This window comes from Aspergillus campestris (genome assembly GCF_002847485.1).
Source record: "Aspergillus campestris IBT 28561 chromosome Unknown P168scaffold_7, whole genome shotgun sequence".
Classification (NCBI taxonomy): Eukaryota; Fungi; Ascomycota; class Eurotiomycetes; order Eurotiales; family Aspergillaceae; genus Aspergillus; species Aspergillus campestris.
The window spans coordinates 1-64,962 of NW_020194342.1; the positions used below are offsets into that span (position 1 = coordinate 1).

Genomic DNA, 64,962 nt, shown 5'->3' on the forward strand with positions numbered 1-64,962 from the left:
CTAATGACCCTAATGACCCTAATGACCCTAATGACCTGACCCTAATGACCCTAATGACCCTAATGACCCTGACCCCCTAATACCCTAATAGATAACTTAATAAAAATAAATATAGAATATTCTTATAAATAGATAATAAATTAATATTTAATTAATAAATATTTATTAAGTAAAATAAATTATAAAAATTATTAAGAAAAGACTTTAAGTAATTTATCTTAAATTATATTATACTTATCTTTTTATATCTTATTATTATTATAAAAATATTTATTAATAAGTAAAGAAATAATTATCTTAATAATATTTACTTTTAATTCTTCTTAATATTAATAATTATTATTTATAATAAGTAATATATAATAATTTACTTATAATAAGATTTAGAGTAAGAAAAAAAGAGAATAAAAAGATACTTAAATAATATAAAGAATTTTATAATATAAGAGAATATCTAATTTAAAGAAAAAAATAATAGTATTAAAGTTTCTTACTTATATAATTTAAATAAGAAAAAAAGTAATATTTATATATAAAAAATTATAAAAGTAACTAGTCTAATTAAAATAAGAGTTTAATTAAAGTAAATAACTTAAATAATAATAATAATAATTATTAGTAATATATCTCTTATTTTTTATATATAAGATTCTAATTATTCTTTAGATTAATAACTTTAACTAGCTATAAAAATCTATAAAAAATAGTTAAAATTAGTAGAATACTAGATTATTAAGAAGAAATAACTAGATTATTATAATTTAAGACTAGATTTACTTTATAAGTTAAAGAAGAAACAGGAAATATAAGAATTTTATAACTTTTTATTCTAGAATTTTATATAATTTAAATTAATTAAATTAAGAATTTTATAAAATATCTTTTATTAGGCCTATCTCTAGTCTAATAATTTTAATATATTCTAGTAGTTATTATAGTACTAGTAAAATTCTAGAAAAATATATTCTTATTTAAGAAGAGACAGTGTTATCAGATAATATAAATTATAAATCTTTAAACTATGTTTATAGGTGGTACTATTACCTGGAATATGCCTATTAGACTATATCTTAACCTGACTAGTAGTTAATAGTCAGGTTATGATTAAGGTATAATAATCAGGTTAAGGTAAGGGTCCTTAACCTGGCCTGACCTGGCTATTACCCACTCTACTTATAATCTAGTAGTAAAAATATAATATATTAAAATTTGAATAGAATCAAGATAATATTTATATAGAATGGAATTAAAAGTAAATAATTAATTCTAATACACCCATGACCCGGCTCAAAATACGCTAAAATTAATTCTAATGCACTGCATGGGTATTACCGCCATTGGATAAAGTCAGTGCTATCTAGTAATATAAATTATTAAACATAAAATCATGTTTATAGATGGTATAATTACCTGGAATATGCCGATTAGATTCCCTTTCAAACCATGTTTGTATTCAATTCTCGAGTACGCCGGATGAACCTATATGAGCTTGTGATATGTTTAAAAGAGTCAATATACAGATGAGTTCTTAAATCACCAATTGAATTGCATATAAGAAGCTTTGAAAATCTCCAAGTTCTTTGTAGTTGTGTACACAGCTACTTAAACAGGCTGATGCTTCTCCAGTAATTCACATACGCCCGTACAGTATCATCTCCCACCGGATCCATGCACGCCATCGTCCGACTAGCACCACGCGAGACACTCGTATTGAGAATAACAGACCCGCAGGACATTTTCAAAAAGTCGCTTCGAAGAAAATCAATCAGATTAACAGCAGGATTCTCTGGTCCCGGTGCAGACGCAACATGATCTAACCATTCGCTGTGCGGGATAATAGACGAGTGCGGGATTTGCAATTCTTCGCAGAGCAGGGGGACAACATGTTCCCAGCCCTGTCGAATTGCGTTCTCGAGATGGTAAACTAATTGCAGCGGTTGTTCGTGGAAGAGAATCTCGCTGAGGGCCTGAGATGCGGAATCGACGGGGAGCCAGGCTAATGTCTGGGCATGTTAGTGAGGAAAGTAAAGATAGGTATGGATAGAGGACTTACGCCGTGTAGATCAGGGAATTTACCCAGCTTCTTAGAGGAAGCGCAGACGGCGACGAAATGCTCGTTGGGATTCCAGTAACCACCTCTGGCTCCAGCTATCTGGCCGACTCGGACCACTCCGGCTTCGAGCTCGGGATAATCACTTGCTGCACGTTGAATCATCTTTTCACATACGAGCTTGGCCTTGGCGTATCCTAGATCCAGTGTTGAAGCCGGGTGATCAGGAATAATCTCAGGAACTATCCTTTGCCCAGAGAGAGATGGATAATTGCCGACCGTCGAGATGGATGATATGAATAGCAATCTCGGCTTCCGTGTAGGATAATAAAAGCGAGCTGTACGCGCTAACTCCACCAGGTTCCACAGAGTCTTGAACGAGGCATCGTAAGACCCAAGGCCCATCTTAAAGTTCATTGGCCACGCCATGTGCACGATATGCGTCGTCTGCGTTGCCAGACTCTCGTAGTCTTCCTTGTTCAGTCCGAGCCATTGGGCTGCTGTGTTTGTCTGATGTACGTCGACCTTGGCCCAGGAATCATCACTAAATGAAATATTTCGAGAGCTGAGGGCGCGTTTCTGAGCTTGCAGTGCGTCTCCTTTGCCAGATCTGTTCAGACAGATGATACGACTGACGGAGTAGTCGGCAAGGAGCTGGCCAAGAAAGAAAGATCCCAAGCTACCTGTGGCGCCGGTGAGCACCACGGCTTTGTCTCGTGTGTCGCCTTTTCGAACGGTATATTGATCGACTAATTGGTCAAATAGCTGGGTCTCGGTGAGTACTCCGTTAGTTGTAGCTTTCTTGGGGAAAAGTGCATCTACGAGGCTGGCAATCGATGGATAGCGGTACACAAAGTCGTCAGCAATATTGGCCACTGGCAGAAGATTTCCGGACTCCGAGCCAAAGGCAGAGTGTGTTGCCCGTACCGAGCCTTTCAACAATCTGCGCAGCTTCGTTGCCTGTAGACTGTCCATACCTCGCGCAAAGAAGTCGCCCTCGTCTCGCCAATCCTCGTCATAGACTGGCCACGCCGTGCTTTCTGCCACAAGAGCCCTGATGCTGGCTAATGGCAGCGACAGATCTAGTGCTGGTGCGACAGCCACCTCCAGATTGCGGTATACAGCAGCTATCTCATCTGCGTATTTCGTCGCAACTGCCTTCCGCAAGATAGTTCCCTTGTCTGAAATCGGAAGATGCCCTGGAGACACGACTAACACAGCAGCCGGCGAGGTGATTTTGGCATGTGCATCCATCTGCCGACCAGCCTCCTCAATCGCAGGCCAAATAGATGCCTTGAAATGCTCCACCTCGTTGACATCGAGCTCATGAGCAGCCTCGATAATCACGCCCAATTCGAACTGACCTTCCCCGTATGCCGTTGCGTTTTTCACCCCATCTTGCTGTCTCAGCAGAGACTCCAGAATCGTCGGCCGAACTTTCTCCCCTGTCGCGAGGCATATCAGGTCGTCAGTCCGTCCAGCAATGGAAAATTCCAACTGTGACATGTCACTCCCAGGAATGTACTCGGTGTCGGTGACGATGAGATCCTGCAGCTCGAAACGCTGGTTCCAGCCAAACGGCACCATGCTCAGCCTATACGCGAAGTGGACTTCGGCGTCAACACGACCCAGTCTGACTTGAAGCGGTCCGAGAATGTCATTTCGCAATCGCAATCTTCGCCAATTGTGTCCCTCGCCCGGGGTGAAGAATGGTGTCATTGGACCTGTCTCGGTGGCGCCGTACTGGCCGATCAGTCTGACGCCGGCAGTTCCTAGTCTCTGTCCAACTGATTCTTTTGGCATGCCGCCCCCGAAGCCGACAAAGTCAAGTTGAGCGAGAGCTTCATGCACCTTATTGTTTGGTAGACTTTCGATTTCCTCCAACATGGAAGGTACAGTTAACAGTGAGCTCGCACCGGACAGTTGGAGGAGATCGAGAACTGATGCTCCATTTGGAACCATTGACGGAGGCGGAATGCACACAGTCTTTCCGGCCCCTAGCGAGAGACAGACTGCCACGAAGCCAAAGCCCTGTTGAATGGTTAGCGAGATTCAATGTTCAATACCACATGTCGAAACTAACGTGAAATAGTGGCAGTGTCGAGAAGGTCAGACCGCGTGCCTCAGCGTCTAAAGTAAAGCTATGACATGTCGCATAGCCCAGGAAATATCTGTGTGAGCAGGGTATTGGCTTTGGGAGTCCTGATGTCCCAGACGAATGGAGGATGACAACTTGGCGATCCTCTTCAGACGCAAAATGGCCTGCATGCGCAGCAGCACACATGGATTGGCCTTGGTCTGTAGTGTCCTTAAGAAGAAGTGCTTCCCACTCATCTGCCACACGAATAGTTGCTCCAGTTCCCCCCTCTGAGGGAGATATGGCTTCAGAGGCGAGCCCCTGTAACCTCAGAGAAGCCACAACAAGCTCCGCACCCGTCTCTTGCAGCAAATGACGCACAGCAACCGAACTCAACCTTGCCGAGAGAAGCATAACCGGCACGCCCATTCCCATGCAAGCCAGTACATAGATGACCAGCCCGATATGGCTCTCCATCAACACAGCAACCGGAGCGCATTTTTTTAATTTTCCATCTGCATCAACTGTAGGGGCATGAAGGCCATATTCCTCTCTGAGTCTGGCCTGGCAGCGCACGATGGCATGTTGTAGATTTTCATAGCTCACTGATACGAAGGTGTGATCTCGTGTTGTTTGAATGCAGAATAGATGCTGTGGATTGTGTTTGGCGTGGAAATCGACTAGATCTGGGAGTGTACAGATGCTAGTGTCGATGGCATCTAGGCTGATCTTGGGTGAGATGAAGATAGACATTGTGTGATGGGTTGATGAATGGAGGCAGGTTGCTAGATAGAGCCGTCTGTGGCTGTAATAATACTCTCTCGTTGATTATATTCCGATAAGGAGGCCTGACTCGGGTCCGGTGAGTGATCATGCTGCTAACAGCAACAAGGATCCAGTTCCAGTGCTACATTGAGGCACTAGTGGCTGTCAGCATTGGTGCCTCATGGTCAGATTTTGAACTGGGTGGAATTCCTCCGGTCGAGTTGCTGCTCTGAGATTCACTACTACGTAATTACTAAGAATGTCCTCATTTTATAGTAGTTATGGTATAGTTTTCATCTAATGCGTTTATGTATACAGACATTTCTATCATCATCTAGTGAACATTTATTTGTTGTTAATAATATACTGAACCTTGAGACCAGCACTGTGTTTCAGCATACTGCCCATAATCCTATGGGCCACACTCGGATCTACTTGATCCAAGGTCAGGGTGACGCTTCCTTTCTGCTTCTCCAAGATATTATCGCCACCATGTATTCCGTGAATGTCGATATTATGTAGTCGGTCCATAGCATTTCTGTCCTCTGCTTTTCCTGGTATTCTAGTATTAGGCTGCACCACGCTAGGAAAATAGTGTTGATTTGCAGCGTTGTCCCACCACGGAAACTCGGAACCAGGCGTAGTTGATGCCCCCTCGAACGGATTGCAGGGCGAAAGCCACTCATTATCTGGCATCATTGGTCCCTGCTGCTGCATTTTTTCTGATTGTCCAAGCCAGCTCTGGTCAAATATATTACCAGCGCTACCTGGTGTCAATGGGGTAAAGTGTTGAAAGCCAGTGATACTGGGTGACGACCCAAAACCGAGATCCGGGAGAGCTAGGATATCTTGGTTGTCGATATATTCGCCTTCGCCCTCAGAGCTACTACTACTATCACGGCTGTCTTCGTTCTCATCTCCGCATAATATCTCGTCATTTGAGATGGGCGTCTGTAGTTGCGCGGGTTCTCCGGTGTTGGTTCTACTCCGGCTTCTACGGCCAAGAAGGAGGCTCCTAGAGGAGATCAGCTTGCGCTCTTTGGATATGAATAAGATGACTCACCGGTTCCGTATGTCGTGGTTCGAACGATCCGGCAACACAGACACACTAATCTGCTTCCAGTTGTTGCCGTACGTTTTGATAGCCGCTAACAGTTTCTCGTCTTCTTCGGGCGTCCACTCCGTGTGCTTCAGGTCGGGTCTTAGAACGTGTTGCCAGCGTTTTGCACACTCTGTCATCTCATGTCAGTGTACATTGAATTAAATCGATTCGGTATAACTTACGGTCCGCATTACGACTCCGCACCATGGTAGCCACGCGAGACCATCTACACAATCAGCAAAGTCAAGCACCCACAGAAGTGTCATAACATACTTGAACCCCAGCTGCTGCACCGCATGTTGTAATCTCTCATCCTCATCTCGTGTCCATACACCTTTTTGAATATCCTCTTGCACCTTTGACCATCGCTTGCGGCAGTCTTTGTTGGTACGGCCAATTAATGATGAGGAAATATCGTTCCAGTTTGGTACGACGCCGCCGTCTCTGCATACTGTGTCAACTGGTTAGCTTGATCATTGCATTGTATCTACCATGAGGCTGGGGTGGTTAGGTACATTGTGCTTGTACTGCATTCCTGAGCAGGTCATCTTCCTCACTCGTCCACCACCGTCTTTCTCGAGTAGGAGGCATCTCTAGATATAAAATAATCTCCGTCTATAAGACAGTCGTGAAATATTAATCAGAAGTAGTAAAGGTGTTAATGAACTAGATATCATCTCACCCGTGCAGACCAGGTTGGTTATATATTACCTCCCGTCAGCTACAGGCTGGCGGCCTAAGCAAATCATTGCAGCAAAATTTCCCTCGAACACGCTCGAACAATCATAATCACATCCTCCAGGCTGAGGCCATATGTCTTGCAGCCTTGCTCAGCCTCGCTATTCATATTAGGGGTAACAAGGATAATGATAATAATAGAAACCCTACTCCATGCCTATTCCTGATTATACAGAAGGAACACCATCTCACTCAATCAAATAAAATTATTGTGAGTCCCGATGGGCCCCGCAATTGTCCAGTGAACAGTGCAAACCGTCCAGGAATAGCCCCTCTCTGCAGCGTCTGCGCCAGGTGCGCAGCCAATCATGTGGGCAAATTGGCCGAAATTGTTTAGGCCTGGCTGGAGATGGCCGTGAGAAACAGTGTACTCTGGTCACCCCGGATGAAAACGCTATTCAATACTAAGGTAGGATTTACTCAACATCTTGATTACTACATAGAGCGGCCTCGACGATCAGCGGTATCATTGTAGCTATGGATTAGATGATCACAGACACTCGCTGTTGGGCTCGGAGGATCACCTAAGCGTGCATAAGCAAGCCACTGCACAATGTATATAGCCCGGCATATTGGCCTCATATTCAGGAGACCAGCGATTAGCTCTGACAAGCAGCGACCCATAGCCTTCTATAGAGAGTACAATCAAGGCTTTTTATAACTTTATCATATGGCATACGGCGCATCTCCTTTGAAGAGCTAAACCAAGAAATAATATTATCCATATCATCTTCTGAAAGCTTCAGACGACAGTGAGGGGCCTGATTGAGGGGCTTGGTGGTACTAAGTAAACTATCATCTTGGCTGAATGAGGCACTTAGGAAATTCAAAAAAGAGCAATTATTTCTATTTAAACAATACTATCATTGTGTGATTAAAGAAGCTAGATAAGATCTTAAGTTGATGTAACTGGCCGGAACAATTTCCCACATTCCATAGTAATGAATAGATAGTCTAACAAGATGGTATTAACTAACGGTCCGCAACTTAAAAACTAAAACTAATTACGCAAAACGAGGTTCTCTACTTGCACTGCTCGATACAACCAGGCTGTACAGACTCCAACATCTCAACCAGCTCCTCCCAAATATCCTTCTGCAGTTTCTGGCCCTCGCGATCAGTAAGCCACGTCGGCACCCAGAACTCCTTAATCTTGCACCCAGACAGTAATTTACCGTGACCTTCTTCACCGACGACCAGTCCGTGCAGGAAGGTTCGGCTGCCCACTTCGGCAGATCGCGCCATCATCGCCTTGATTGTCTCGTGCATGATCTTGGTGAAGGTTCGGGCGTCGCGGCCTAGTCCTGTGCTGCAGAGACCGGGCGCGACCATGGTGATCACTACGCCTGTGCGCTCGACGGGGCAGAGCGCTGCGAATTGACGTACGGCGCACTCTTCCACTAGCTTGGTGAGGGCGTATCTAGCACATGTTAGTAGTACATCCGGAAGATTGGCGGAATGTAAATGTAGATAGAAGATCTCACCTTGCATCCATATTCGCCCGCTTTTGGTCATTCAGTCCATCAAAAACACCACCGTTACGGCTCTTGTCCATCTCAGCCTGGACCGTATACCCGAGGACACTGACAATAAAGACAAGAGTAGGCTTGATGTTGAATTTCGCCGCGCTCTCTTTCAGCTTGGGCATCATGAGAACACCCAGGAAGATGGTGTTGACCACGTTGACAAAAATACTCGACTCCATGCCCTCGAACTGCGACCATGCGTCGATCATGATACCAGCATTGCAGATGAGGCCGTCGATCCGGTCCATCTCTTCTGATACGCTTTTCGCAAAACTCTGCACCGACGCGTATGTCGACATGTCGATGTGTCGTACCTTGGGGGGTCAGTCTCGCACATCACCCTTATTATTTCGCAGAAAACATACCTGAACAACGCCCTTTCGGCTAGTTGTCTTCTCGATTTCACTCTTGGCTGCTTCTCCCGCCTTGAGATTCCGCACAGCCAGCACGACACACTCGGCTGATGCGGCGACGAGATGTTTTGCCGTCTCGAGGCCAAGGCCGGAATTGCCGCCTGTGATGATGTAGGTCTTGCCGATACATGTCTTCTGGTCTACCAGAATCGGCAGCTTGCGGTACTGCTCAGCTGCTAATCGAAGCATCACCATTTTGGCTGTTGTTTGCGCGTCCGCAAGAATTAGCTTTTATAGTATGAGGGTGTGGATAGAAAATAAACAGCTGAAAATAGATAAGCTGTGAAAACAAGTAATAAGCAGAAAGAACAAATCCCCTTCGAAGGAATGGTGGCGTATTCAGTTTATATATTGTAAATAAACAAAGCATAAGCTATCCTACGTTGTATTTCTACCTTAATCCTCTCATTTCCTAGACCATTCCTTGGCCCCGACGTGTTACACTTACACCGTTACCAGCCCCACACGACCCTTGCAGGTGGATCTACCTCAATACGCTAATTTTAACTCTCAGCCAATGAGCATGATATCTCCGGCCCGGCTGGATCCACTCAGCCAATCTGATATTGGCATCTGTTTTGGGACTAGCGTGCTCGGATGATAAGCGACTAGCGTGCTCGGATGATAAGCGACTAGCGTGCTCGGATGATGAGCGACTCTGGAGCCTTGTCCGTTTCCTGGCTAATTAGATATTGGTTTCCTTTTTGGGCAAGGTGCCCAGCAGCGGGTGCCTGTCTGTGCTCAGTGCCGGGTGAAGATCTTGCTCACCCAGGCTTTGCCCTGATGAGGAGTTGAGGCTTTGAGCATCTTGGCAGCGTGACTCGGGTCTCTGGTTCGGCGTTGGCGAGGGAACTAGATACCGAAACTGGGATTGCGAGGGATCTGATGTGGCTTGGCGGTTTGGGTCAGTATGTGCTCACGTCATTTTCAATACATGTTGAATAGCTGCTTGTGTTAAATTTGCACTAGGAGTATTCTTTTTATGTGGCGATAATTATTCGAAGGGAAGCAATTTGTATAGAGAGGGTAATTGTGGCCTTGAAAGAGATGGGCAGCCGGCCTTGCGATAGAATAAAGAATTCTATTAATTTGAGTCATGCAACTGCGCCGCACTTTATCGAAGGATTTCACCCAAAGCCTTAGACTCTGAGTTCTGAAGCTATCTCCTAAGCAAATCTCCTAGAACACGAAGCGGGAAACAATATTTACCAAATCAAATACATTAACTATTCGCAGATTCATGAGCTATCCATAGAACAATCATAAAACCAGATACCATAAAATCAGTAGCTACTCCTCGACACACGGCCCCTGGTCTTCCCAGAAGCCACAGGCATCTTATTAACAGACGTTCCAAGCTCCAGGAAATCATCCGCATCCCAGTAATTATTACGAGAGATAACTCCCCGCATATCCTCGCTGCAGTTGACGTGTCTGCCAGCTAGCCACTCACGCCGTTCGCTGATCAGGTAGACTAAGGTTTCGCTGGCCACTTCTGGTTGATCAGTGTTTGGTCAATGTGATTTTGGGGGTTTTACTTACTCCGTTTGACTGAATCTGATTCCTGGGTTTGTTTTTCCTGAGAGCCAGGCTGTAGTGAATATGCCAACAGTCCGTCGTTCCCGTGCTCGAGGGTCAGATCCTCGGAGAGACGCATCATTGCTAACTCGGACAGATAATGCGAGGTAGATGGGGATTGGGGGGAAGAGCTGGGCGGAATGACATAGACAATAGTCTTGTCGGTTCCCTTTAACAGCAGCGGCAGCAAAGTGCGCGCGACCACCAATGCTTCTTTGACATTCATCTCCCAAGTCTTCCACCACGCGTCAGTATCGCTGGTTTCAAACGGTTGTACCTGAGATATCGTGTTGATCAGAACATCGACATGTCCCCATCGTGAGTGGATCTGGTTAACCCCATTCTCGAGACTAGCGGGATCACCCACGTCGAGCTGTAAAGAAGATAGCTCCGGCGCTGGTCTCCCGGCCTCGATAGCGGCCGCGGAAGCTCGTTCAAGGGTCTCTGAGAAGCTGGAATTGAAGCTGTCCATTATAGCGATGCGATCTGCTCCCGCTGCGACGAAGGCGATGGCTACTGCTTGGCCTAGGCCGTTGGCAGCGCCCGTGATAACTACCGTCTTGCCGTCGCATGGTGCTGATGGTGGCATTGCGCTGGGGCTCATTTCGTTTTGATAAATGTGAAAAACTAACTGAGAATAGTATCTGGGTCTTAGATTGACTAGATTGACTACGACACTGACAGATTCATATTATTCTAGTTTTATCGCACATCAACTCGATGCGCAAATGCTTATTCTCGCCATCTCAGACCCGAGTCCCGCCTCCATCACTGGACCCGAGTCACGAACCTTTCAGCCTTGTAAGGCAAACTTGCTATTCCATATGCCTGATGTGCCCCATGCAGGTCCTCACATCACATATGCACTCCACTTGCAGGGACGTTAGGGTCCAAAATCGAGGGACTATTTATAGCTGAGACGATCGATTGGCTTCGATCGCTGTCACCCATAGCCTAATTTCTGCAAGAAGGATCACTGTCAGCACTACCCATAGTGGCTTTCAAGTGTTCAGCAACCTAGAAGAGCCGCGCAACCATCTCACATTGAAGGTTATATATCTGTACTGTACTCTCAGTGCTTGTTCTATCTCTACCTCACTTTGAAAATTAGTTCCTGCAGAAATGGTCCGTTTTACTATTCCGCAGGCCGTGACGGCGCTGCTGGCTGCCGTTCAGACTGTGTCTAGTACCCCGTTCACTGTTGGACGACTTGATCAGCGTAGTGCCTCTCCCCCACACAGCTCTGTGTGGCCTTCGGCATTGAATGGTCAGGTTTACGGCGAGTCTTGGCCGGAATTTGCCAATAAGACCAAGCGGTGGTCGTCGTACAGGGCGCCAACGTTTGATGAAGTCTTTCTCCCTGAAAACGAAAATGATCTTTCCTTGGGTGTAAGTTACTTTGCCCCTGTGTTGAGTATAGAGGCTAATCGCAGGAACTGTAGCTCGAATACATGTCGAGCAAGAATATGTCGTTCCTGGCCAGGTCGGGAGGGCATGGATATTCTCCTACTCTCCAATCCATCCAGGATGCCGTCTTGATTAACCTCGAAAACTTCAACTATGTCAATGTGCAGGACAAAGGCACCGTCGTTGTTGGCACAGGCGCTTATTTCGGTGACTTGATCGACACCGTGGGTGGGGCTGGAAGAGAGCTGAGTACGTCCCTGATGAGCACTAGTATTTCATATCCATTCTAACCGTCGCAGCCGTTGGATCATGCCCGTGTGTTGGCGCAACTGGTGCTATGCTCGGAGGAGGATTGGGTCGTCTCCAAGGCCTGTACGGACTAACTAGCGACGCTCTCCGCAGTGTCCGTTTAGCGTTGTGGAATGGTACCATCATTGAAGCCTCTGCTACCCAGCACCCTGATCTCTTTTGGGGTATCCGAGGCTCTGGCCAGAACTATGGCATTGTGTTTGAGTCGACGTACGAGACTTGGCCTGCGACCCATGGAGGCATTCACTACAGCGCCGACATGACATTCGCCAAGAGCGAAATCAAGCAAGTCACCGAGATTATCAACAGTCTGACCACTCCGGCTCTGGAAGATAAACTGGCTCTTCTTGTCTTCCTTTCATTGAATGCCACCACCAACGATGTAAGTAAACTTTCGTCCTACTCAGAGTACGCTCCCTAACCAATGTAGCTCAACATGGTCGTCAACATCGTCTACCCCGGCCCCGAGGAAGAAGCCCGAAAGTACACCAAGCTCTTCTCACCCTACAGCCAGAGCCTTCAAGAGCACATGCTGAAGTGGCAACAACTCCCCGAAAAGTCCGTTCTCGGCCTCATCCCTTTGTCCTGCGCCTCAGGCCCACGATACGATCTGTACGCTCTCAACGCCAAGACCCTCGACCCCGCAACATGGGTTGAGTTCGGCAACGAGTTCGAATCCTTTATGCAAAAGTACCCCGCCACCAACGGCTCGTCCGTCATGATCGAGACGTTCCCGGTACAGGGCATGCAGGCGCTCGGCAACGACTACTCTGCCTTCCCCCACCGCGACTACTTTGAAAACGTCATTGAAATGATCGGAGTCTACGAAGATGACAGTGTCGGACAGGAAGTTGACGATTTTTTCCGCGCTTGGCGTGACAGATTCGCTAATACCTCTGGTTATGATAAGCTCCATGTCTACCAGAACTATGCTCATGATGATGAGCCGTTGTCGGCTCTTTATGGATACCAGGACTGGCGTCATGAGCGCCTGACAAAGCTCAAAAATGCTTATGATCCTCACGGTTTCTTTGATGGGTACCACGCTGTGCCTTTTGATATTAGCAAGTGGACCTAAGCATGAGACTATTATTGATCAACAAACGACCTACAAGAATATCTTCTTGCTTATTCTGATCATATGAGGTGTGGTATAGATTTCTTTACTTGAGTTTTACTTAGAAGTGTTGAATGGCTCTCTGTATATATTCCTCTTGATCATTGGGGAGAACCCCGCATTGCGCTTATATATATCAGTGACCCATCCACACACACATAATTCATTAACGCCCGGCAGCTGAGCCGAGAGAGTAACTATCACTAATCTACTAATACATGCATGTTTAGATATACGCCGTGTCTTCTTAAAGTGTATATAGTACTTTCTTCTATATTTAATATCTGAGCTTCAAATCTTATAGTCAGTTTCTATAAAGTATTATTAGTTAGTAGACTAGCTTAAAGATGCTTCTTCAAGTATTTAATATTCTATTCTTAGTAGTTAAAGCATATTCATTATCTGTTATAAGATATTAGGAATTAGTAAAAAGAGATATTTTATTTATTTATTAGTAAGTCTAGATAATCTCAAGTTTAGACCTCCAAATAGGGCAGATCCAGATCTAAAAGTTAGATCCAGATCCAGATCTACTGGATTTCTGGATTAAAGAATTTAGGGTCTCGGGGCGGCATTGCGGTGTCGCGTTTCCATCCGTCAGGGACCGTAGCTCGTGTCGAACGTCTGGAAGGGTGGTACCGAACTCTTCTTTGAGGGCGGTGAATTCTGCCTTGACGTTTTGGAGTTCTTCCTTGTGTGCTTCGTCTCGCTGTCTGATCTCCTTCCTGAGTCGTCCGAGTTCCTGTAACAATTCCGAGGCGTCCGGGTCCTCGCTCTCCGTCGATGACTCCGAGAGCGCCGCTTCACGCTGGACTACTGGCTTGCCTTGGGTCTTTTTATTCCGTTGGGAACGCGCGTTGCTTTGCTCGAAATCGATTTCTTACTCCTGGGCATAGTTTGTAGGTGGTCAGGTAGAGCGCTTTGGTCTCAATAATCGCGGTGGTGAATGTTCGTGTTCCTCGCGGTCGGGCGGTTCAGGGGCTCGTATCTCGGCCCGTCCCATCATTTTCGCTATTCCACTCTCTTTTCAAAATAGTACAGTTCTCCCAGGGATGGTATCCCTTTTTCGTACCTTGCTCGAGTCACAGTACCCTATAGTTAATGTTCCTATAAGATGGATATGGATGCTTGTTCTCAGTGACCCATAGTTAACTTACATTTCTTAGAAAAGTGTGAATAATTTGATATTCTAAAAACTTTCCCAAAATCCTTCACTCAATTATTCAATATTTCTCGCTTGATATTTCTCATCCATTTAATGATCTATGTTTAATTCTATTTTGCCGCAATAAAGTCAGCTGACAATTCTAGCACGTGATACAGGGGTATCGGGATAGATTCCGTCCATAATGAGGCTGATCGCAGACCGCCATGTTATCATCATCGTCATCATCAACCAACACCCCTCTCCATCATCTCCTGTGGTAGCGTCGAAACCCGGAAACCGGAAGAAGGAACTGGATGGCCATGGCATAACATGAGCCACCACTGTCACCATGGTGCTGCAGTTCATCGACCAGAGCTCCAGCGGGATAGGAAGTTCTGATAGGCGCATCATCCGCTCCCATGTCATGCGAGGCAAGAACAAGGGCAAGCAGCGCCGCTCCACCAAGAAGGAGAAGAACGTTGCAGCGCTTAGGCACCTCCTAACTGCCCCAGAGTTCGGGTATAAGATGCCAAGACAGATACTCTGGGGCGATTTGTGTCTCACTTCGTTTCCGCAGGAGATGGACTCAGCGTCTATGGCGCTTATGCATCGATGTATGTTGTCTTTATTCTCGAGGGTAGTTATTCATAGTCCCTTGTTTCTGACGAAATTAGGGTTTTTTGACATAAGCGATGCGCTGTTCCCGCCGCAGTTCTGCACCAAGTTCGAGATTATCAAGTCGATCTGGGTCAACTGCATTCTGGCAGATGAAGCATGTGAGTGACATTGTAGCCAACCAGTCTATGCATTCGTATTGACCATTAATGCAGATTTCCATAGCACGTTGGCTATATCTGCGTCTTACGTTGACTTCTTGGCGCGGAAAGCAGCAGTATCATCCAGAACTCTCCATCACATTTCTCAGGCGTATGCTCTGGTCAACATTAAACTGTCGGGTCCGTTTTCCGTTTCCGACAGTGCCATTGCTGCTGTGGTTAGTCTCGCCATCTACCAGCAGGTACATCACCAGCCTGCGACTGGATTGGTACATCTCCATGGGCTTTATCGCATGATTGAGCTGCGAGGTGGAATTGGCAGGCTGATGCAAGAGAATCGGCCGTTGGCGATGAAGCCTCTAAGGTATGTAACTTGCTTGATTTTGCTGCCTGTTTAGCATTCCCTTCTAGATAATCTAACTATCCCAGACTTGATATTGAATTGGCAATGCAAAATGGCACAGAAACTCTATTTCGCGGCGACGAGGTGCCCGTTAAACCGATCCTCTGCGCCATCAGTAGCGGACAATTCCCCAAAGCCGCACCTTGGATCCCACTGATGCTAGATCTGTTCAGTTTCTCAAGGCTGCTAAACGAGACAGAGAGGGGGAACCGACCGAAGCTTAACCCTCTAGACTATACCGAGACACTTCTATCACTTCTTTATCGTCTCGTGGAGGTGTCGCCTCTGCGGCAACGCTCCAACAAGTCTGGAGGACTGTATGGCGATGTGATATACCTTGCCATGCTGGCATTCATGACGACGTTACTACCCGAGTACACCCGTGATGGATCTAGCATCCCGCTTCTTTCGGATCGTCTGGGAAGCGCCTTGCAAGATGTTTGCGTCATAGCATCGGATTTTTCAAACGCTGATGCACCGTTACTTCTATGGATTCTTTTAATAAGTGGGATATCGGTTTTAAATCCCAAAGAAAATCGCTGGTTATCATTGTTAATTACCGATACGTGTGAGAGACTGGCGCTGGACAGCTGGGCTGACATTCAGCAGCAGCAAAGTCAGTTTCCTTGGATTTCTGCGTTGCATGATGCCCCAGCCCGTCAACTAAAGGAGGATGTACGACTGGGAAGCAGAGAGAGTTCATGGGATAGAGTTATTTCGTGGGATGGAGAAATATCGTGGGACAATTCATCACCGGCGTCGTCATTATCGCTTGGCTGGTTGCAGTCTAGAATTTCACAACAATCACCTATATAGATCAACAAAATTTCCTTCGGTTTCTATCCGCTCTTGCAAGGTGGCGTTGGCTGAGGGAATTATACTCAACAGGTCTGATTTCCTTCATAATAAAAATTATAGGAGGCAACCAGATTCTCGTACACAGCAGATCTCACCATAGCAACCTTTCTGAAAACAGAATCGAAAAAAGCAACATTACTCCATATGGTATGCTAAACACGATACTGGCCTGAAAATCATTATCTTATCATTCGGCTAGTGACTATCCTAGACCCCCTCATACCTAGCCTTATGGTACAGCTCAGGCGAGATATACGACTTGATATCCGGCTCCCCCTTCTTCGAGCACTGATAACTAATATACGCATGCATCCCCTTCCCATTCTCCAACCCTCTATGCGCAGCCAACCTCTCCAGCATCCAAATATACGAAGCGCAGTACTCGCCCCGCCCGTGCGCCTGCATCCAGCTCATCAAATTGCGCGCAATAGTCAGATCATCCGCACCGTACTTGCGCGTTGTCAGGTAGAATTTCACCTCGGGCTTACCGGACGTGGGGGCGATGTCGAAGAAATAGATGAAACCCTCACAGAGCGCCTCGAAGTCCTTCCACACCGTTCCGCCAGTCGTGGCTTCGACGGAAATCTCCTTGTCCTCGGGGAAATCGGCTGGTAGGCCGAGCACGGCTAGAATCATGGAGCGTAGATCCTGAAGGCTCTCTTCGGGGATGTCGCAGATTCCACCCATGGTCATGATCTCGCGGACGGAAGCGAAGCTCGTATGCGCGGAGGTAAAGTACATCTTCAGTCGCGACTGCGATGGCTCCACGTTATCCATTCCCAAGACACAGGGCTTCATGAGTTTTCCCTCCGGGCTGGTGGATAGGAAATGCATAAGCACATCTCTACCCGGGTGTGCTTCGCCCGGATGAAGTTTCACAATCGCGTCGTCCCACTCCTGCGTCGTAGCTGGATCACCACCCTGGAACAACTTCCTGGCGAGAAAATACGACTTCAGCCCAAAGTTCTTTTTCTTGTTATACTCAACCGCATGCATGAGCGTCGTGGCGGGCGGTTCACCAGCTTCCAGCTCCGCGGCATAAAATCCTCTATCAGGGTTATAGATTTCCGCCAGGAAGTGTCTATACCACGAGTAATCGACTTCGGGGAGAACTTGGGTGACCTTTTCCATGTACTCGAGTGTGGGGTCGTGGTTGAGCGGATCGATTGCAGTCCCTGAGTTCTTGCCGATGGCTTCCCAGGAGTATCGGATGTCGGGCTCACCGGTGGACGTGTTCCATTTCCAGGAGTACTCGAATGGTGAGCCGTCGTATGCAACGAGGGATTTGAAGCTGGGGGTTCCGTCGGGTTTGGGGGCAGGGCCTAGTCGGGGGACCTATTTCTTTTTGTGTTAAAGGGGTGACTAGGTTGAGTATGATGGAGGAGTTACGTACAATCCAGTGATAGTGAAAGAGAAGAACCTCGTACTGCTTCTCGATGGAATATCCAGCCGCCTCAATCATGACTGCGATGTGATAGCCCGTGAGCTTCCACCAGAATTCGATGTCTTTGTTGTCGCTCTGCGGAAGGCATTTCTTCACTAGCGAGTTCCACACCATCAGTGGTGGTGTCGGCGGTAGGGTTGTAAGGGCTGGCATTTTGTTGAGAGTAGAATGGATAGATGACTTGGTCGGTTGGTAATTGGAGTACGGGTGGCACAGTATATATGCGACTGCAGGTGTGTTTGGAATTAAGCTGCATGGACCGAGTTATCAACGTGTTCCTAGTGAGATGTCGGCACTTGGAAGGCTTCAGCCGCGTTGGGGCTATACATGCATATGTGACCTAACTCGGGTCCAGAGTAACAAAGCCTCGCAGTCGCTTCAGCCTGTCAGATTTATCTTTCTACGTAATCTATCATCAACGAAGTAAATGGAAAGAATGGAATACTTTCATTTCTAATCAATGCTATTTACAAGAGTCACTATTTGCGGGATGAGATCTTAACTTGGAACCCAGACGGTTTGGCCAACCACTTGTTTTCAACCGTCCAGTCGCCAACAGGACTTACTAGTTCAATCTGTTCAATTAGCATCAGATTATCTAGTAGTAATTATGTAGCACTTACATTATACTGCCGCAAAAGAGACGGAACAAGTTTATACGTCTCGAAATAAGCAAGATGTTTTCCGAGACAGCTTCGATGACCGGCGCCAAACTGAACGCAAAGTAAGCACGCCATACAATGCAAGACAAATGAATGTAGACCTACCGTCAACAGAGACTTATACATTTCCTGCTGCTTGGCCTCACCGCATAGCCAGCGTTCAGGTCTCCAGGCGTCCGGATCCGCACCAAATAGCCATTTTTCGCGGTGCACTGCCCACGGGTTCTATAGACGTCAACTTCTCATACATAGTAGATTTAGCAACCCGGGACTCTTACCATGCCGACTCTCGTGCCTGGAGGAATAAAATACCCATCGACAACCAGACCATCCTTAGGCACTACACGCTCAAAAGGAAGGGCGAAAGGCGGGTGCATCCTCGTAGCCTCCTTGATACAGGCGTCAAGGTACGATAATTCCTTTGTCTCCTTCCAAGTGACGTATCTCGAGAGACGGCCTTTAGCAGTCGCGACGTCGATTTCTGCTTTGAGTTTTGCGAGGGAAGAAGGATTCTTGAGGAGATGGTACATGCACGCGCTGGCTAGGATGCTGGTTGTGTCTGCGCCGGCCACGATGTTCGAGTTTACCCATGTCGGGACGAACCTATACATCTGTCAATTCTTGTTGCATGGTTTGATTTGGGTCTTCGTACAGAGGGGGAAGAGTGTTATCCTTATCCTTAGCCTGTTCCTGGAGAAAACACGCGAGAAAATCCGTCTGCCCGAGATTTTCCTTCTCATTCTCGCTCAAGCTCATCCGTTCCGTGATTCGTGCAAATCCAAACTCAACCAGTGGGTTTCTCTTTGTAGAGCCTGGAACGAGCGGATTATCTCGCCAGAGATAATCAAGCCAGGGCATTTGCGTATTCTGCATCATTAGCTAAAATCCCCGAATATCATACCGGTGATAAACGTACAGCAGCAACCATTCTAAAATAAGCCCAAATGTTCGCCACGATACTATCGACATCATCCCCATTCTCCAAACATCCCAACTCGCGCGAGAAAGTGACCTGTCCCAAAACATCAAACATGAAGAACTGAATCCATTTGAACAGATCGAACTCCGCATCCTTATTCGCGAAGCGTTCATCCAGACGAGAGAAGAAGTGCTCCATAGTAGACGCCATGGCTGGCTCGAATGTAGTCAAATTCGTCACGGAGAATAATCGAGCCACGGGCCTTCTCATTCGGCGATGGACGTCTTCGTCGCGGGTTGCGAAGATATCAGGGAGTTTTCCGCCCTTGCTTCGGGGCATGATGGAGTCGTAGAATTCTGACTGAGTGATGTCAGTAGGGTGGTTTAGAATCAGTCCTGGTGAACGTACCTTCTCAAGCCGATTTTTGAACCCGTATATAGTGTCGATGGCCTTAGGCTGAGATACAATGACCGCATTGGGTCCGGAGCGTACTACAGTGCCATATTTGCGGTGTAGGTCGGTGTGTATCTGATGCGCATCTCCGGTCTTTACCCAGGATCGTCGCACGAGGTTTGTTAAAGATGCTGTCCGTGGGCCTGGGATATGTCTCAGACGTAGCCATGATCGAAATAGAATGACGGCAATCACTAGGATTGCTAGTATGGTGATTTCGCCTAGCCGGCAGGCGCTGCTATCGAGAAGCTGACATAGATTTCCTAGATGCATGTTGTATGGGAGTTAGATTTGGTCTACTAGTTAATTCAGACCGGCACGTTGCGATTTATCATAGATATCTAGTTCCAATCGATCTGAACATCTCACGCTAGTCGTATGGCTGCAATTTCGGCCACTCGGGTCCAAGGTTTAGCAATCACAGAGATATAACTCGGGGCTCAGCAACTATTGGCGGAAGCGAGGCAAAAATCCAATCCAATATCGTGAGATTTCATTCTACTCTACCAGTAATTCATAGCTATACATCACAGCCTAAACAATTTCCCTCCCCAGTCTTTGTAGCAAAAACTTGTAGCCTTCCACGACATTACCCCAGCGCTTGCCATCAGGATCACGGTATAGATCGAACAGATGAGGTTGTCCGGGCGCAATCGTAATCCCCGACGCGATGCCCGCGTCTCTCATTGCGTCAACTGTTCGCTGAGCCTGTTCCAACGGAATCAGATCGTCCTTGGTGCCAAACACAATATGGGTTGGCGATTTGTAGTTCCCTTGAAGGATCTGTGCATAGGGACTAGCCCGGATAATATCTTCCCTTGATGGCTGCTCCAGCCGATTGAAGTCTGCCGCAGCCTGCCCAGATACCTTCGATCCCGATGGTAGCCCACGGAAAAGAACAGGAAGCGTCTGTCCGTGCCAGTTCATATGAAGAACGATTCGACTGCGAGGGTCTTTAGGCGCCATCCACCCGGCTGCTGCCTTGATCTTGGAGGGCACGTTGTATGCCGTGATGGGAGCGGGGTGAACTCCGTCGATGACGTTGTAGGATTCGTTGCCGAAGCTGTCAGAGTGTTCTGGCACGTTGGGTTTCCGCCAGAATTCATCCTCGTAGTCAGTTGGACAGTAAAAGACCAAGATGCTGGTTGGGGGAGAGATCCCACGTGGTATCGAGGTCCACGCCAGAGACATGGCTAGCGTGCCACCAGTTGACCAGCCGATCACGGCCGCCTTGTTATGGTCGAGTCTCTCGTTGATTCGCGTCTTTGTCAATTTCAGCAATGGCAGCGATTTCTTTGTCCAGGCATATGCGTTGACGACATCGACAAGCGGTCCCTCCAGGATGGTCGTCTCGGGACACAGTCTGTAGTCCACTGATACAGGCAAAATACCATTATCAAGAAGTAATTGTATTTGACGTGGTCGAACATCTCGACGTGATAACATTACATGTCCTCCTCCGTGAATCACTAAGCCTATACCGGAGCAATGTCAGCTCCGGCCTGTACATTTGTGAAGAAATAACCCAGAATTATACCGTACCAGTAACCCAAGTATCATACCTTGCCTCCTGCGCCGACGAGGGGTAGTGGATATCGGCCCTCAGCGGAAGCTTCTTGTCTGTGTGTGCAAAGACAACCGTCTCAATGTTCCCAGTTTTCTCCTGCGGCATGCTGAGATAAGAGGAGGGGTCTGTAACGGGCTGCTTGAAACCGGTGATGACTCGGACAACCTCTGATTCGCGCGTATGACCACCTGTCCATGACACATGCTTGAAGCCGACCTGTCGCATTGTCTTGTCCCAGAACTCGGGAGTCGCCAGCACATATGGCCGTCCATCATCGTACAGCCACCACCCATCGAGGAGCCCAAAGACCATGTCCAGCCAGTAGTTCCTAGTCGTCAACTCAACCAGAGACACGAAACCGTGGGGCCGCAAGAGCTTATTGATATTTCCCATAGAGTTGCGGAGGTTGCTGGTGGCATGGATGCAGTTGGTTGCGAGCACAATATCGAACTGTCCTTGGTACTCGGCGGGCGGCTCCTTTTCGATGTCGATCGTGCCGTACTTCATGCAGTCGTAGTTGGCAAACTTGCGCTTACTACCCGCAACAAGTGAAGAAGAGATGTCGGTAAAGGTGTATTCGATGGGGATTCCGCACTGCACCAGTCGGTCCACGATCCACCGCGTCGTGGCACCAGTGCCGGCTCCGAGCTCCACGATATGGAACTTGCCATCAGGTCCGGGCGAGGAGCTACTCAATGCCTTCTCGAGGTAATTTGTGAGCAGCTCCGAATGAACCACAAACATAGGCGCCGTGGTGTACACATCCTCCAGGATCTCCTTATTGGCTTTGCTTCCAAAGAGCACCGCCAGAGGATCCATCTTACCAGTTAGGAGTTTGGACATGTCCGATCCACAGAGGTTCAGCAGGGTATGTTCTTTGGCGTGTTGAGGAAACCGTTCGATGATATCCTTATGCAGGACGCTTGATGGGGTTGTATCAACCGACACGTCCGAGCGGACGTATTCTTTGCCATCGTAGTCGGCCAACTTGCCCGCGCGGAGGACCTCATTGAAGACGTTAATCATGCGCTCATGCTTTGGCGCGACCTGGATTCGTGAGATCCGGTCTCCTGGTCTCAGAGTCCTCAGATCGACACCCAAATCGGCCATGGCTTCGACCACGTAGGCCAGGACCAGCTCTGCTTGCTTGTCTGCAACTTTGGTGTAGAAGTCGCCAAATCGGTATTTCTCTGCGAACTTGTCAAAGTCCACTTTGATTGTTTCAAATGCTTGGGCTGCACTGCCGAGGACACTTGTTGTCGAAGCAGACTGCACCTTGGTAGCTGTTGTCAAGATACCGCCACCATCGACAATATCGTCAGGGATGGTTCCCGGTGTCGCGATGCCCGGTGTCACAATTCCAGGCGACAGTGCTCTCGTAGAAGGGACTGTGCTTGAATCCGTACTCCCTGCAGGCCGTAGAGAGATGACCGAGCTGACGAGGATGTCGGCGAGATGTCCGAAGGTGCTCTCGCCCAAAATAAGCGACGGATCAATTGAAACACCAAACATTCCATCGATGTCGCTCATGAGCTCCATGCTGAGAAGAGAATCCAGACCGCGATCCGCGAGGTTTGTTGAGCGTTCAAAGTCCGTAGCTGGACATTCGAGGTGAGTGCCCAGCAAACCAGCAAGTCGCGCGACCAGCTCTTCTTCTTGTTCGTAGTCCGGCACGTCTGAAGCTCCAATCTCTGATGTGGTTTGCTCTTGAATTTTAGTCTCAGGGATAGTAATTTTCTCTGGGATTGAGGTGATAGTCGGAGCAGATTGGACAGGACCAAGCTTGGCTTGAGATGGCTGATCCAGTGCATGGACAGACCATTGTCGACTCTCATGGCCATCTAGGTATGAGCACAACGATCCAAACGTCTCCAGATCAGCGAGCTCAGATTGCGGTATCGAGATGTTAAAGGCCTGTCGGATTTCTGATACCATTTCCGTGGCCATCAGGGAGTCGATGCCCAGTTGGTCCAAGGCAACATTCGTCTGGAACTCATTCGCGGGGACGTCAGTGATTTTGCTCAGCATTTGTCGGAGCTCCTTCTCGACGCTGGGTAACTGAGGTGGCGCTTGGATGACAGGTGGTGATGAGGATGGAATGCTTTTGGCAGGCACTGCTTCGAAGTGAGGTGCAGTCTTTTGTTGTGTCGGCTGCTGAGCCTGTATAGACTGTTTTAATTGGCTCGGCCTCACAGCCACAGGCTTTGATATGGCCTGGATAGCTGGAACTGGACCTCTTTGAGGCGCCTCAGTTTGTGCAGGTGCAGACGTTGCTTTGGGGTTGGCGCGAGACAAGATCCTGGCAAGTGTTGCCGTCTTCACCCTGCTGAACTTTGCACCAAAAGCAACGAAGACAAGTTTACCAGTACCCCTGTCCGTGACAAAAATATCATTGCTGCTTTCCTTGTCGCTGATGGAGGTAGACATGGCAAAAACCTCCCAGCCACAGCTGCTCCCTTCAGCCTGTTGTTTGCCAAACTCAGGCGATAACTGGATGCGGTCAACGTGAGTAGAGACGAAGACTTCATCTGACGGGCAAGGAGCCAAGCAGTTTGCGAACAGCCCCGGAACCTGGAAGAAGTTGTCGGTGGCCACGGGCAAAGAGTAAAGATCCTTTGAGAAGCCTGGTTGTGTCTCGGGTAGGTACACCTCGGCGGCGACAGAGCCGTCGCTTGTGCTTGCGAGCTTTCGAACACCTTGGTAGAAGTCGTGGTACTGGACTACCCTGGAGAACACCTTGTAGACGATTGACCCGTAGACGGCCTCGCCGCCCAGTTGTGAAGCCATATCCGCGAATCTCTGGGCATGGTCCTGTCCCTTGTGCATGTGCTTGAGAAGCTTCCTGGTTCTCTCGAGCTCGGCGAAGACAGTTGTATCATCCTCTGGAGCAGTCTCGCATGTGCCAGTAGCGTGGGTTTGTAGAGCAGCCGGCTTTCCAGAGCGGTTCTGTGAAAGAAAAGTGAAGTTGAACTTGCGACCGGCAGCATCGGACGGCGTGAGCACAAGATGGACCATCTTCTCCTGGCTCATGCCGAGGGGAGAGGATATCTCGAGGTCGTCCACGCGGGCGAAAGGGGTAGACGACATATTCTTGATATTTGCCAGACCCTTAGCGGCCCTGAGAACCAGCTCAATGTATAGTGTTGCCGGGCATAGAGACTCGTGCAACACGGAGTGACCAGCAACGAGCACCCTCCACTCCTCAGACCTTGGGTCGATAGCGAACGTAGCCTGCTTCTGGCCGTTGCCAATGTCTTGAAGGTCGCAGAACTCAAAAAGCACGGGCTCCGGCTCTGGTTCTGGTTCAGGCTCGGCGATGACCGGTTGCGATCCCTTAGATGCCATGGAAGTTGGCTCAGAGCCGGTTCCTGCCTGTAGGTCAAATTCGAGCCAGTGTTCATTCTTCTCAAACTGATAGGGCGGCAAGTTCAAGGGTCGGTATTCCTGGCGTTGGATGTGGTGGAATGGCCAGTATTGAACATGAGTACCGTTCTTGCAGAGATTTACTGCTGTGTCTGCCAAGGCGCTCATGCTGTCGTCTCGAGTGAGGTTGACTGGACAGAAGAGATGGTCCTTGTGATTCGGAAGAGCACGGCGCACGATGCTGGTGATGGAAGAGTTCGATCCAGCTTCCAGCCATGTGCATGCGCCGAATCGCGCTTCGATTCGCTTGACAGCATCCCCGAAGTAGACAGGTGTTCGAGTGTGGTCGGCGATCAGGTTGGCAGTGACCTCGGGCCAGGATTCACCAGCGGAGCAGCTCTCGAGGGGGATCGAGGGCTTGTTTAATGTAAGACCACGTGCGAGCCTCTCCAGCTCTGGGATAATAGGATCACAGAACCGCGAATGGAAGCCGTGCGTCACGTCCAGGACCCTGGCTTTAGCGTTGCTCGTCTTGGTGACCTGCACAGCAGCGTCGACCTCAGCAGCAGATCCAACCAGGACATGACTGGTCGGTCCATTAAAGCATGCCACTTCAAGTCCAGAACCGGAAGGCGATGTCATTTTTCGTGCCGAGGAGATGATATCTATGGTAGTTTCGCGGTCTGCCTCGATGGCAAGCATGGAACCTCTCTCAGGACTCCACATTTCGCGCATGTGCACCGCTCGTCCATACACCAATCTGAGACCATCGATGAGCGACAGGACACCGGACACAGTCAAAGCGACAAGCTGGCCGAAGGAGTGGCCGAGAACGCAGTCGATCTTCAGACCACAGGCGATCCATGACTGGGCGCAAGCATAGTGTAGCGCAAACTGCATTGTCTGGAGCGACACCACGTCATCAACCGGTGCTGGGTCAAATATGTCAGGGTATATGCCACTCTGACCGAATCCTTTAAGTATGTCGTTGCACTCATCGAGATATTTGCGAAGGAGCTTCGACGACTTATAGACGCTCTTGCTCAGGCCCACAGAGCGACTCGACTGGCCACCGAAAACGAGAACGACAGGCTTTGATTTGGGGTTAACTTGGCAAATGGCTAAGTTGGGATTGGAAGCCACTGTACGAAGTTGGCTGTCTAGTTCGGATAGACTAGAAACAGCTGTTGCAAACATATTCGGCAGTGTCCTATTTTGCCTGTCGCTGAGGTTGAATGTAATATCTGCGAGCAGGTTTGTGTCTGCAGCAGATTGGCCCTTGAGCGAGGACACATAATCCGCCAACTTTGCACAATTCTCGCCGAGACTCTTCACGCTGTTGGCGGTGATGACCAGGGGATGCTTGCTGATCACACTCGATGTGGCGATCGAAACCCCCTGCGACGGCGGTTGCTGGACGAGTATGGCAGCAATGCTACCCGCGGCTCCGTAGTTGTTCACACATGCAACAAGATTCTTTGCATCCCACCTCACAGTCTCGGTCGGGATGGAAATCTGCCCCGGTACCAGCGAAAGATTGGCGTGCGCAGACTTGAAATGAGCCTGTCTTGGAATGGCGTGGTTCTGCATCATCAGGATTGTTTTAATGAGACCAGCAACACCAGAGGCACCTTCGGTATGTCCGATGTTGCCCTTGACTGATGCAAAGTATAGAGGGTCTGTTCTTGACTTGATACCAAACACCTCCTTGATCGCACCAAACTCGAGAGGATCTCCGACGGGAGTGCCCGTACCATGAGCCTCGACATAAGTGACGGTCTCGGGCGTAATTCCAGCTGTGCTGAGGAGCTTTCGGTACAGGTCTGTCTGTGATGGGCTGTAGGGAACGGTGATGGGCACCTGGTTGCTGCTCTGGCGGACTGCGGTTGAAAGGATCGTGCCGAGGATATTGTCGCCACAGGCGACAGCGTCGGAGAGGCGTTTTAAGACGACAAGCCCGATACCCTCTCCACGGCAGTAGCCATCTGCGCTGGCGTCAAACGACTTGCTCGCGCCCGTGGAGCTGAGGAAAGACGCGGCGGAGAGATTCTGGTAGAAGAAAGGGCTTGTGAAGACAGAGACACCGCCAGCAATGGCGCTTCGGCAGTCACCATGAAGAATCGCCTTGCAAGCAGCGTCAATGGCAACGGCTGACGAAGAACAGGCCGTGTCCAGGGCAATCGACGGTCCAGTGAGACCGAAGAAATGGCTGACTCGGCCGGGAACAAATGCCCTCAATGTACCGAGGGCAGAAAAGGCATTGGATGGATGGCTGGCGACGTTGTCGTTGTAGTCAGACGCACATACTCCGATGAAACATCCAACATCGAGGTCTGGCTCGCGGGGACCAAAGAAACCGCTCGATTCAAGGGCTTGGTACGATACCTCCAGTAGAAGTCTCTGTTGCGGGTCCATGGACGCAGCTTCGCGGCTAGACTTTTTGAAGAAACGGTTGTCGAACCTAGAGATGCTGTCCAGGTAGTTGCCATAGTATACCGTCTTGTCGGTGCTGCGCTGATGTTCGGTTGTGGGGAAGCGGCCTTTGGGAAGCTCGCTCAACATGGACCTCCCCGTCTCCAAGATACGCCAGTATTCCTCGGCTGAGTCGGCGCCGGGGAATCTGCATCCCATACCGACGACGGCAATGGCGTTGGCGTTGGCGTTGTGCGACATTTCCTCAGGTATGTCGCCGCCCGTCTTGCATCCGGAAGCTTATGTGATGTTGGGGGATGTGAGTGGAACAAAATGAGAGAAGAGGACTATAGTTGAAATGTTTGAAGAAACCAGGATCCCGACTTTCTGCTATTCAAGTATGAGAAGGAACTGTCCCTTATTGAAGTATGTCAGGCGGCGTGCTCATCTTCAAGGCCTCTCTCAAAGAACCACATCACAGCGAATCATAGTATAAGCCCCATATCCACTCATCACGCAGGGTCTAGCTTCCTGATGAGGCTCGGAACTGAGGCTGACATGGTTCTTGTGTCTTTCCTAACTCGGGCCTCAACGCGGCCTATCTGACTCGGGTCCATGGGAATCGCTCAGCCTCAACGCCGTCTGCGTAAAGCCGGGCAAACCATCTTTTAAGGCATTGGTGGACATCATCTACCGATATATTTGTGTTGAGTTAGATAGACGCTATTCCGTATGGAGTTCAGCACTCACCTAAACCTCTCGCGTTCTGACCGCGTTTGTTATCTTCGCCCAGTTCAGCCACCCACCATGCCACCAAAAGCATGTCAAAATTCAACAAATGCTGCTGAGCAGGAGGGAAGGCTTTCACTAGCTGTTCAAGCTTTGAAGGAATCTCAAATTTCTTCTGTACGGCAAGCAGCACGTTGTTTTCAAGTTCCTGAATCAACTCTTCGAACCCGACTTCATGGTACTATTCCACGGGCTGAAAAACGCGCCAATTCGCATAAATTGACTTCAAATGAAGAGAAACCACTTCTACAATGGATATTATCTATGGATCAACGTTGAGCAGCCCCCCGTCCATGCCATGTTCAAGAAATGGCCAATATTTTCCTCTCCCAACGTGGTACTACACCTATCCAGACTGTTGGTGAAAAATGGGCATACAATTTTGTTAAACGCCATGATGAAATCAAAACAACCTATTCCCGCTGATATAATTCCCAGCGGGCTAATTGTGAGGATCCGCCCCATTTGGAGGTCTAATCCACCCTGTGTTAAACCGCGGGGCGGATCCAGATCCAACTTTTGGATCCGGATCCGCCCTATTTGGAGGTCTATCTGTATCTTAATATAATAAGAACTGTTTATTAAAAATCAAGATTTTATTTATTATATTTAAGATAAAGAAATTTTATGAAATTAATTAGAATAAGATTAATTTATATTGATTTTTAATATTTTTTAAAAAATTAAATATTCTCTTTCTTATAGATTTTAAAGAGATGAATTACAATAATTAATTATTATTATTTTTTCTATACTGTGGTCAGGTATAAATAAAGAGTCTAACCTAACTATATACCCCCTGTGACACCTGATCCTCTAGCAGTTGATTAGTGTTGGGCTTCTGCCTGGTTGTGCCGCCTTCGTGGGGTATTAACCTCGTTGGGTTTCTGTAACACCCCTGAGCTATAGTCTGGGGGGGGGAGTAAAAAGCCATCTGTTACCATTTCCGACGACATGTCCAGATGGCGAAGTATCAGTGGGAGTGCCACCAGAACCTATTAAACATTTTTGCCGTCATTCACGAGCTTCAACTTGGCCACGGGGAATAAATAATGCACCAGCATTCGGTTCCGAGCTTTGATGGCTGCACGAGCGAATGTGCCTCGGCCGAATCGCCCCACTGCAGCCGAGGTGATCTCTTGATCTCCGGCGGGTTACTCCCTCCCACATTACCCAAGACATTCCCCCATCAATTCCGTCCTTGCAATATTGTTTGCATCAGTAACGTGGCATCCATTCCAAATGAAGATCGAAGGTCAAACCTTTATTGTCTCCGGGGGGTTAGTGTTCCCCAGTACAGGCGACAATCGTCCCATTCTTACGCATCATGACCAGTGCATCGGGCCTTGGAAAAGCTTGTGTTGAGGAAATATGCAAAGCTGCTGGTAATGTAGCCATATTGGACCTCAATGAGGAGAATGGCAAGGAAATGGCCAAAGAGTTCCCAGCATCGGCTAAATTCTTTGTTTGCGATGTGCTAAACACGGAGAGCATTGCGAGCGCCGTCAAGGGGGCTGTTGATTGGAGCAAACAGACAAGCAAGCCACTTCGAGGCGTTGTCTCCGCGGCCGGAGTGGCAAACCCTGCTACCGTAGGTGACACTACATTCCCAGAGTCTTCGGACAGTGTGGGTACCGACTGACTCTCCCGTAGATACTTGATCGTGACGGAAAGGCCTTCAGCCTTGACGCCTTTGACTTCGTCGTGAATATCAATCTGCGCGGCACCATCGACCTTATCCGCCAGGCCCTCACGCACATTGCCCAGGTTGAACCCACTGGTCCAGACTCGGAGCGCGGTGTTATCGTCATGGTAGCATCGGCAGCTGCCTTTGATGGGCAGAAAGGACAGGTGTCGTACTCTGCCAGCAAGGGTGCCGTGATGGCCATGACACTGCCGATGGCGCGGGATCTTGCCCGCTATGGCATTCGAGTTGTGACAGTCGCGCCGAGTCTCTTTGACAGTCGGATGACTAGCATGATGCCGGATAAAGTGAGAAAGAGCTTGGAAGACGCAATGGAATTTCCAAAACGGGCAGGTCATCCGAGTGAATTTGCGCAGTTAGTACGGCAGGGGATTGAGAATATCATGCTGAACGGAACTACCATCCGACTGGATGGTGCAATGAGGATGCCGAGCAAGATGTAATATCAATGAATTAGCCCTGGATCAGATAGACTTTTGTGGTTGGGGAAGAGGAATCACATTCATCTTCATCAACTAATTTCTTTACCTTAGGGTGATTGCCTGTTGACGCTGACATTCCAAGCTACAGCCAGCGATTAAATTCTTGCCTTCGCAGTGATGCTCCTTATCTGAGACAGCCCCATTTTCACCTCACACATCCACTACGGTTAATATTTACAACGATATCTGCATGTTGACTGAATGATTCATATTAAGACCAGTCCCTCCAAGCCCTGTAAGAGCAACAGACAGACTCCCCAAGGAGAATTCTTGTTCAACAATCCCAAATTATTGGCGCATTCAACGCACCCGAGAATGGTCAACTTCTTCATATAGCATCACTCAATAGCCCTTTTTGCGGCGTGGTATGGGAAATGCTGTCCAAGTGCTCATCGGCCAGACGCGTGACGTGAACGAAGAAAAATGAAAAACAACAGAGCGCATTCCAGTGACTAACATCCATCAGTCTGAGTCTGACAACAGAATATTAGGTCTAAAGCAGGCATTCAAGTAGAAGGTCAACCAGCAAGGAACTATTTCCACGTTCAAGGGAAGGCTCGAGATCAATAACCGCCATTACATCTTGATTTTTACGCGTCCATGATCGCTGCAAGAGCGTACCTTGAAAATAAGGATGGCTTTGATATATAATTCGCGTGTTCTTACTATACCAGATGAGTGATTGACGAGCTACAGACCGTATAATCAATTGACCGACTTGTGTTGTGCCAAGCCGTCATCTCGATGTGCTCTGCCATTGAACCCTTTTCCCGCTGGGCATCATCCTGTTTCCCATGGAGTTTCATTCCCCTCGGATATTCCTGCTCTTCGGCTTCTGTAGCTTCGTGGTAATGAACCGCTACTTCTTCGCCAAAGCATACGTTAATATCCTCCAGTGATCGGTTACTGGTGTCGGGGGACAGAGAAAAGATCGCGAACCAGTAGAACTTAGTTGGGACGATAAGCACATGGACGACCTTCCAGCCAGTTCTGTCCACCGCGATTGAACCTGCAATGAGAATAATAATGGATGAAGCAGCTGTCCCGACAATACCCCAGGCGGTCTTTTGACTGCGGAGATGGTTGGGGAAGATTTCGGCAAGATAAACAAACGGTGTTGCATCTATGCAGCAACCCCAGAAAACGATGAAGAGGAAGAAGAAAAACGACCGCGGCTTTGAGGCCAGCACCGTTCTCTTTGTTCTCTTTTCCAATATATTCTGCTTGCAGGGCACATTCGAGCACGAGGGAAATAGTAATTCCAGTGATCCCAGTAAGGAGGAAGTTTCGTCGACCCCAACGGTTGATAAACAATGCAGTGAAAATGTTTCCAAACCATCCAATCGAAATCCAGACAGTGAGGAGCAGAAGCGGCATATGGCCAGCGAGACCAAGGTTGCTAAAAAAGATAACACCAGAGTTGGCCAAGATTAATATTCCAGTGAATTGGTTGCCCCCCGTCAGAATTGCAGCGATCATTGCCCGGTGTTGGTTTGGAGGGCTGCGGAATAGTTTGTACCATACCCCATATAGCCTTTTTGAACTTCCTAAACGGCTATCTCTTTTACAAATATAGATCACGTCATCAGTGGACGATGGGCTTCGAATGTGATTTAAGCTCGAAAAGTAAGAGTCGTAGCATATGTTATCGTATATCAGCTGTGACTAATTCCTCTCTAGAAACAATCCTTTAGTTCCGGGAGTTCCTTCTGGATTCCTCCGAACACCATCATCTTCCATCCGTTAGTGCTTACTCCTCCTATGGATCGTTTCATCTGTTTTAGTGGGTATAGCGTGGTTTTCGTCAACCTCCATCTCGGAGCGCCCAGATGGCGGGTTTGGTAGGGGGTTACATTAGCTAGTAGGCGACGGAGTAGTTGGTTAACTACTCTAGGCCAATTTGTCAGCCTGTGCGGATGAGTTATAAATACAGCGACTACAGGAGCCACGCCGGTCTGATACACCAGACCAGACCTTATCCCCAAAACTATTTGCATCTTACCTCCCAGTCGAGCCCGCCACCGGAAATCACACGAAGGAACCTCAGCGATCTCATCATGAAGGAAGCGATTGTTACGAAGGACACGTCGGTCGACATTGTCGAGTCTCCCGTCCCAACGCCGGGGCCTGGCTATGTGCTGATCAAGGTTATCGTCGCCGGTAAGTACTAAATGTTAAGAGGCCCTGCAGTGGCCAATCAATCTATGCCACTAGACCATTCGTCTCTCCATGGATGGCGTATATGCGTCACGGCCCAATTTCTTGGATCGGCAGCTAACGTGACTGTTTGAAAGGTTCCAACCCGAAGGATTGGAAGGTCCCCCTCATCTACGGTTCGGATATGAACACTGGTGATGATATCGCTGGTATTGTCGAAGCCGTGGGAGAGGACGTCGTCGGATTCAGGAAAGGGGACCGCGTGGCTGCTTTCCACGAGATGATGGCCTCGCACGGGGCCTTCGCCGAGTACGCCCTTGCACCCTACTACACTACCTTCCACATTCCCGACTCAACAACCTTTGAGGAGGCTGCCACGATTCCTCTAGCGGCCTACACCTCCGTCTGCGCGCTCTTTCAAGAGCTCGAGTTACCAGAGCCCTGGTCGCCACGCTCTAAGGCCGCGGGCAAGGAGGGCACCAAGCGTCCTCTCCTCATTTATGGAGCCAGTACGGCCACGGGAGCGTTCGCTATCAAGCTTGCAGCCGCCGCCAATATTCATCCTATCATTGCGATAGGCAGCAAGCGGAGCGAATTTGTCAAGCCCTTCCTCGATGAGAGCAAGGGAGACGTCCTTGTCGACTACACTGCTTATTCGACTGGGGAGGAGCTGATCCAAGCGACCCAGGAGGCCGTCAAGAAGGGAGGTGCTCCCGACGGCCGCTGCTGGAAGGCCTTTGATAGCGTTTCCGAGGATGACACGATCAGGCTTGTCACTAAGGTCATTGCTGGCCCGCCGGATGCTGCTGGTCGGAGGCCAAAGATGACCAACATCATGCTCAAAACCGAGGTCGAGGGTTCGGACCCGAGTGTTGATATTGTCTTCTCTATGGTCGGTCAGGTTCACACCGAGAATGAGAACGACAGGCTCATTGGTGTGGCATGGGGCGCAGCGTTTGCACGGGGTCTGCGTGAGGGTTGGCTCAAAGGTCATCCTTACACGCTCGGCGAAAACGGTCTCGAGGGATTGTCTGACGGCCTAAAGGGTCTTAAAGACGGAAAGATTCGCGCACAGAAGTTCTTGACACGTCTCAGCGCGGCGCCAGGGGCAAGCGATTGAGCCAAACAAAGCGAGCCGACAACGCCCGCCAGGCCGGAGACGTGGTATGGTTAGGTATGGGGGACGGGTTTATGATGGCACTCTTGTATTAGACAAAATATAGAAGGCGCTTCATGTCATACTTCTACTACTAATGATTCACTGTAATCTTCTCGGTATTCTACCCTTAGTAGGAGATAACCAATTCGGAGGGGGTACAGGCTTCGTGACAGACTTGAGTCACTTGGCTGAATCTGCCGTCATATGGAACGTGGTAAGGAACAACGCGGCCAAGCCGGAATACATGTACATTCCAGGTGTATTTAGCTATGGCCGTCTGTATAGCACTTCATTGTAAGAGAGTAGGACAAATTGAATCAATAGCCGGCCAAACAACTGTGTAGTCTCGGCGCTTCTTTTAATGCTGTAGTCGTGCACGCGTCCCAGCACGTCCTAGTGCACTATTCATAGAATATGTATCTGCACAAAGTTCTCGCTGTCATTGATCGGTATGTCGTCGACGGGGTTTTCATGTTTCCATTGGATACCTCTCTAATTCGAATACCTGCCTCCCCTATATAAAGTACTACATGGCCTGCGCCCTGCGGGCCTGCGGTTCTAACAGTTCTTAAATTTCTAGAATTTATAAACTTCTATTATTACTTTACAAAAGTTTATTCTTATATACCATTGTTTCTAGTTAAAGCTTATTAATAAGCTAAAGTAATAAAAATAGGTATAAATTAAAGTAGGTATTAAAAAAAAAAAGTAAAATATAGTAAAAGATATTCAGAAATAACCAGAAGACTATACTTGAGTCTTCTATATAAGTAATATAAAATTACTTAATCTAAGACTAAGATCAGTGATAAGATAGATACACGTATAATTTCTAGATAATAAGACTAAGTGATTTAGACAATAGATTACATGTGATAAAAATCCAAGAAATATAGGATTAATTACATATTCCTGGTTATTTACTATGAATATATTTCTAGCATTGTTTTATCACTAAAGAAACATCTACCCAACCAATCTTTATTACGAGATGGCCAAGCATAAAGTGCTAGATTAGCAACCAAGGCTGAAGCAACTCAATGTTCAGTGGCCATGGATCAGATCCGCTCTTTGTGCAACTGTCTGCTGGCATTTGGCAAGGATAGCGGCTTGTCGACTCACCTCCGCAAGACTGCCCACTACCTTCTTGTTACCGCCCACGAACCCATAGAGCGCATATGGGATGTTGACCTCCCGACAAAATTGTTGGACGAGCTTCTGTGTGCGTCGGAGGTTGTGTCGGGGAATCCGAGGGTACAGATGATGAATGGCCTGGAACTGAAGACCACCATGGAAGAAATCCAACCACTCCGGACAATCGACATCCATGGTAGTTCGGAGCATTCTCTGGGCAAAGCACTCATGCGGACCCAAATCGGCTGTCGACATGGCAAAGTGAGATAGGGTAAACTGGACATGGAGTGGCATGGTGACCATATGGCTAACCATCACAAACGCAACCCGACTCCAGGCTGTCGGAATGGATTGGTAGACAATTCCGTAGCCAAACCAGAGCCAGAAGACAAGGTTTCCTGCAATCTCAAACCAGCGATGCCACCACGCAGAGCCTTTTCGGGGGCCTTGGCCTTGCGCGAGAAAGACCCAAGATTGCACGTAGAGGTTGAACCGCCCAAACATCAGAATGGGATAGTAGAGGTACGATTGATATTGAACGAAGAATTGAGCCGCCTTATCATATGGCAACAGGCGCCCATGGTAGGTGGAAAAGATATTCCCGAGAAATCTGTGATTCACGGCGAGGACCGGCAGGTGCTGGTTGTCAGGGTCATGTTCCGGGGCATTGGTGACGATGTGGTGGACATTATGAGTACGTTTCCACCAGCCCAATGACAAGCCTCCAATTGGGGCTGCGATTATCATTCCAATCAAGTTGTCGATAAAAAAATCATGGGTGATGCCCATGTGGCCAGCATCATGGGCGGCAAAAACCATCTGCGACCAGAACAACCCGAGGAAAACGGCACTAGTACAATACCACCCAGCGTGAAGGAATAGCAGCATGATGCTGACAAGTAGAAAACAGCGTCCAAACTCCCAGGCATATGCAGAGTAATTGCAATGGTACAGGCCTTCGGCCTGGATTTGGTCATGCAGATGACGGTACTTCTCAATGATCTTGTTTTGAGTCGACAGATCAAGCGATGGATACCGAGTGAGTGTCAAAGTGACCTCGTCTTTAGTCTGCGTATCGAGAAAGGCCAATCCTCCCTGTTTTTCCCCTTGAGATTCCTGAGGTTGCTGGGGAAGGCGCCGATAGTTGAGTTCTGAGGCGCCTACATCCGATGTGTCACCCGGACCGAGAGAAACATTTGCGGATTCTTCTCGACTCATGGTCACTCCTTGTGCCTCCGAGGTCTCTTGATAAGGCCGAAAAGAGCCCCCCTGGATAGGTGGCACGAAGTTATGCCAACGACCTTCAACCCTGCCGATCTGGTATCGATCCATTTGCCGGCGCGTTTCCTCTGAGTGGAACCTTGGAACAGTCAAAACAAGTTCTCTTGATCCCCTTCTTAGCCGGGGGGGGGTAACATACACTGAAATCTCGTCCGTCGCATCCTTCCCGACCATATGCTCGATTGTTTTGTGGCCTCCCGGATGGTACGGGATCCACGCGTCGAGGCGCAGGACTTTCTGGTCGACGATGATGATTGATTGTCCATTGAATATCATTCCCTCAATTTGACCGGGGGTCAGGGTCCTGTTCCTGACAGGGATTGACATGCTGCTCATATAACAAAGTGTAGGTGGATTGAAAGGAAATATTTCCAAACTAGGTGCCTGGTGCCTGTGTTTTCGGGAATGAAATGCTGGCTTAGTTGCATCATGTGACTGGCCTTGTTACGAAACAGTGAGCAAAAAGCGGCCATGAGGACATGTTGGCCAGTGAGAAGGCTAATATTCTAGACTAATTGAAACTGCACTCCGTACGGAGCGGATTTTCAAAAAATATTCTGAACGGATGAATCTGCTGTCTGGCCACCCCCAGTTGCTCGCTCTCTGTCACGTATCTTGTCTAAACAGTGGAGCCAGGATCGTCCCCCAGAAGTCAAGACCGCATCCACTCTACTCCACCCATATGGCGTTATAGCCCACGTATCTCCTATCCAACATCTACGGAAAGCAGAATAATGAGCGGTCAGAAATGCATGGATTCAATAACTAGATACTAAAAAGAGTGTTCGACAGATCCTCCTCCTTGTACTACACGAAGTGGGTTTGGGAAAGAATCAAGACGAGACCAACAACTCAGCCTTTCATATACTGGACCGTTGAAAAGCCACTACAACGGGACAAGTCAGTCACGGAGTATGCATATCATGATGTAGTACCCAGACTCACCACTTCAGGCTCCCGGGCAGTAGTTTCCCTTTCCGGAATTGCAGGCTTCACCATCATGGCCCTTGCACTATTCAAATCAGTGTCAATTGCATCAACCCATTTACCAAGGCTATACAGGAGCACTTACAGATCCATAATCACAGTCTCTGGGTATTTATGTCAGCCTTTGGAATCGACGATGGGGCTTCATATGATAACTTACACCATTTGACCGTTCTCGAGGACGCAAGCAGTCCCCCCGCATTTCTGCACATTATCAGTACTGGGCTCGGTCTTAAGCACCGGACAGGGTATGCCATACTCCTGGAGTTTGAGCGCTCTCAACTGGAGAAGCCATGACCGTGACAGCGGTAGTCAGGAGAGTAATGGCAGCGATGTAGAACTTCATGATTGCGAGGTTGTGGGTGAGGGTGGTTTAAACAGGTGTTCGATGTAAATGAGAGGGATCGGAGTTTGGAAATCGGTTGAAGAGTTGCTGATGAGTAGATGAGGGAGAAAGAGTCATGGGGGATTCTGAGGAGTTTATATAGACTTCATCAACAACGAAAGAACCTCACCCCGGTCCCCTTCATGCCTGCTTGCAATTCTCACCGAAGCCATGCTGCCGCGCAATCTCTTCTCGGCGTATCAAAAGCTGAACCCTAGTCATCGAAGCATAGCCACTGTGCGTCCAAAACGGACACCGATCTTTGAGCACCGTTCGTTGCATTTCAGTGTGATATAGCCGATTCAGCCTGACATCTGCCTTGCGAGAGTGGCGAGTTAGGGTAGAGTCGTGTGTCTTTCCAATCGGGGGGCGCTTTCTCGAGTTTCCTTCGTGCCTCTGCGGATATGCAGTACGATCCCACGACCTAGGACCGATTGGTTGTATGTCGAGGCACAGCCTCATACACGTCTCAAGCATCTGGACTGCGACTAGGCTGGTTGAGGAAAATGGGCCTTGCGAGGCTGTTAAGACATTGATGATGAATCCTAGTGTCGAAGGAGCCTCAGCCCAGAAGAGCAAATGAGGGATCGACCCAAGACACCCACCACATGCAAGTAATATTATGAACCCGGCAAGCACCGCCGAGTTGACAACTCTCACCGAGGCTACCTAGGACCGACGATCTTCCCACTGGGGGGCCTGAATTCCCGTGAGCCTGTCATGTCTGTGGGGACGCCCAGCCTTATGGCCGTTAATATTGACCAACACCAGATGCATCTTAGCTATTACCCCGCAGACTTTGGGCTTCAGATATGCAGTAGGCCAATCATTGTCTTCCCTCTCGGAATCGGTAGCTATACCGAAAGTCCTACCCGAGACCACACCAGGTAACCACGCCCCATGGCATAGGTAGGTTATCCGGACTAGTCTCCCTGCACACTCAGCTTCGAATCTAACGATCTGACCACTGGTCTGCGGTCACGTCGCTAGAATGATGGCGATGGCAGATCATGCTGGGATATCGGTCCTATCAGATCCGACAAATTACCGCTTCCGTATTTTGTTGCAGTGGCCGTCCTCTTGTATAGACGCCAATCGGTTTCGAGGGACGTGTCCCCTCGCGGTGGATCTCCACTTGCCATTTTCCTTATTCGTCCGGGTATGACGAGGATCCATGTCCGTCTAATCCCTGTTCTACCTCGGGAAGACTACCGTACAGGCGCGAACACAACAGTGCACCCGTGGAAGCAGATGTTGGGTCCAACCTGAGAAAGGGGGCCGTCGCGTTTGAAGCTGGACAATAGCCGACTGTGACTGCTTGCAGACTCCAGCCCTCGCTAAGACGCGCAGCGGTCGATACACCTTCCACGTGCGGCGACGATGACGCTGCACTACGTGCCCCAACGCCGTAGGGTCCCATCGCGTAGATTCCTCGACAAGACTATCAGCAATTTCCTATGCAAGTAACAGACTCGATCCTTCTGGCCTCGAGGACGGGGAGATTCCCCGATTCCATTCGTCTGTTTGTCTCGCACACCCTGCTGGTGTTGCATATTCACGCCCACCGAGCCGCCAATCTGGCAGAATGGAGGAAATGGTCTCCCATATTCGACGCGTCACCTTCTCATCAAAACCGGCCCCGCCAGAAGCAAGTTTCTTCGAACCACATGCAGACTTCCAACCGTCTCGCATCTCCTGCTAATGTGAGATCCACTTCTTGATATCGAGAAAAGGGGGGCCACGGCGTCTAGGTCAGCTATGAATGCAATTGTCCGCTGCTCGACTCCGACTTTGTCCCCTAGTGGGAAGACTTCCTGGGGAGGTCAATGGCTGGAGTGCGTTTCCCAACCCGAGGGAGGGAGACTGGCTCTGATCCGCTGCGAGTACCCTTCAACCTCGAACCTTCTCGCATGAGCCCCAAAAGACCACGGGTCTCAACCACCAACCGGGCACGTTCCCATTATACCCCCAAGCGACCTTGCCGTGTCAACCTGTTGGAACCAAGTCCTGGGCCCATTTGCCATTTGGCCCGTCTCCGCTCTACTCGGACCTTCCATCTGATTGTTCATGCTCAACTTGTTTGCATCCTCTTTCCCCAAGACCAAACCAGTGACAATCCAGGGCTACACACTCGTCTCAACCCCTTTCAGGCGATGTATCACCATGGACGGTCCCCCACATCCGTTCGGTATCGGGGAACTGCCGTTGCGGAGGTCCCGACCGGTGGAGATGTCCGTTTCTCCACTCGAGAAACGTAATCGACAGCCCATCGAACAGCCGATTCCCGTGGCCAGCAGCCTACCCCGCGTCCGAGACCGGTGTTGGTCCGAGCCGAGGTCGTACATGGACTGCGCGACTGGTGGCGATGGTTCGGGGACGATCGGAGAGCGGACAGCACTCGGTTCCCAACACTAAGGGGATTGGGCGGGGGAGACAAGCCTCTCCCATCGGGACGACTCCTTCCTCATCGAATTGTTACCGCAAAGAATGACATGCGGGGTATTTGTTTCTGTGGTATGATAAGCGGATTGATTTGGCGTGATACTGACGATGTGGGGTGGGCCACCGCGAATGTAACCTCTGGTGAAACATGGACCCATCCTATGCGTGGAAGAATGGCAGCCGATTGCTGAAGGCGAACGATCTCCGATTCTTCTTCAGCTTAGCAGATTATAACCAGTGAGACCGTCATTGGCCCTGGAGCTGCCATCGGGGACGATCTTAATCCATTGTGATAGAGAAAGGGGCTATCTTATCAGTTGCGAATGATGTCACCCCGCACGAGGGGTTCCTGATCATGTTCGTTTAAAACCCCACACCATCCGGTCAAGAGTCGCCGGGAAACAACCTAGAACCGTTTATCCCAAACTGATCGAACAAGATGACGAACCCGGACGTACTCCCACTCCTGCAATCCCTCATCGAGGTCCCCAGCAACAGCGAGCACGAGGAAGCGGTCGCCCGCTTCTTGGACGATCATCTCACGCGCCTCGGCTACACCGTCGAGCGCATTCCCATCGCCCCGGACTCGCCCCGCGAGAATGTCTACGCCTATCTCGGGCCGACGAGACGCGTCCGGGTCTGTCTGACCTCGCACATGGACACCGTGCCGCCGCACATCCCCCTGCGCATGGACGGCGACACCGTCTACGGCCGCGGCGCCTGCGACGACAAGGGGCCCATGGCGGCGCAGATCTGCGCAGTAGAGGAGCTGCGCGCCGAGGGACGGGTCCAGGAGGGCGATATCGGCTTGCTGTTTGTCGTCGGCGAGGAGAAGGGCGGTCCGGGCATGATTGCAGCCAACGACGAGCGGCATGATCTGCGGTTCGAGAGCGTCATCTTTGGCGAGCCGACCGAGGGGAAATTGGTGGTGGGACATAAAGGACACCTGGTGTTTGAGCTGATCGGGGAGGGGAAGGCCTGGTGAGTGCTCACCCATGATGCGTGGTCAGAGGAGGTTTCTTGTTTCGTACTGATGACCCAGTCACTCCGGTTACCCCCACCACGGCATCAACGCCAACGTGGCCCTGGTCGAGGCCCTCAATGATTTCGTCGCCACCAAATTCCCGGACTCTCCGCTTCTCGGCCCATCCACCTTCAACATCGGCAAGCTCGAGGGCGGGGTCAGCTACAATATCGTCCCCGCCGCCAGCAAGGCGCTCTGTGCCGTGCGCGTCGCGACGGATATGGCCGCGATCAAGCAGCTCGTCGCGGAAGTCGCGGCTCGCCATCCCCATGTGCGCCTGGAGTTCAAGTTCGAGTATCCCGAGACATTGCTGGATCATGAAGTGGAAGGTGGGTCCGATTTCCCCCGGTTTTCACGGTGCACAGCTGACGGTACGGCAGGGTTTGACAGCGCACCGGTATCATACGGCACGGATGTTCCACGCTTCAAGGGAGACCACAAGAAGTATCTCTACGGGCCTGGGTCGATTCTGGTCGCACACGGCGAGAAGGAACAGATCACGGTGCAGGAGCTGCAAGAGGGGCTGACGGCCTATAAGAAGCTGGCGGTGCATGCGCTGGGTGACAAACAGTAGGGGGTTTAGTCGGTAGTTGGTGCGTCGCCGAATATAGACGGTCTGAACTAGCTACATGGGGAAGGTCTCAAAACTTCTACAGATGGCTTCTAGTCCCAGCAAGATCTACAGGGAACAGGCCTCTCAGGGTACCTGGCGCACTTGATCCCGTTCATCCGTCTGAGCTACCATCTGTCGAACCGACATGTCGGTCAGCAAACTTAGAACCAGCTAGACAGGCTAATAAAATGTACCCCTGCTACATTTCTACTCACAAGTCCATCCCGAGAACCACCTCGTCAGAATCTACAGCCCGAGGGGTGACTAAAACAGTCGTGCAACCCACGACTATGGTCCCCGTCCAAGCCAATGTCCGTGTGAAGTCTATGACCAGCGCCAGTCGCACACTCGTTTACTCGTGTATGGGAGTTGCAATTGATGCATCAGTTCCCATCGGACAACGGCTCATATCTCTGTTCTATTCCGTCCGCGAGCCGGTTCATGCGTTCATGTCAACTCCCGTGGTGGTGGTGATGCCGCGTATCACCCTACTCGACCTTCAAGTTTCGGAAAGCTCTCACCATCCGTTTCCAAGGCCTTTTCTTTGTCGTCCGCGGGTCACTGAGTGGGACATCCTCCTTGCTGGCTGACCGGTTCTCTGCCCCTCCCGAAGGCCCGGCACTCGTCCATTCCTCCAGTCGAGCACCTCGGTCTCGAAGCATGCGGATCAGTCGTATTCGATACTGCACAACCGGCTGGTGATCGATCGACACTGCGCTCCGCAGCCGACTATGGGAGAAATCACCGGCCTCGTCCGACGGCAGCAGCTCAATAATGCGTAAGGCGGACCGTCGGAATTCCACCAAATGTTCGACGCCGCGATAGCTTTTTGTTCTCCAAACGACACTGGCGTTGGGGTCCGCCGCTGACACGACCATGACCACCAGCAAGTCTAGGAAAGTTCGCGTGTACCCCGTGTCGTGGTTGGCACTCTGGAGGAAGGTATGGCGGTGGTGTAGTAGGAGATCGTTCAAGTGCTGTAGAAGACTCACCCACGGGCTACTGCCATGGGAATCATCTGTCCCACTGTTGGGACTTACTCCACTTTCCAGGAGGACTGAGATGATCCTTGCGTATCCCATCATTCGCGCCGGTCCGGACGAGGAGAAGGGGTGGGAGGGGGATGAAAGATCGGTCCACATCAGAACAAAGCTCCGGACAGCGACGCGGAGGAGCTCCTCCAGCCGTCGGGTGTCGTGTTCGTTACGATCCAGCTCATCTTGCAGGTAGAATGATAGACCCCATGTCACGGTGAGTGATAAGAAGGAGTCGGAGGGTAAGCTTTCGCCGAAAGGCGGTGCAGCAGCCCAGAACCGTTGTACGCCATGCTTGCCTCCCGGACTCCATGGTCTGGCGAGAAGATGTGTGAGCTGATGTGGTATGGTACGATCTAGCTCGTCTAGGAGGTCCGTGGTGATGGCATGTTGCTGCTCGATCATGGAGCAGTGGTGTAGACAAGCCTGCATGCTCTGCCATTGCAGGGAATCAAGATTCTCTGTCCACTCCCGAGGCAACGACTTGGCGAGTAAGAGACACGAGGAGGCCAAGGACAGATGGGCATCGAAGTCGGGGTTCCCCTGGGCCCGTCCTAGCCAATCCTTCGAGTCGATCTGCTCCGTGAGGAACTCAAAGACCGTCCGGTGCAGAAAGGCGACCGTCGGCCGATGGATGGTGGTCATGATTCCTCTGGAGTACTTCTGGTCTCGGATCTCCAGCAGTCCGCAGCACCGGCTTCGAATGCGGCCATCCATTTCCTCAACCAGTCGGGACTCATCCGCAGTTGGGATCGTGCGGATAGGCGCGGTTGTTGCCTCGAGCGGACCTTGGTCCGCGAAGTATAGTTGCAAGATGGTGGGTTCCCGGCCGCCATCCGCCCTGACGCTGTTGAGAACCAGCTGGAAGAGTTCCCACGCCTGCTGTTTGTAGAGGGGATCGATCCTCTGCAGCATGTGCGAGTAAAGTTCCGTGAGATCGGACGGCAGTTCGTCGACCCGACGCTGCAGGTCGTCGATGCGGTCCATACTCTGCACACCGAGGATCAGGGATTTGACCACGAGGACGATCCACAAGAATACGCCCGAGGATTTCTCGACGATCTCCTGCACCAACGCTGGCGCGTGCTCTCCGATCCGCCGTTGCAGCTCCCGCAGGAGCTTGTCTTCGACGTACAACTGAATGTCATCACGGGTGAGGTCCTGCAGTCGCAGACTTGCGGATCCCGCGAAGGCTGCCACGCACGGCGGGATGGGACGACTGGACACGATGATTTTTATCTGGCGATACTGCGACGCCGACGCGACCAGGTTCAAAATCTCCGAGTAGTCCCCCTCGCATTCGTCCACCCCGTCTATGAGAAAGCAGATCCGGAGGTTCGCACTGTCGCGGCGGACGAGATTCTGGAATGCCTTGGACAGCTCGGCGAACGTTGGCTCGGACAGTCTCTCGGTGGGCTCCAGTTTTGCGGCCGCCCGGCACAGGTCCGGCACCACCAGTGGGATCAGATGGCGATGACGGTTGAGGGCGTCATGGAGCACGGTGCGGATGAGACCCGCGGGAGACTTTTGCAGCCAGTGACCCAGGTTGCTGAGGAAGAATGTCGACCGCACCAGCTCGTGGTGGCCGGCCCACGCCGCGAGCGACCGTGCCGTCTGCGGATGGTTGTGGATGAACTTCATGAGCGTCGACTTGCCGGATCCTGCCTTTCCATTCACCCAGTAGCAGCCGTGGCCCTGCTCGAGCCACTGGACAAAGTTACTCCACGGCTTGCCGTCGACCTCGGGACTCTGGTAAATCCACTGGTATGTATCCCGATGCGCGCCGAGCACGGTGTCATACCGGTGGTCGATCTGTCGGAAATGGAGACACTCGAGCACCTTGGACTGCACTATTCCAAAATCCTGCACCCGGAAATCGACGTGGTTCAAGACCGGTTTCTGGAGCGTCATGATCGTCTCGCGCGCGGGCAGGTGGGACGGGCCCTCGGCCAGGCCGCCCGTGAGGACCTTGGCACTCCCATCCTGGAGGTGGAGGATGGCCGCGATGACCTCGTCATGGCGGGTTTGGGCCTGCGCCTCCCCCTGGGCGATCTCCCGGGCGAGACCGGCCACGTCGGTGCGCAGGGTTGACTCCAGCCGCTGCCGGTTGATCGCTACGACGTCGATCACGTCCGCGTGCGACTGGTCCAAGTGGTTGAAGCGCTCCTCCTGCCGCGTCGCCTGGAGGGCGGTTCGAGTGTTCAGCACTGCCAGGACGCGAATCGTGAGTTGCTCTCGAAAGGCCCGGATCCGCGCCTCCATGTCCTGGATCTGGCGCAGGGCCCACCGGCTGCGAACCGCCTGGCAGAAGCTCCGCCAGCGTCCAATCCCGACGTCGGCGTCCAGGGATTGCAGACAGGCGATCAGCTCCTTTGCCGCTTCGCTGCAGTCGGCAGCGAGCTGGTCCAGTGCCTGGCGGGCGACGGTGAGTTTTCATCACGCTTGGGGATAGGGACTGGCGCCGGGAGTCTACCTACCTGCTCTGCGTCGGAGATGGGGTCTACCGTGGTATCCCCTGGTTGCGGTCGGTGGGCGAGCAGATGATTGACGTGCACGAGATCCTGGGTGATGGTTGTCAACTCCTGGAGCGTCACCAGGCGGCCTTGGGTGTACAGCTCGTGGGTATCATCGAGGATCCTCGTGCCAAAGTCAACCAGCTGCACCACTGCTGACGCCGTACTGAGAGCTGTGAGGGGGTCCATAGTGTCAGTCTTGCACTCATGGTCTGGTGGAGTGGGTGGAGGAAGCGATCTGAGGATCTTACTCTGGTCCGGCGGGGCAAGGCTGAGCGGCGTGACGCCCACCAACAGAACCGCCAATGACGGGCGCGCGTGGTTGGTCTATGAGTATCCTTTTTTTGTCAAATCATCACAGGAGACCTGCATGACAAGTGTCTGTGCTTCGCTGGGTGGAAAACCGAATGCCCTGGGCTGGTTGTTCTGTCAGATCTATTCCACACGGGTGATATCTTGAATAACCTCATGTTTTGCAACCCTTCATGTCGCTTTCTCGTGGGTCAGGGAGGGCAGAAGTAATTGTCTATTTTGGTTAGTCTGTATGCTTCAACCTCGGGCTAGCATGTCAGATAACTATGCAGCACTGTAGTCACTAGGTGTAAGAGTGATCACTTGTTGAAACAGGGAATTTGAACGCCGGTGACAGACACGCCCTGCTCGGCCGTTCAAAAACTCCCCTTTTTCTCTCTCTCTCTCCCTTCCTGTCACTATCTGCATCTACCAAGGTCTCCATCTCTGAACCTATCATCTAGCATGTCGTCTTATCATAGCATGCCTGGATAGCTTAGCGCTTGCAGTGGCTCAGTTCCCTGGTTCCATGGGCTCTCCGCTCGGAGCCAATGCTCATGCTGGCGGCTAAGTGCCCACCGACGTGACCTAGGTGCGTGCCTGCAGTGGTTCGTCGAAAACACACTCATCGATTGCGATCGATTCATCCACACCCAACGCGTAACTTGCATGTGAGTACCGCATCGAGCCCCATCTTCCCGTCGTACGTTTCGTTTACCTCTTGGGTGCAGCGCCCCAGAATGGACTCGATACAACCAGTTCGATGGATGACCACAGGCTACCAGAGCGAGAAATCTCCATGGTCGTGCTTCCAGAAGAGGGTCCAGCGCTGCACCGGACAAATGCCGATCCTTGAGTTCACCGAACTCAAGGCAGGACAATGGTACTGCAAGAAGTGGAGGGAGGACCACTAGTACCACCGTGGGCCATTGCTGGGACACCAAAGTCCACTGCAACTCGCCCGGCCATCTGCATAATTGGTACAGTAATGAGGCGAGTCCTGTATCAGGCGAAGGAGGTGAAGACTTATGGAAATAGGCTTGGAACAGACGATTAGTGGATCCTACTCTGGTGTGGTTGCATTGTGCAGGAGTAAACCGTAGTCTAAGGCATCAGACACCGGATCGATACATATAGACCGTCAAGCAGAGTGGATATACGTCTACGGGCTTCGGCTACAGAAGGCAATACGGTTTGAACAGGATCAGAACACGTCCATTCATTATTCCACGCCTAACGAGAGGCTTTTAACCATCCCTCAAAGATAAATCCCAGACCCAAACAAGAAACTCCAGGCGGTCCGGAAGCCCTCCGGATCTCGCCAATTGCGCAAAACCCACGATGACCGACCAGGCAGACAAAGGGGCAGAAAATGACGACTCAAAAGAGAAACAAGGAATTACAACTTCTGGATGATCTTCTCCACACGCTCCAGGAGAAGGTCCGCTACAGAAGGAGAAACGGGTTAGCTAACGTCAATCAACCAATGGGAAAGAAAGAGGGAAAAGACATACCGTGGTGGTTCTGGAAGACCAGCATGGGGCGCAGACGGATGGCGTTCTGGCCGCTGCCGCCGATGTTGATGCCCTCGGCCTTGGACTTCGCAATGATCTCGTCCCGACGGGGGCTGTCCCAGGCGATGAAGGTACCCTGGCCCTGGCCGCGCAGGTTCTGCATGTGCTCGGGGTAGCGCTCGGCCAGGCGCTGCAGACCGGCGTACAGGTAGTCACCGGTGGCGGCGGTGTTCTTGACCAGGTCCAGGCGCTCGATCTCCTCGATGATGCCGCGGAAGATGAGGGCGCGGGCGGGGTCGCCCATCCAGGTGTTGAACTGGCGGTAGGGCTTGTTGGGGCGCAGGGCGGGGTTGCCGTAGTAGTAGCCGGCGGCCTGGGCCTTCTTGGAGAAGGTCACCATGTCGGGCGGGGTGGGCAGGTTCCAGTGGTCGTGGGCCCAGAACTTACCGGTGGCGCCGACGCCGGTCTGGACCTCGTCGACGATGAAGAGCACCTGGTGGCGCTGGGTGATCTCGCGCAGGCCGCGGAAGAAGGCGGGCGAGGCGTGGTTGTCGCCGCCCTCGGACTGGATGGGCTCGACGACGACGGCGGCCACGGGGTTGTGGAACTCCTGGATGAGGCGCTCGACCTCCTCCAGGCAGCGCTTCTCCTCCTGGGCGTTCTCCTGGACGTGCTCCTCGAGCGGGTACTTGAGGGTGGGGAAGGTGGCCTGGGGCCAGTCGAAGGCGGGGATGTCGAGCTTGTGGATGGGCTTGCTGCGGGTGGTGGACAGACTCCCGAAGAGCCGGCCGTGGAAGGCCGACTTGAAGGACATGATGGACAGCTGCGGGGAGCCGGGGCCCTGGTTGCGCATGGTGCTCTGCAGCTCCTCCTCGGTGAACTCGGTCTGGGGTCCACCGCGCTGGCGCTGGCGGTAGTACATGAAGGCGGCCTTGTAGGCCGTCTCGTTGGCGTCGGAGCCCGCCATGGCGGTGAAGACCTGGTTCAGGCCCTTGGGGGCGGCCTTGAGCAGACCGGTCTCCAGGATGTGGCCCCAGTCGGCGGAGGGGAAGTTGCCCAGGGCGGGGCGGTTGATCAGGGCGGAGACCATCTCGGGGGAGGTGGCGACCTCCTTGAGGTGAGGGTTGTTGTAGCCCACGGGGATCGAGGCGATCTGCGCATACCTGGTAATTGTCAGCTTTCTTCTTTCTTTCTTTCTTTCGTCTTTCTTTCTTTTCTTTTCTTGTTCCCCCTCCTACGGAGGGATGGGCAGTGCTTACACATCCAACAGCTGGTTGCCATCCAGATCGGCGATACTACGTCATCGGGTTAGCCGTCCACCCGCCGTTCGCGCTCGTCCCCGGAAGCATGACACCTACTAGTTCCCGTGCGACTTGGAGTAGTCGGTCAACATGTTCACACTGCGGACGTCAAAGACCTTGTCCAGCTCGGCGACGGCCGCCTTGTTCTTGGGGCCGGGAATCGCGGAGACGACGCGGGGCCCGGCGGGCTCCTCGGGGAAGTAGGCCACCCGACGGGCGCCGGTCGTGGCGAAGGCACGAGCGACCGGCGCGCGCATCATCGCCGGGCGCATGCGCAGGCTAGAGCGAGCGATAGCGGCCATGGAGACGGTGGGAGTCGAAGGAGAAAGGGAGGGGAGGATGCGGGATGCGATATGGGGAGACCGGGGTGTCGGTCTCGGCGGAAGGAAGGGGAGAAGGTGGGAGTAGGAAAAACGACAGGAAACAACAAGCGATGGAGACTTGACCACCCGCGGACAACGGTCCACTTATATAGCAACCCAACTCCACGCCATCTGGCCGTCTCGGAGCTTTGCCCTTGGGATGATAAGGATTACCGGCGATCAATTGGATCGACCACGGCAGCTCTCCCCGCATCCCAGTCCACCGTCGGCGGGGGCGGCCAATCACCGCGGTCGGAGCTCGACGCGCTCGGCGTTCCCGATGGAGCAACTCGGATTCCCGACTCGGCGATGGGGGATTGTCATTACGAGATGGGATGTCCGCCCCCCCATGTCCCCTCGAGACACCAGTCTCCAGGTCAATTCTGCAAGATTCGATAGGCACTCACCCGGCGGAGGCTACTGAGGCAGCGATCCCGCCCGGTGGTGAATGGTGTCCACACGTGATGGCGCTGCGTGTTTGCCTGGTTTGTCTCCCTCCGGACGGATGCCTGAGGCGGTAGATCGCGGTTTGCCTGGTTTGTCCTCCCGCTCGTCGACCGAGACCCTTCCAATGCCCGAGCCATGAGCGAACCCCGTTCAGATGGATCGGGATGGTACCTAGATGGGTTCGCGATTCTGCTCACCAGACGGGTCCGATGGGAGTGGGACTCGTCCAATACGGCGTCATCTCGAGATGAGTGTGGTGCCTTCCATTGCTACCGAGAGTCTCCACGATATATATCTGACCTCTCCGCCAGGTTGCTGTCCCTCCAAGGATGACCAGAGACCTAGACTGATTCACATGCTTTCGACACCGAGGGTACCTGGAGCAGACAAACACGCGATACGACCACCGACGAGGATGGACTCCCGACCGTCAATGCTGGAGAGACCGTCCATCCCTCAGCAGCCGGTGCGGTGACGGTTGCCTCAGGCCGTCAGGTGTCCCGGTTTGCCCGGTTTGTCTCTTGCGTCATCACTCATCCCTCCATCGACGACTGCATCTGCACCTGCATCGATCCAGTTCCTCGCTTGGGTCATTCCCGGACATTCGACGACTCGATTTACCGCTTCCCCTGTGTCAGTTGAGAATTAGAACTGTTCTGGTTCCATATCCATACCTCGCCTGATCCGATAGCCCACCGGCTCATTCCCCGTCAGATCGCCCACCATGTCGATCTCCCGTCTACCGGGATCGGCGCGCGCGCATACAGCGCACGCCTGGCGTCACTACTCCTCGGCCGCCCAGGCGGTCCCGCCAACGTCGCCCTTCGCGCCCCGGCATCTCCTGTCCATCGCCGATCTGACGTCGACCGAATTCGCCACCCTCGTGCGCAATGCCTCCGCCCACAAGAAGCACGGCCGCTCGGGCTCCATCCAGCAGAACTTGGTCGGGTCGTTGACCGGCAAAACGGTGGCGATGATCTTCAATAAACGCAGCACGCGGACCCGCATCTCCACCGAGGGGGCCGTCGCCCAGATGGGCGGTCATCCGATGTTCTTGGGCAAGGACGATATCCAGCTCGGCGTGAACGAGTCGTCCTACGACACGTCCGTGGTCGTCTCGTCCATGGTCTCGGCGGTGGTCGCGCGCGTCGCCCAGCACGCCGAGGTCGCGGATCTGGCCAAGCACTCGACCGTGCCCGTGATCAACGCGCTGTGTGACCGCTACCATCCGCTGCAGGCCGTGGCCGATTTCCAGACCATCCACGAGACCTTCACCCGCAAGGCCCACCGCCTCTCCGGCCTGGGCCTGGAGGGGCTGAAGATTGCCTGGGTGGGGGACGCCAACAATGTTCTGTTTGACATGGCCATCGCCGCCGCCAAGATGGGCGTCGACCTGGCCGTCGCGACCCCCGGGGATACGAGATCCCCGCGGAGATGCTCGCCGTCATTGAGGAGGCGCGGCAGGGGACCGGAGCCCCGCGGGCGGGCCAGCTGCACCAGACCAATGTCCCCGAGGAGGCGGTCCAGGGCGCGGATCTTCTGGTGACGGACACCTGGGTCTCCATGGGGCAGGAGGCGGACCAGCGCCGGCGTCTGACCGACTTCGAAGGGTTCCAGATCACCGCCGATCTGGCCAAGCGGGGCGGAGCCAAATCGGGGTGGAAGTTCATGCATTGCTTACCGCGGCACCCGGAGGAGGTGAGTGACGAGGTGTTCTATGGGCCGCGCTCCCTCGTGTTCCCCGAAGCGGAGAATCGACTCTGGGCGGCGATCGCGGTCCTGGAGGGCTTGGTGGTGAATCGGGGCCGCATTGAATGGACGGGACCGTAGAGGTGGAGACCGACACGAACACCAGGGCTACGACTACGTTGTATCATATACCAGTTACTACAGGAATAATGTTTGAATGCAATTGATTGTTTGATCGACTGGGCTGACATGCTAGACTTCCAAAGCGAGACGGCGGGGCAAAAGAGACACCGCCAGAAAGAACCACGTCGGTCAAGGTCTACGACGAGTCCGCGATTTGATTGTGACGCGCGCGGAGAGCGCGGATGGCCAACAGGGCGAAGCCATGCACCGTTTCGGCGGCGGCGATCTCCGCGGGGGAAACGTCCACGCCCAGCCGGCGCCGGGCCCAGGCGCGCATCTCGACCGCCGCGAGCGAGTCGATCGGTAGTTGCCCCAGCGCGACCAGGTTTTCCGCCTTGGTCGGGCTCATCTTGGAGCCGAGCTGGACAACGAGGAATTCCTCCGTGGATGGCTGCTCCAGCAGGCTCGGATCCGCGTCCACCTGGAGGAGAAATTGGCTGATCCTAGCGTCGTCCAGCTGACCCCGGTTGGGCTCGTTGTCGTCAGTGGGCATGTTACTCAGGATGTGGAAACGGGGATCGTCGTAGTCCTCGAGTGATTTCTTGGGTGACATCAGCCCGACAAGCAGCTGGTGACGGGCGATCACGGACTGCGAGGGCTGGGACATGGTGCAGGGCTGCAGCTGGGATCGCAGACCCAAGATCACGTCGTGCTCCCGGAGTAGCTTGAACCCCTGCGCCTCGAAATACTGCATGATTTGGGGGTTGTCGGCGAGGTACCCCACGTCCTCCACCCCGCCGAGGTCCACGATCCCCGCGGGCTGCCCCAAAGACTGGCGGTGTAGGCATAGAGCCGTCATGAACGTGTTGGCCGCTGCGTAGTTGGACTGTCTGCGATTTCCTGCCGCGCCAACCAGAGACCCGCAGAGCACGAAGAAATCCAGCGCCGTTTTCTCCAAGGCCTGGTGGAGATTCCACGCCCCTTTCGCCTTGGGTGCATAGGCGGCATGCCAGTCCGGGAAAGCCATGTCCTGTAGACCGGAGTCCTGTACGATCGGTAAGCAACGACGCCGTGGGCCATACGGAGCACCCGTACCTTCAAGTCCAAGGCCAACTGGATCACCCCCCGCACCGGGCGGGCACTCTGGGCGATCGCAGTTTGGACATCTTGCATGTTCTCCGCCTGACCCACCACCGCCACGGCCTGGCAGCCCTGGGCTGCCAGCTCAGCCAGGAAGGCCCGGTGCTCGACGGTCTGCCCGGCATGCGGTGAGAGATACGTGAAATACCGGGCACCTTGTTCCACCATCCAGGTGGAGATGGCCCGTCCCACGCCTCCAAGGCCACCGGAGAGGAAATAGCTATGTTCGGGAGAAAACGTCATGGGCAGGGGGCATGGCTTCACGTCCAGGCTGGACAGATCGGACTGATGAGGCATTCGGACGAGGATCTTACCGATATGATGCCCCGTCTGCATGCATTTGATTGCGGCACCAACTTCACACGCCGGGAAACAGCTCGCCTGGCGAATAGGGGCGATGTCTCCCGCATCCATGTACCTTTGCACGTTGTCTTCCAACAATCTGCGTTCAAGTCAGTCAGTCTAGGCGGCCTTGGGTGCCGTGATCTGAGGATCCTCGGGGGAGGGCATACTGATGGCCTAACGTGGACCCCACGGAGAAGAGGTCTACTACCACAAAAGACCGTCCGTGCTGGAACGGACTCAAAGGCAGCATTCCATGGGAGAGAATGTCTCGCTTGCCGATCTCGATCATGGTCCCTTGTTTCGCAACGCAGTTCCACGATACATGGAGCAACTCCCCGGAGAGCGAGTTGAGGACGATGTCCACCCCGCGGTGGTTGATCTCACGCATGAGCCCCGCGTAGAACGACGCATCACGAGAATAGAAGATGCGCGAGCGTGGGATCTGGTAGGTGTTGACCAGGTACTCTACCTTGTCGGCGTTCCCTACCGTCGCATACACCTACAACCAATTTAGCCCTGGCGTGGCATGGAGGCTCCACCGACAGCTATTCCAACCCACCTCTGCTCCTCGTAACCGGCAGAGCTGAATCGCAGCCAAGCCGACACCTCCGCAGGCCGAGTGGATGAGAACTGACTGCTTTCCAGTCAGCTATAGGATTCTTTCCTTGATCGGACGGCATAAGAAACATCACCTGTCCGGCTTTCAGCTTCCCAACAAAATCCAAGCAGTAGACCACAGTAGAATAGACGGCTGGCACCGTTGCCCCGTCTTCCAGAGACCAACTCTCTGGGATCCTCAGGAGAGAACTGGCTGGAACGGTAATCACGGTGCCGCCACAGCCTGGTGCTAGAAACGCGACCCGTTGTCCGACCTGGAAATTAGACACCTCGCTCCCGACTTGGATTATGATCCCCGATCCTTCTAAACCGATCTCGTGTGGAGCACCGAGGATGCCATGAGCCACTGCCACATCCTGTTTCCGTCAGTCTGGATATCACAAATTTCCATACCGTGGAATTCTTACCCTGAAGTTTAGGCCGATAAACTTGACCTCCACGACTACGTCTGTGGGACTAGGTGAGGTGGGATCCTTGGGAGTCCAGTAGAAAGAACTTAGCACTCCAATCTGTCCCAAAGCGAGCTGCTTGGGTGTGTGGGCATCGACCGGCCGATGAGGGAGTTCCGCCATGAGATCAACAGGATAAATCCTGGGGACATGGATTACGCCATCATAAACGGCATACTCAGTCTCGAGATTACCTCGTCGACGCTCCCGTTGAGAGCAGAGGTCTCGATAAACCTGATATATGTGGCCGGGGGCGCTCTCATCCTGGAGATCGACCTCGAACATGGTCAGGAAGCTCTTGCCCAGCTCGACGCGAACCGATCGGAGAAACCCATGGATCGCGCCATATCGTGGATCCTGGCAGTGGATTTGGGCGGGGGCGGTCACCCAGAGCGTAATGGCCTCTGCTCGGCCGAGGAAGAATCGTTTCAGGGTCAAAAAGCGGTCTTCAGTCATGTCGTGGATGAATGGGCCCTCGGCATCCAGAAGGCAGATGACATCCTCCTTCGTCGGGGGCAGCCAGTTCTGGTTGTACCAGGTGGCCTTGCACCCCTCAGCGGCGAAAGCCCGCTCAATGGCCATCTTCCATGGAGCCGGACGCGAGGATGATGCCAGCATGCTGATCGACTTTGAGGGTTCGACAGCTGATGGACACTGGGTGATCATAGTGGCGATCTGACCAGAGAGGCTATGGGAAATAAACTTTAACTTTGAGAAGCCCGCGGTGTCGAACTCGTCTTGCCAGTGATCTACACCGACATAAGGCCGGTCGTGTCGGCCGTCGTTCTCGCCAACCCACCAACCGGGTAAGGATCCCTGTGAAAGAAGTCAGCATGCATTGGGTGGTGTTTTTTCAGTTCAATGGAACCGGCTGTGGGGGAACGCACGCAGACATATTCCGCCAGCGGAGATCCTGAGACATGGTTAGGACAGTCACGTTGAATGATCGGGGGGGAGCCCTTAAATGCACTTACGTTCACAGATCTCTTGCAACATGAGCAATCCCCCGGGCGTTAGGAGTGCTCGAATATTCTGCAAGGCTTGGTTCAGGCTGGGAGTTCCGTGGAGTACCTATATCGAACAACGGCTGTCAGTTTCGGCTGGCTTCCAAGACGGAGTTCATCGTACATTACCGGCTATCACCAGATCGTAGGCCCCTAACTCAAACCCCAACTGCGCTGGGTCTTTGGTAATGTCAAGAACAGCATATTTCATGGCACTGGATGCGCTGAACCTCTCTTGGGCCGGACCAAAGAACGCGGCGGAAATATCTGTGAAGGTGTACTCGGAGTATAGAGGGACTCCTATGGGCGTCTGCAGGCTGCGCAATACAGGTTCTGTCAGCGCCCCTGTACCGGATCCCACTTCCAAAACTCGTAGGCCTGGCTTAGAGTGGCCTAGCCGTTGCAGAAAACTCTCTGTCGCCGGGTCGAACTGGCTGATCGTTCGATATATGCTCGGAAGGATGTCGTCCTCTACCAGCCATTGAAGGGGATCTCGTCGACCTTCAAAAATCTCAACGCAGGTCTGCTGAACCGCGTGGGCGCTGAAGACAATGTTCGCGTACGTATGCTGACCATCTTGGCGCCAATTGCTTGTCGCGGCCAGGCATGATTTCCGATCGGCGAATGTGCCGGGTGGCACCGCGATGTTTTCGCGCGTGCATAGCTCTGAGAGGGTCCGGAGCCGATCATCCGCCTCGTCTGACATGGAACGGAGGAGATTCCTATACTTGTGAAGGTGCTGGGGTCTGTCCTGGATGTCGATATCTGCAATTACAGCATAGGTCTCAGCGGCGTAGAGGAAGGTCAGGTTCTGCACCGCCTCGAACTCGACGTCTGTTACCGCACATGACTGCGGTTGGATCTCGCTGGGGAGGAACTCCGGTGCTGGTCTCCAGACTGTGCGGGCTACAATAGATTCGGGTGCACCCGGGGGATTGTCGTCAAGGGCGTATAGGACGGCGCCCGTGAGCGACAGAAACACGCCTTCCGAAGTTGCGGCCTCCATGCTGCCCGGGATGAAGTTGCCTTCACGGGCCATAGTTGACGCATGGATGCGTGCCTCTGCGCTCGAGACCGGTCCAACATAAAGGTTCTCGAGGAGTGCTGGGATACACCGCGTGGTCAGATTACGTGCCAGCCCCCGGCACATGGCGACGCTTAATAGCTGCAGGCACTGGTCGATGATGATGGGATGGACGATATATGGGCTGACCGACACCGTGTCGGTGGTTCGAACCATCGCGGTGGCTCGACACGAGGTTGGATCCGCTGTGATATTCTTTAATCCTCGAAAACGTAACCCGAAGTCAAGGCCTGCCCGGCGCAGGGCCCGATACCAAGACTTCGAAGCCACCCGCCGCGGGTATCCCGAAACGCTGGACGATGCTGACGAGACCTCCGAGATGCTACCCACGGAGCGCACTTGACCCGTGCAGTGCTTGGTCTCACTCTTCCCCATTACTGACGTGATAGAGAACTCGAACCATTCAGACTCGGCATGGTCTGAAATTCTTACGGGTCTCATACTGGTGATGAGCTCAACGGGTTCGTCGTTCTCAATGAAGAGAGCCGTCTTGAAATTTAGCTGACGGATTTGGTAGTTTTCGCACGACGTCGTTTGCTGCACGGCCACCCCAGCCATTGCTACGTAACACGCCCCGGGAAACAAGATCCTCCCTCGGATCTTGTGGTCTTCCAGCCAGGGGACGTTGACCAGGGAGAGCATATTCCGCCAGCACGGCTCGATGTTGACTGACTCCAGGGTTCGAGCTCCGAGGAGCTCGTGGAATGGCACGCTCCGAAGCCTCCATGCCTGGACAGGACGGCTCTCATTCCATAGCCGCCGTGACCGTATCCAGGGATATGGCGGGAGATCCGCCAACAGGCTCCCGGGCCCGTTGATGGCCTCGAAGTCAATTCGGTCGAATCCATAGATATGAAGGGTTCCAGCAGCGTCGAGCATTGCTTTAACCGGATCGTCAGGTCTTATGAGGCTGGGAACATAGACATATTCCGTTCCGTTCTTGTGACTGGCTAGTATCTGTCTCAACGGGCCAGAAAGCGTCGCATGTGGGCCGATTTCGAGGAATATGCGGCGTCCTGGGCCGTCATCAAGAAGGCTTTGTACTGCTGAGGAGAAGAGGACTGGGGAGTCTAGGTTCTGGCGCCAATATCGACTGTTGAGGAGCTCTGGGTCCGTGAGAATAGCTCCAGTGACCGTTGAGGACATTGGGATCATTGGAGTCTGTTCAGGCAACCAAGGAGCTATCTTCTTTTCATACAGACCAGAAACCTCTTGCATGTGCGGTGAATGATACGCCTTCTCTACGCGCAGTTGCCGACAGAGGATATCTGGATGGCTTTTCTGGATCACACTCATGGTTTCAGTGATGCTCTCGTGGTCACCGGACAGTGTCACGCTGTTCTGACTATTTTCACACCCAATTACCACGTCTCCCTGGAGATATGGGATGACTTCATGGCGGTTTAAACCGACTGCTAACATGGAGCCGTGGCGAGCGCTCGTATGAATAACCTGGCCGCGGTAGTAGGCATTGACGATAGCCGCGGCTGCAGTTAAGGCGCCGGACGCATAGGCCCCAGCAATCTCACCACTCGAATGGCCCACCACGATAGCAGGGGCAATGCCCCATAACGCCAGGAGATCAACGAGGCCAATCTGCAGAGCGCAACACAGCGGCTGGCTTAGCGCGGCATCATTGATCCGCGCCAAACTCTTTGTACAGAGCAACTCGTCTGCATCGGTCTGATGAGCCACAATGTTTGTGCGCGGTGTTGATCCCAGGGTACGGGGTCTCACTCACCTTGCAGGGTCCAGACAGGGGGGTCTGGAAGGCTTTGCAAAACCCCATCCATCCTCGCCAGGCTTTCTCTAAAGACAGGAAACGTATCCCACAAACCCTTGCCCATGCCTGCCCATTGGGCGCCTTGTCCTGTGAAAACAAAGACGAGTGTTGGTGGATGGTAACAGTCGATTCGTTTCATATCTGCTGATTCGATGATCTTCCCATCGGATACCGCGAACGCGCGGTGGGCCATATGTCCTCGTCGCATCCCAAGCGTATACGCGATGTCATGCAGGCGAGTGGGAAATCTGCGCATATATTGGACGATGTCATCGATTCGTTTTTCCAGAGATTCTTGGCTTCTGGCAGAGCACACCACTAGGCGTGATCGTAAACTGATCTCGGGCTTATTTGGTAGCTGCACCGAAGCCGTTGACTCCATAATCATCTGGAGCCTATCAAATTCCACTCCAAAGCATTTGGAGGCATGAGCTTACGTGCACATTGGTGCCCCCTAGGCCAAAGTTATTCACGCTGGCCCTCTCATCCTTCCCAACTGGCCAAGGAGTGGCTTCTACTGGGACCACAAGGTTCGCTTTCTGGAAGGGAACTACGCCATCGGCAATCAGTCCACTATCCATATCTGTCTGGGCAGAGCACCCTGGAGTATCCCTTACTCTTGGGGTTTGGAGTGCAAAAATGCACGTTGGGTGGGATTGTCTTGTTTTCCAGAGCCAGTGCCACTTTGATTATACTAGTGATGCCCGAGGCGCCTTCGGAATGGCCGAAGTTAGGCTTGATCGATCCGAGATACATACCACGGCGAAACACCCGAGCAACGGCCGCCGCCTCGGTAGTATCACCGGCTACTGTGCCAGTCCCGTGGCATTCGAAAAACGCCGTGCGATCCACGTCCTCAATCCCGGCCTTTGCGTACGTTTTACGGATCAGCTGCTCTTGCCCCTCGACAGATGGAGCCGATATGTGCGGCGTTCTCCCGTCATTGTTGATAGCGGAGGCGCGAATAACTGCACGGATGCAGTCCCGGTCTGCGATAGCGTCGTCGAGTCGCTTTATCAAAATGGCATTGAGCGCTTCTCCACGTCCGTACCCATCGGCTGCGGCGTCGAATGTCCTACAAATACCAGACGTGGAAATGGCTCCTGCGTCTTGAACGTGGCTTTGCAACGTGGGGGAAAAGATTAGACTGGTACCGGCGACAATCGCGGCCTCGCAGTCCCCCGCCTGCAGTGAGAGGCAAGCCTCATGAACGCCTGCCATGGCCGACGAACAGCCAGTTTCAATCGTCATCCTGTCTCGTGGGATGTATGAGAAGATACTCCACATATGGCTGGATCATGAAGGGAAAGACACCCACGTTGGTCCTCGAAGATCCAAATTCCATGACAGCCAGCTTGACAGTGAAAAGTCCCCCGTTGTCGACACGTAGAGGCGGTTTTCCTGCTGGTGGTCCTTACTAGCTAACTCCGCCCAGTCGCCTCCGAACGTGCCTGTGTAGCAGCCTATGTTCCTACCTCGATAGTTGTGGGACTGCCCTGCGTTCTCCAGACACTCCCAGGCTACCTCCAGCAACAGACGCTGCTGCGGATCGATATTACCGGGCTCACGGCTAGATTCATGCTCGAACACTGGTAAGAAGGATGGGTCCGCCATCGCCAAATCTTCATCCAGGAAGTATCCCTGGCGCGACCGGACTGAGTGCGGCAGGCTTTCGTGATAGAAGCCGTCAATATTGTAGCGGGTGCCAGGTACCTCACAGACGCCGTTTTTCTTTTCCATCAAGAACTCCCAGAACTTCGATAGGGAGTTCACCCCACCGGGGAGTCTGGCGGCCATACCGACAATGGCAATGGGGGAGGGTCGTGGTCGATTGGGTTGCATGGTCTCAGCCATCTGATCGTGCTCCATGGTCTGGTCGAGGCTCGCCATTGTGTTGGTTCTAATTTGTGAGGACGGGAGTGTTGCTGCTTCTCGAAATGTATCCTGTGATTGAACCGGTCTTGCTAGGAGAAGCATACAACTCACCACGGTCCACGCCTCTGGGCCCTCAGGAGCAGCTCGTACTTGAGATTCTCCCTATATAATCTCTCGTTTCCGGGTACTTTCCAACGTGGAAACTGCAGTGGTATGACGAGGCGGAATGCGGGTATGGCCTGGCCCTGATTCCAAGTCATACAAGCGATTAATGAAGCCACCATGCATCCTGTGTCTTGCTTATTAGGATGTAGGCAATGCGACGGCAAGGCGCAGTTTCGTCTCGCCTGTTTGTCGACTTGCGATGAATGGATTACGAGGCATGGGCGCGGCCTCGAGAACTTCTCCCAAAACAACCGCAACGTTGACCGAATGGATTTAATACAAACAAGTTAGCTCCTGGTGCTACAGACCGGGTCTACGATGGCACAAAAACAATTCACATATCCCCGCCCAGTCACACAGTGGGAGCTCTTCGTGACTGCTGTATGGATGACATGTGATGACGATATTCCATGTATAGGGCTTGTTAAAATCACCTGATGCTGGGGAATATGGGGAAGACGGACATGAAGATCATTGCTCCGACCAGAAGAGGCCACTGTATTGCTTCTTCGTTCTGCACTCCTTTTCTCCACGCGCCGCCTTCAATCATGTCAAGATCAATGGCAGACCCCATTGATTGGGCGATGCCGAGACCGGACACAGCATTCTGTCGGGACCCCTCCGTCAGTCGTGAAACATGCCCATTCTGTAATTGCTGCCAGTCTGTAATTGGCAACTACTGGTCAGTCCTATTTGGGTCTGGGAGTTCGAGTCCATGCGTAAGTGGAGCTCGTTGCCGGGCCAGTGGGTCCTAGTGTGGATACCGGCTGCGGAGAACAGGCATATCCCTTGAGCAACTACGAGGCAGGCCCAGGAACAAAGAAATCAGAACATTAACTGTCAGAGGCAGAGACGGAGTCATTCTGCACTTTATAGCAGTCGGATATGCACACCTGTCATTGCTCCAGCTCATATGGGATGTTTCGATCATAGCTGGTTGATCCAGCCTGTCTCTTTTGGCTAATATCAAGTAAGGACCATCCCTAAACTGTTGACTGGCTCAGTCCCCTCACGGACTTTTGGGCGGACCAGGGATAAATAACAATTGATTCGCAAATCTCCCAAATATCCCGGATAATGCAAGATGCCACGTCTGATGGGGCTGACCTTACTGGTAACCCCGAATACGGCTTGGCTTCGTTCATATTCAATACCTGGATGAACTATTGACCTGGGCCGGGATTGAGAGACATCATTCCATGCATGGAGAGTCAAGTCATCACCACTAAATCTTTAGTCAGGACTTAGCAGACCTTGGCCATTTATTTTTCGACTTTGGTTTCTCCGCACTCCACGGAGCCGGTCCGTGACTTTTGGGGGATATAACGATGAGATAATGGCTTCGTACGTATTTAGCCGACGTTTCCCCTTCCCCACCCTTGCGCGACGGTACTATTCGAGTGGGAGAATCTATTATGCAGGGGGATCCATCGCGTCCATACCCGGAATTGACTTGCCGATCCATTGCAATGGGCGAACACATATTAAGGGTGTGTAAAGCCTCCCCAAACAAATTCCCCTTAGCACTGCAGAATATTCTACCCCTCCCCCTCGACAGTTCAACAAAATGCGTGTGCCCTCAGGGCGTGTCGCAGTCACTGCAGCGGCCAGCATTCTGACACTCTTTGAGACTTCTCAGGCTGCCACGGTGGACTCCAGCCATGGACCTGTCGTGGTAGACGGAACAAATTTCGCTCTCCACGGAGACCATGTCTCCTACCTCTTCCACGTCGACAAGACAAGTGGCGATCTGGTGTCGGACCACTTCGGCGGCAGCATCAGCGGCGCCATACCGACCGCCGTCGAACCCCAGGTCAGCGGTTGGGTGGGAACGTCCGGTCGGGTGCGCCGGGAGTTCCCCGACCAAGGACGCGGCGACTTTCGCATTCCCGCGGTGCGCATTCGCCAGTCGCCAGGTTATACCATCTCCAACTTGCAGTATCAGTCGCACACCGTGGTTCCCGGCAAGCCTGCACTACCCGGGTTGCCGGCCACCTTTGGGGACGAACAGGACGTAACGACTTTGATTGTGCATCTGTACGATGATCACAGTGCCGTAGCGGCGAATCTGTCCTACTCCATCTTCCCCCGGCACGATGCGATTGTGCGCAGTGTGAGCGTCACCAACAAGGGCGAGGGGGATATTACCGTCGAAGCCCTGTCCAGTTTAAGCGTGGATCTGCCCTTCGAAGACCTGGACATGATCAGTCTCCGAGGTGACTGGGCAAGGGAGGCTCAGAGAGAGAGGCGAACGGTGGAGTACGGCGTGCAAGGGTGAGTTGATACATATTCGAGTCATCGAAAAAGGCAAATGGTTGACAAAGCATAAATAGGTTCGGAAGCAGTACCGGCTTCTCCTCCCATCTTCACAACCCCTTTGTCTCGCTCGTGCACCCTTCCACCACAGAGTCCCAAGGGGAGGCTTGGGGTTTTTCTCTAGTTTACACGGGTTCCTTCTCGGTGGATGTCGAGAAGGGCTCTCAAGGATTCACCCGGGCGCTATTGGGCTTCAACCCCAGCCAGCTCTCCTGGCGACTCGGACCCGGGGAGACGCTCACATCGCCCGAGTGTGTGGCCGTGTACTCGCCTGACGGCATCGGGGGAATGTCTCGCTCGCTGCACCGACTCTATCGAAAACATTTGATGCGCAGCCAGTTCAGCACGAGCGAGCGTCCTGTGCTACTAAATAGCTGGGAAGGGCTAAGTTTCAACTACAACCAGAGCAGCATCTATGACTTGGCGAAAGAGTCCGCGGCGTTGGGGGCTAAACTTTTCGTCATGGACGACGGTTGGTTTGGCAACAAGTACCCCCGACTTTCCGACAACGCCGGACTAGGCGACTGGCAGCCCAACCGGGAGCGATTCCCGGATGGCCTCAAGCCGCTGGTTGACCAGGTCACGGCGTTGAAAGCGGCCAATACGTCAACCCCCCTGCGTTTCGGCATCTGGGTTGAACCAGAGATGGTCAACCCCGACTCCGTGCTCTACCACGAGCATCCTGACTGGGTCCTCCATGCAGGGTCATATCCCCGCACCCTTGAACGTAATCAGTTGGTGCTCAACGTGGGGCTGCGCGAGGTCCAAGACTTCATCATCGACACGGTCAGCACCCTTCTCCGCAGCGCCGAGATTTCCTACGTCAAGTGGGACCACAACCGCGGGATGCACGAAGCTTCCTCTCCCAGCGCGGATCACCAGTACATGCTGGGCATGTACCGCGTGTTCGACACGCTGACGTCGCGTTTCCCCGACGTCCTGTGGGAGGGCTGCGCATCCGGCGGTGGCCGGTTTGACCCGGGGGTATTACAGTATTTCCCGCAGATCTGGACATCGGACAACACGGACGGTGCGGAACGCGTTGCCATCCAAATGGGTACGTCGCTGGCCTATCCGCCGAGCGCTATGGGTGCCCACATATCGGCCGTTCCCAACCAGCAGACCGGACGCAGCGTGCCGGTTGAGTTTCGCGCCCACGTTGCCATGATGGGCGGCTCGTTCGGTCTAGAGCTACACCCGGAGGAACTGCACGAAGAAGAGCGCGCCGCGTTACCGGGGCTCATCGCGTTGGCGGAGAAGGTGAATCCGATCATTCTGACCGGAGATTTGTGGCGACTGCGTCTTCCCGAGGAGTCCAACTGGCCCTCGGCGCTATTCATATCCGAGGACGGCTCACAGGCAGTCCTCTTTATTTTCCAGCTGCGCGCTCTCATTAATCATGCTGTGCCGTGGCTTCGACTGCAGGGGTTGGATGCGAAGGCCACCTACCGGGTGGATAGCAATTCGACATATACGGGGGCGACCTTGATGAATCTCGGGCTGCAGTATTCTCTAAAGTCGGATTATGCCAGTCGTGTAGTGCTTCTCGAAAGAGAATAGACTAGGGGATCTTTGTTTGGTAGAAAGTACATAGATATTTGAATCATACCAGATTTTGTGGGCGATGGGGTCTTGGACGATAGATAGGATTGTATCTTGATGTATCGTTCGAAGGTCGTTCCACCATAGCGAATGTCCATGGTCACATTGCGTTCGAAAGGCCTCCTACCTCGGTCAGGCTGGTTCATAATACAAATACATCTGATAGATCAATGAGGTATTCATAGGCAGAATTGAGAGCACTTCCCCACATGGTGATCCCCGATATCAAAACTCCGTGGTTGGTCTGATTGCCAGCGTCGGATGGGAATGACGACCAATGACTTCTTCTCCCCGCTAAAATGGTTTAGAATTCTGCGATAGGAGAGGGCCTATCTTTCACCACTCTCTCACACTCAGCCCCGTCATTATCATGCGATCTATCTGTGGGGCTGTGTCACTGCGCTTTGGTGTCCCCAGGTCCGAGGTATCAGTGGCGGACTTTTAGTCTCATTTGGTGAAGCAAACCACTTAATGCAATCATAAGATGAACTCTCGCTCCATTAAAAGCAACTCTCCCGTCGTCTCGTGCAAGTGCCGGGCACATACCAGTCTGCCACGGCCTGGACGGTCCATTCCCACCAGCACAGCATCCGTAACTCGGGCCGCTTCGGGCACATCTTCTGGTGTCTGAACTCGCCTGCCCGCGATGACTTGGGCCATGCTCTCCTCCCATTCCACCAGCTGTTCCGCAAATCGAGCCATCAGCGGGCCATCCCACATTCCCTCTTGGCAGGGTATCTGACGCAACAACATGATTGCCTCCCTCCGCGTCATGGGATCCCGACATTTGGTGGCTACAATATAAAGACAGTGGATCCCGCCCGAGACGAGAGTGAACGTCATGCTAGGCTGTGCGGTAATGAGGTTGTGAGCAAATCGGCGGGCGATGAAGATCATCCGCCGGAACTGGGGGTTGAACTGATCGCAGCGGACCTCCTGGGTATCGCGGAGAGTGGCTGCGACGAAGGCCATGGAGAATTGACGCATCTCGAGCAGCATCGTCGCGCGTGAGCATCCATAGAGCGGATTCATAGTTAGATTGCGGAAGGCCACAAGCCAGGCGGCGAGGTGGGTCTGTAGCTGTGCCACATGGTCCAAGAGGTTCGGGCGATCCGTGAGGTCGATACTTCGTACCAGCGCATGCTGTTGGCAGTGCCTGACCACCCATCCGACATCACGGCGGTGCAGGTGTTTTTCGGCGAGTTGAAGGAGCTCCCCTCGAAGATAGAGTAGACGGTTTGACAGGATCTCGAGGTAAATCCGAGCTTCATCTACACTCGAAAACGCGGCCGGAAGGGCCACTCTATCGCCCATCTCGACCTCTTGTGCCGCCAAATGCAGGACAGGCGAGCGTTCCCCAAACATAGTGGCTTCCAAGTCAAGGCTGGCAAATTGGGCGGCCACCTGATGCAACAGGTTGGTCGAAAGGTTGGACTGGAGATAAAGATACCGATGGGGCAGTTGGTGGTCGTGGCTTGCGAATAAAGAGGGGATTCCGGCGAGGATCTGAAGTCCCGTCCGCAGGTGTCCTACAGCTCCCATGCGGTTTCCCTGCAGCATCTCCAGGCACATGAACAGCAGGCAGGCTATCAGGGCTACTGGAGCTGCCAGTGGGTCGTGCGCCCTGGACAGCCGCTGTCGAAGATGACGAAGCGCCTTGATATATTGTCGAATGGGAAATTCCTGGCTCCATTGCATTCCGCCGCTGCTGCCCTTGGTCCCAATCATCCCCCGATACCTCCAATGCAGTGACCCAACCGCCACCACTGCATGACGGATCGAAGGCTCCTGGTGGGTCATCTGGAGGATTATCCTTTCCCACAAATTTGAAGGGAAACCATTGGAGATCTCGTGTGCAGAGTTTCGGCGGAAGAAATGAAAAGCCTCTAGCTCCTCCAGAGACAAATCCAACGGTTCCCTGACCGAGGACGTCAGTGCAGATGATGGTTTGGGTTGTAAATATCGCTTCGTCTGACCCATTGAAGGATAAATGTTTGTGACTTCGTAGCCATCACACTCTCGACCAGTCGAGTGACAGCGGTGACAGGTAGGACGACTTTGGT

At 52.2% G+C, this 64,962-nt stretch overlaps 19 protein-coding genes across 19 annotated transcripts in view; 7 read left to right on the forward strand and 12 right to left on the reverse strand.

The window, feature by feature from the left end:
* Positions 1-1,582: 1,582 nt before the first annotated feature.
* On the reverse strand, positions 1,583-4,880 carry P168DRAFT_269701 (putative NRPS-like enzyme; the record flags this gene model as incomplete). Its single annotated transcript, XM_024835156.1, has 3 exons — positions 1,583-2,003; positions 2,054-4,047; positions 4,130-4,880. The coding sequence occupies 3 exons, from the start codon at positions 4,878-4,880 to the stop codon at positions 1,599-1,601; spliced, it is 3,150 nt and encodes a 1,049-aa protein (XP_024692035.1). The 3' UTR covers positions 1,583-1,598.
* A 2,822-nt stretch (positions 4,881-7,702) lies between these two features.
* P168DRAFT_311104 (NAD(P)-binding protein) lies at positions 7,703-8,953 on the reverse strand. The gene is made up of 3 exons (XM_024839460.1): positions 8,624-8,953; positions 8,217-8,572; positions 7,703-8,152 (listed from the first exon to the last, which is right to left on the reverse strand). The coding sequence occupies exons 1-3, from the start codon at positions 8,864-8,866 to the stop codon at positions 7,756-7,758; spliced, it is 996 nt and encodes a 331-aa protein (XP_024692036.1). The 5' UTR covers positions 8,867-8,953; the 3' UTR covers positions 7,703-7,755.
* Positions 8,954-9,954: 1,001 nt separating this feature from the next.
* On the reverse strand, positions 9,955-10,853 carry P168DRAFT_318904 (SDR family NAD(P)-dependent oxidoreductase; the record flags this gene model as incomplete). The annotated part of the gene is made up of 2 exons (XM_024840232.1): positions 9,955-10,166; positions 10,214-10,853. The coding sequence occupies 2 exons, from the start codon at positions 10,851-10,853 to the stop codon at positions 9,955-9,957; spliced, it is 852 nt and encodes a 283-aa protein (XP_024692037.1).
* A 518-nt stretch (positions 10,854-11,371) lies between these two features.
* P168DRAFT_237967 (FAD-binding domain-containing protein) lies at positions 11,372-13,043 on the forward strand (the record flags this gene model as incomplete). The annotated part of the gene is made up of 4 exons (XM_024833588.1): positions 11,372-11,638; positions 11,692-11,905; positions 11,956-12,347; positions 12,396-13,043. The coding sequence occupies 4 exons, from the start codon at positions 11,372-11,374 to the stop codon at positions 13,041-13,043; spliced, it is 1,521 nt and encodes a 506-aa protein (XP_024692038.1).
* A 1,439-nt stretch (positions 13,044-14,482) lies between these two features.
* On the forward strand, positions 14,483-16,344 carry P168DRAFT_304817 (uncharacterized protein). The gene is made up of 4 exons (XM_024838875.1): positions 14,483-14,843; positions 14,904-15,005; positions 15,060-15,369; positions 15,435-16,344. Exons 1-4 carry the CDS (start codon positions 14,579-14,581, stop codon positions 16,222-16,224), a joined length of 1,467 nt encoding a protein of 488 aa, XP_024692039.1. The 5' UTR covers positions 14,483-14,578; the 3' UTR covers positions 16,225-16,344.
* Positions 16,345-16,473: 129 nt separating this feature from the next.
* nscD (prenyltransferase nscD) lies at positions 16,474-18,010 on the reverse strand (the record flags this gene model as incomplete). The annotated part of the gene is made up of 2 exons (XM_024838876.1): positions 17,660-18,010; positions 16,474-17,601 (listed from the first exon to the last, which is right to left on the reverse strand). The coding sequence occupies exons 1-2, from the start codon at positions 17,861-17,863 to the stop codon at positions 16,474-16,476; spliced, it is 1,332 nt and encodes a 443-aa protein (XP_024692040.1). The 5' UTR covers positions 17,864-18,010.
* A 179-nt stretch (positions 18,011-18,189) lies between these two features.
* Positions 18,190-20,017, reverse strand: P168DRAFT_297414 (cytochrome P450; the record flags this gene model as incomplete). The annotated part of the gene is made up of 8 exons (XM_024838175.1): positions 18,190-18,285; positions 18,334-18,423; positions 18,478-18,597; positions 18,651-18,975; positions 19,025-19,239; positions 19,289-19,651; positions 19,700-19,938; positions 19,999-20,017. The coding sequence occupies 8 exons, from the start codon at positions 20,015-20,017 to the stop codon at positions 18,190-18,192; spliced, it is 1,467 nt and encodes a 488-aa protein (XP_024692041.1).
* A 261-nt stretch (positions 20,018-20,278) lies between these two features.
* On the reverse strand, positions 20,279-27,347 carry P168DRAFT_237401 (ketoacyl-synt-domain-containing protein; the record flags this gene model as incomplete). The annotated part of the gene is made up of 5 exons (XM_024833559.1): positions 20,279-21,219; positions 21,287-22,546; positions 22,616-23,050; positions 23,090-23,354; positions 23,427-27,347. The coding sequence occupies 5 exons, from the start codon at positions 27,345-27,347 to the stop codon at positions 20,279-20,281; spliced, it is 6,822 nt and encodes a 2,273-aa protein (XP_024692042.1).
* Positions 27,348-29,202: 1,855 nt separating this feature from the next.
* Positions 29,203-30,023, forward strand: P168DRAFT_318910 (NAD(P)-binding protein; the record flags this gene model as incomplete). Its single annotated transcript, XM_024840233.1, has 2 exons — positions 29,203-29,466; positions 29,529-30,023. 2 exons carry the CDS (start codon positions 29,203-29,205, stop codon positions 30,021-30,023), a joined length of 759 nt encoding a protein of 252 aa, XP_024692043.1.
* A 2,096-nt stretch (positions 30,024-32,119) lies between these two features.
* P168DRAFT_237901 (zinc-binding alcohol dehydrogenase family protein) lies at positions 32,120-33,339 on the forward strand (the record flags this gene model as incomplete). Its single annotated transcript, XM_024833583.1, has 2 exons — positions 32,120-32,222; positions 32,357-33,339. The coding sequence occupies 2 exons, from the start codon at positions 32,120-32,122 to the stop codon at positions 33,337-33,339; spliced, it is 1,086 nt and encodes a 361-aa protein (XP_024692044.1).
* A 1,055-nt stretch (positions 33,340-34,394) lies between these two features.
* Positions 34,395-36,093, reverse strand: P168DRAFT_253879 (fatty acid desaturase). Its single transcript, XM_024834391.1, has 2 exons — positions 35,933-36,093; positions 34,395-35,872 (listed from the first exon to the last, which is right to left on the reverse strand). Exons 1-2 carry the CDS (start codon positions 36,067-36,069, stop codon positions 34,423-34,425), a joined length of 1,587 nt encoding a protein of 528 aa, XP_024692045.1. The 5' UTR covers positions 36,070-36,093; the 3' UTR covers positions 34,395-34,422.
* Positions 36,094-36,742: 649 nt separating this feature from the next.
* On the reverse strand, positions 36,743-37,126 carry P168DRAFT_318913 (uncharacterized protein; the record flags this gene model as incomplete). Its single annotated transcript, XM_024840234.1, has 4 exons — positions 36,743-36,805; positions 36,866-36,884; positions 36,941-36,984; positions 37,040-37,126. 4 exons carry the CDS (start codon positions 37,124-37,126, stop codon positions 36,743-36,745), a joined length of 213 nt encoding a protein of 70 aa, XP_024692046.1.
* Positions 37,127-39,553: 2,427 nt separating this feature from the next.
* Positions 39,554-41,434, forward strand: P168DRAFT_269722 (M20 family metallopeptidase). The gene is made up of 3 exons (XM_024835157.1): positions 39,554-40,588; positions 40,650-40,960; positions 41,012-41,434. Exons 1-3 carry the CDS (start codon positions 40,047-40,049, stop codon positions 41,203-41,205), a joined length of 1,047 nt encoding a protein of 348 aa, XP_024692047.1. The 5' UTR covers positions 39,554-40,046; the 3' UTR covers positions 41,206-41,434.
* Positions 41,435-44,384: 2,950 nt separating this feature from the next.
* P168DRAFT_290625 (uncharacterized protein) lies at positions 44,385-45,206 on the reverse strand. Its single transcript, XM_024837257.1, has one exon. The coding sequence runs from the start codon at positions 44,978-44,980 to the stop codon at positions 44,642-44,644; it is 339 nt and encodes a 112-aa protein (XP_024692048.1). The 5' UTR covers positions 44,981-45,206; the 3' UTR covers positions 44,385-44,641.
* A 1,070-nt stretch (positions 45,207-46,276) lies between these two features.
* Positions 46,277-48,425, reverse strand: gatA (4-aminobutyrate transaminase gatA). Its single transcript, XM_024837258.1, has 4 exons — positions 47,955-48,425; positions 47,856-47,891; positions 46,597-47,759; positions 46,277-46,528 (listed from the first exon to the last, which is right to left on the reverse strand). Exons 1-4 carry the CDS (start codon positions 48,197-48,199, stop codon positions 46,482-46,484), a joined length of 1,491 nt encoding a protein of 496 aa, XP_024692049.1. The 5' UTR covers positions 48,200-48,425; the 3' UTR covers positions 46,277-46,481.
* Positions 48,426-48,953: 528 nt separating this feature from the next.
* Positions 48,954-50,536, forward strand: P168DRAFT_297422 (ornithine carbamoyltransferase; the record flags this gene model as incomplete). Its single annotated transcript, XM_024838176.1, has 3 exons — positions 48,954-49,079; positions 49,509-50,105; positions 50,162-50,536. 3 exons carry the CDS (start codon positions 48,954-48,956, stop codon positions 50,534-50,536), a joined length of 1,098 nt encoding a protein of 365 aa, XP_024692050.1.
* Positions 50,537-50,714: 178 nt separating this feature from the next.
* On the reverse strand, positions 50,715-58,783 carry P168DRAFT_344428 (ketoacyl-synt-domain-containing protein; the record flags this gene model as incomplete). The annotated part of the gene is made up of 13 exons (XM_024841846.1): positions 50,715-51,563; positions 51,614-52,100; positions 52,171-52,502; positions 52,563-52,640; positions 52,696-52,977; positions 53,029-53,886; positions 53,958-53,983; positions 54,045-54,141; positions 54,199-56,831; positions 56,900-57,329; positions 57,379-57,491; positions 57,559-58,193; positions 58,260-58,783. The coding sequence occupies 13 exons, from the start codon at positions 58,781-58,783 to the stop codon at positions 50,715-50,717; spliced, it is 7,344 nt and encodes a 2,447-aa protein (XP_024692051.1).
* A 1,765-nt stretch (positions 58,784-60,548) lies between these two features.
* Positions 60,549-62,857, forward strand: P168DRAFT_237527 (alpha-galactosidase; the record flags this gene model as incomplete). Its single annotated transcript, XM_024833563.1, has 2 exons — positions 60,549-61,255; positions 61,315-62,857. 2 exons carry the CDS (start codon positions 60,549-60,551, stop codon positions 62,855-62,857), a joined length of 2,250 nt encoding a protein of 749 aa, XP_024692052.1.
* Positions 62,858-63,116: 259 nt separating this feature from the next.
* P168DRAFT_162574 (Zn(II)2Cys6 transcription factor) overlaps positions 63,117-64,962 on the reverse strand; it is a 2,206-nt gene continuing 360 nt past the window's right edge. The window contains exon 2 of the mRNA XM_024832854.1: positions 63,117-64,962. This exon is cut by the window's right edge and continues 20 nt beyond it. Within this exon, the coding sequence (XP_024692053.1) occupies positions 63,377-64,962 (1,586 nt within the window). The 3' untranslated portion in view covers positions 63,117-63,376.

Coding starts and splice junctions, on each gene's coding strand:
- P168DRAFT_311104 (XM_024839460.1), bottom strand. CDS start 8,866: ATGGTGATGCTTCGATTAGCAGCTGAGCAGTACCGCAAGCTGCCGATT. Junction 8,573..8,623: donor GCCGAAAGGGCGTTGTTCAG/GTATGTTTTCTG, acceptor TGACCCCCCAAG/GTACGACACATCGACATGTC. Junction 8,153..8,216: donor CGGGCGAATATGGATGCAAG/GTGAGATCTTCT, acceptor AACATGTGCTAG/ATACGCCCTCACCAAGCTAG.
- P168DRAFT_304817 (XM_024838875.1), top strand. CDS start 14,579: ATGGTGCTGCAGTTCATCGACCAGAGCTCCAGCGGGATAGGAAGTTCT. Junction 15,006..15,059: donor CATTCTGGCAGATGAAGCAT/GTGAGTGACATT, acceptor CCATTAATGCAG/ATTTCCATAGCACGTTGGCT. Junction 15,370..15,434: donor TTGGCGATGAAGCCTCTAAG/GTATGTAACTTG, acceptor TAACTATCCCAG/ACTTGATATTGAATTGGCAA.
- P168DRAFT_253879 (XM_024834391.1), bottom strand. CDS start 36,069: ATGATATTCAATGGACAATCAATCATCATCGTCGACCAGAAAGTCCTG. Junction 35,873..35,932: donor GCGACGGACGAGATTTCAGT/GTATGTTACCCC, acceptor GACTGTTCCAAG/GTTCCACTCAGAGGAAACGC.
- P168DRAFT_269722 (XM_024835157.1), top strand. CDS start 40,047: ATGACGAACCCGGACGTACTCCCACTCCTGCAATCCCTCATCGAGGTC. Junction 40,589..40,649: donor ATCGGGGAGGGGAAGGCCTG/GTGAGTGCTCAC, acceptor CTGATGACCCAG/TCACTCCGGTTACCCCCACC. Junction 40,961..41,011: donor GCTGGATCATGAAGTGGAAG/GTGGGTCCGATT, acceptor ACGGTACGGCAG/GGTTTGACAGCGCACCGGTA.
- P168DRAFT_290625 (XM_024837257.1), bottom strand. CDS start 44,980: ATGGACCCCCTCACAGCTCTCAGTACGGCGTCAGCAGTGGTGCAGCTG.
- gatA (XM_024837258.1), bottom strand. CDS start 48,199: ATGGCCGCTATCGCTCGCTCTAGCCTGCGCATGCGCCCGGCGATGATG. Junction 47,892..47,954: donor TCCAAGTCGCACGGGAACTA/GTAGGTGTCATG, acceptor CCGATGACGTAG/TATCGCCGATCTGGATGGCA. Junction 47,760..47,855: donor GGCAACCAGCTGTTGGATGT/GTAAGCACTGCC, acceptor GACAATTACCAG/GTATGCGCAGATCGCCTCGA.